At 41.2% G+C, this 72089-nt stretch overlaps 1 long non-coding RNA gene across 1 annotated transcript; it reads right to left on the bottom strand.

The window, feature by feature from the left end:
- Positions 1-39753: 39753 nt before the first annotated feature.
- LOC310755168 lies at positions 39754-66353 on the bottom strand. The gene is made up of 4 exons (XR_014544203.1): positions 66121-66353; positions 60974-61057; positions 58098-58453; positions 39754-40136 (listed from the first exon to the last, which is right to left on the bottom strand). It is a non-coding gene; the product is annotated as an uncharacterized lncRNA (long non-coding RNA).
- Positions 66354-72089: the final 5736 nt, after the last annotated feature.

Below are 72089 nucleotides of genomic sequence, written 5' to 3'. Positions count from 1 at the left end.
ATACATAAGTATCTTGGTTAAGCATGATGGAGGATGGAATGGAAAGGGTAAAGCACAGCAGAGAGATGGAGAAGGATGGGGCCAAGAGGAACGGGTTTTTCTTCTAAGTGTTAAGGTGAAATAACCATTGCTGCTTTATTCTCTTCGGTTGTGGTGAATATTCAGAGACAGTGCTCTTAAAGAAAACCTTTTCTTTCTGATTGATGAGGTGAGAGAGGAAATAATGAGGTACTCCTAACAGTGACAATACAAAAGGGAGAGAGTGGCGAAAACCTCTGATGTTTACAAAGAATAAGAAGAAAGGGCCACTTTTTTATTTACTGTCAAAGCCACTTTGGAAAAATGTGTTAGTCTTGAAGCTCATATTGTGAAGGATCAAAAAAGCATAGAAACACTTGTCGTTGCAGGAGGTCTCTTCACTCATGCATTTGCTTAACCTCAAACTTTGTCAAGTCTTCTTTGCTTCTGTAGTAATAAATCATAAAAATAAATCAAAAGGAAAAGATCAATTGCATTTATTGTTTTACTGTACGCTTCTGTATGAGGGGCAGGGTCTGGACTTGACAAGACCACCACCAGGAAAAAAACCTTGACTGAAATAAGATGAAAAGTCAGATTTCTTGTTCTTTAATGTATCGAGGGGTAAGATCCTAGTGAACTGAGCAGTAACTGCTTGTTTCCTACTGTGCATTCAGATCAAGCAATCATATTTCCCCTGTGTTTATTAACAACTTCAATATTCTATCTCCCTGTCTTAGAACTAGAGATGCATTCATCTTCACCAACATGCATCAGTTTGTTTTCTATGTGACTTTTGCAGAAGATATCTGCTAGAAAGAAATTACTGGTTGGTTTGAATAAAACTGTGAACTTTTACAGGGCTAGCTTAAGGTATTCGTTCTGATACAGTCATATATACATCAAGACTTTTTTAGGTTTTTGGTTACCTGTTTTACCTTAGATGGTCTTCACTAGTTCCCCATAGTTAAACATACCTGCATTGGGTCTCTTTACCACCACACCTGCCGATGACAGTACTTTGATCATTGAGTGAAAGAGGTTAAAAAACCCCTTAATTTCCACAAAGTAAATGAGATAGATAAGAAGGAGGGCATTTAGGAATGTAGGTGAGACTAGTGGGTAATAAAGACATGCAATAGGAGTAGTTGGAAGAACAAGCCGAAGACAAAAAGGAAATGTGAGGGGTGGGGTTCCTAGCTTGGGAAGGGATACTAAGGGTTTGGTCATATACAAATCTGAGAAATTGTATCAGTATATAGTCTTAAGAAAGGCATGAGCTGTGGGACATAGTCAATGTGGGATGCAAACTTCAGGCCCTGGAAGATTTGCCAGAGAATGAAAAGAAACAGAAGCATGAATGGCAAAGGGAGCTGGAAGAAATGAGGATATGAAGGACACTGTGATGAGTACTCTGCTATAGTTTTTGGGTGGCTATAATTTTTGAATGGTGACTTTATAAATGAATGCACCCCAAATAAGATGGGTTGTATTCAGCTAAGTTGTGCTCAAGAGTGGACCCACTGAAATTAATGAACTGAACAATGGAACTGAATTGAAAACCACCTGAAGTATTTTTTATCATGATATAAATAAGTTTAGTTTTGACCATTCTTCAGGATATTGTTGAATTAAAATCTGATTTCATGGAGCACATTTATGAGAAATCTTCACAATGAAAAATAACAGGAAAGTCAACTTATGGTGGCTTTTCCCTTTCATAAATGATCATATAAACTTTCGCTCTATGTATGGATGACTGACATTTTAAAAGCAATGTGAATATGGTTTTGTCATGGATAGCAAAGCCAGTTCCAAATTTGGAGTGTTGGCAGCTGGATAGTTTTCTATTCTGTTTCTACAATTTAAAGGGAAATCATGCAGTGTCAGTGGAAAACTAACAATGCCAACTTATGCTTCTATCTTAGTGACATCATAGAAATATGAACGTTAGGTATTCCTGGTTCACCATATCCAGCAAAGTCAGACAGCTTCAACTTTTGATTAAGACTATGAAAGGATATTTTGTGACATCCCTATAGTCACTGAGAAATAGCAGTAAGAGTTGGCAGCCCATACAATGATTATGAAAAGTGAAGAAAACAGATAATTACTCAAAACCCTTCCAGCTTCTGGAATGAATCACTATATCCTTCAGCACCAGAACATGTACTTATTTTCCCTGTACTGTCAGGAATGAGAAGACTCAGAAACACACTAGAATGCTGTGGGATGGTGCTGGATATTATGAAGCTGTTATCAAGCAGTCTACAGGCAAATGATGCATATTTTTAAGGGGCAAAGTTAATGTGGCTCTCTAGAGCCCTGAGGTTGACTTACACTCTAGTATTAAGCAACAGCAATAAAAACAGTATTAAACCAACAATAGAAGTTTCAAATTACTTATGTCAGCAACAAATCATCTGCAAAGAGTAATCAGTAAGACACTGTTTCTGGCAAATTTCTTTATTATCTGTTGCCTGTCACTACCTTGAGTCTTAAACAGACATTCATTGTGCTCAAAATAGGGACAGGGAGATTTTTCACTCAAATGTAAAGATGTTGTTGTCAGTTTCCTGCTCTGGTCACGCCTATTAAGCCTAGAAGAATCAACCCTGTTTGACCCCTTGATCCATCACTTCTAATTGGAACCATTGTATGTCTGGGTGTGGCTCAGAATATTCTTCTTAAAACCCATGAGCTTGCTGCAATACCTTTCCCTACTGCATACAAGCTGTTTTTATGCAATCAAAAGGAAGTTTACTGTTATCACTGGCAATAATGCCTACTGTTCTACTGAGCTGAACTCATCTGATCAGGGGTACCAGTGTTAATCAGTATTCTTCATAAACTAATTCCATCCTGAGTGCTTGTAATTTCTATTTACAGGATAACATTATTCCCTACAAGTTAAATTCAGCTTGTTGATATTCATAGTCTTTTTTTAAAAATGTCACTGAAATTATCTCTTAGGAGCAGCTCTGACAGGTCAATCACTGCAGATGGTAAGTGCTTTGCTAATTATACACAAAAATTTAGAAACAATTGTAGAATGTCTCGCCTCCGGAGAAATTTCTTTCTCCCTCTCTGTTTGAGAATAGATTCTCTCTGCTGAATTAATTTTGTGTTTGTGAGCAGATAACAATCTCTCTCGGCTGCATTGTAGGAAGAACTCCTTGCTCCTTGCTCAAATATGCAACTGTAAATAAGCAAAGGATATTGCAAATAAACAATGCCATTCTTTTTAAATAATGCATTGTGTGTAATTAGGATGGTGCAATTACAAGAGTATAAGAGCTCTCAGTGTAACAATTAGTTTTTGAGAAAAATGTAATTTGTTCCAATGTAAATGTTTCCCCTTAATTCATATGACTCCCTTGAGTTGTTACAATAATAAACTAATTTCTGCAAATCCATGCAGTTGTTACAGCATGCTCCACATCCCAATACGCTAATCAAAGAGGACAGCTAACTACAATATAAGATCAGCATTTCATTAGGAAGAGGAGAAGAGGTGCCCTCAGCGCTGCATCAAGAGACAGCAGAATTTGTTTAGTGCAGGTGGGCTTAAGGTCTTTCACAGTACAATATTGTACATGCCTGTTCAGAAGAAAGTCTCACTGTTAATCAATGGAGGTTAATTCCAGGTAAAAGTGTATAGGATTACACCTTTAGTTCTATTCCTATTATCCAGTCCATTCCTTTCCAAGTCACACTCACACCATACATTTAAAGCACACTGCCTTTCCCAAATAATCCTGGGAACCATGGCTAATTTTCTAGAAAAAGAGGTGCCAGAACTCACCATGAACACCTCCCTCATTCTCTTAGAATGGCAATGGCGCCCACCTGAGAGCTGCCGGAACTAAGTTCCAGCAAGTTCCAGCTGAAAAAATCCCTCCTGGGAGCTGTAGCTTACCCACCATAAAGCTACAGCTCCCAGCACCCTTAACAGAGTACAGTTCCGAGCCATGTGCATTAAATGTACAGTGTGGATGCAATATAGCTCTCTCTAAGAAATACACACACAGAGAAGGTAGAAGTATGAAACAGCATCAAAACTAGTCTCTTTCTTGCTTATGATATTTGTCCTGTTTGTGTCCTTCAGGTGCTCCTTACAAGCTTCCCATGGGGCACGGTGAGAACAAATTGCTGGACTCAATGGGCCTTGGCCTGATTCAGCAAGGCTTTTCTTAATGTTTGCAGTCTCAGGAGTAAAAGCAGCTTAGAGCTTCATAGCTATAGGATCCAGCTGAATTCCTTAGAGAAAGATTCACACTGATGTTGAGAAGTGTTAGCCTCTATACTTGTGTAAAACATTATTACATCTGTTTGTTACCAGCATGCTTTGAGGGTCAGAGAAGATGGCACTATACCACTTAGGTTTTTAAGATATTACAGTGTTACATCATAGCATAAACATAATTTCCTATATAGGATACCAGGACTCAACATTTCCTTTGAGGAGTAGCTTGCAGTGAATTTCGTTTCAAAAATCTTATCCTGAATTGGAGAGCATCTGCATTTGTGTTATATGTACTGTTCGTTTAATGTTTTGCAGAAAACCTGAATAAGCTGGTGCAGCTCTGCCCCTGTAGTAATTGGTTTCTTTTCCCCATATTTGCAGTGTAGTCAGTGAACAAAAATCATTGGTAACAACATGTAATCGTTTCAGGGCTGGGTACTGTATAAAACATTGTCTTGTCTGGTTAAGTCAGTGATAATGAAACATTGCAGCTCATTATGGTGATAGGAAGAACAATTACCCACCAGCAGAAATATTCTCCTTCCCTTTTTGTCTCTCTCATTTCATCCGTTGCTTTTCTTCAGAACCAATGCATATACTTGCAAAAGCATTGCTTTTAATAAATCATATTGTCCATCACACTTGGTAGTTTGTGACACCTTGTGGCCCGATTCTCAGTCTTTCTTTCTCTTCTGTTTGTTGCAGTGTGCCATTTCTGCAACATTCAAATGGGATTAAGAGCAAGAGAAAGGAAATAAACAAAACCCTCTGTTTCAAAAGAAAGAAAGAAAAAGCGCTGGGATGTTGGATTTAGATTCCTACTACAACTGTACTCAGCTTTGCCTTTCAATAACAGTAATGGTGCTCAAGGCAGCAATGTCTGATCTTTTGGCTTCGTGCTTTTAAATGACGGGCCAATCACTATGATTCTAGAGAATTATAGGGGCAAAACTGTACCAACAAACACTACAATCAATGTGACCTCAGTAGAAGTGCCTCCCACCCAATAAAGCCAAGGCAAGCCAATGACTCTTGTATTGTACATTGTATGAGAGATAAACATAGGTCTGGTGTCCCTTTAGAGAAACTATACCCAGCCAATTCCATAGCTAGCAAAAAGAATTCTGGGTCTGCTTTGTTAATAGGGGGAAAAGACACATCCAAGTCACTCTCTGTCCTGGAGATATGGAATTCTTTTTAATCACCATGAGTTGAGTAAGCCTACAAGGTTCCTCAGTGCTGGCTACATAACCAATTTTCATATTAACCTGTGCACTGCCAAGTTTAAATTTGTACGGGGTTAAGTAGAACAAGAAATTTGCCATATGTGGTTTTAAAATCAGGATGGCTAGTTCTTATTTACCCCATCCCCCTTAAACTGAGAAATGCAGCTGTCTGAAGACAAAATCTGAACAGTAGCCAGCTGTTTTATAACTGTGTTAGCCTCAAACCCTCCTGAGAAATTTCCTTCTCCTGAAAAATAAATTATAACATGGCTAAGTGGCGCCTGATAAAACTAAACAGAAGCCATGCTTCTCTTGTGCAGATTCACCGTATTCTCCCGATAGGAAGACAAATAAAAGCACTTCATCAAAATCAGACAGAGAAACTTAGGAATGTTCATTGGAGACCACTAAACCTGAAATACCAATCAATTTTGCCAACTTTTTGTCACACTCGTGAGTCTCCTTAAGCACTGTCTTCTGGAGCTGCCAGAAAGCAGCTGCTTGTTATGAGGATTGTGGGTAGGTTAAAGGCCCTTGCAATCAAACCTGTGAAAGCTGGTGTGTCCATGTGTATTCTCAATGCTCTTCTTCTGGAGGAGATTCGAGTGCAGTTTGCACAAGGCTCAGTACACTGAATCACATGCATTTACTTTCTTTTCTTGTTACCGTATTCTGCTTTTCCATGTCTGCCATTCAAGGTGTTACCTTGAGCAGCACTAAAAGCACAGTACAACCCTAAAATACAAATGATATGGAACAGCAGTTAAAATTACAAGCTAGTCCATCTCATTTGCCCTCTAGAGCTTGGCAAAACAGAATGCACATTATTTTCAGAATTTAGGGCACGAGTGGTTAACCTGTAGCCTTCCAGATGTTGCTAGACTGCAGGCTACCATCATTTCTGACTATCAGCCATGCTGGCTGAGGCAACAGCTTAGTTACCCCTGATTTTTTGTCTGTTCCTTCTTTTCCCTATATCCTCCTGTAACAGACCCACCACTTAATACCACCAATTAATAATGCAGCAGATCCACTCCCCCTAACTACCCCCAATTAAATATAGTGCGCCCACCTCACGGTACACCAATAACATGAATTTCTACAATTTACCATGGATTATCTAGTGGGGGACTTGTGTGAGGGAAAACTTATTAATTTAGAGTCTCAGGCAGGAGTTGACCAGACCAACAAAAAAAGTTTTATTAAACAAAAAGAAGTTTATGAAACAAAGTGGGTCAGGAAATGTGTTCTTTCAGGTAGAAGTTAACTTATTTACTTTGACTAACTATAAGATGCCTCAGACTTAAAAACAATGCTATAGGCACAACTCTTCTTAAATTCCAGTTACTAAAAATCAGGTGTTACACTTCAGGTGGTAAATATTCAGGTTTCTAGAGTAGAAGGTAAAATGCTCAACTCAGTTTCTGTCACTTAGTTCAGTGCTCAACTTAGTTTCTGCGACTCAGTTCGGGGGCAGTTCAGGGACTGGTCAAACGACCTCCGCGGGCTGCTTCCAGCCCATGGGCCTTAGGTTGCTGACCCCTGACCTAGAAGAACTCTCCCCTCCTGGCTATACTAAGACCCAGGTAGTCTGTATTCCCACATGATCTACCTCTCCTGGTTCAGTCACAGCCCTCCCAGAACACTCCTATCTGTATACTTTTCCCAAACCCTCAACCTATCCAAGCTGTGAGGCTCTGTCCTCTCTCTATGAATAGTTTGTAAGTTTAACTTAACTCAGAACCAGTTCTCCCTATCTCACTCCCTATTTCCCAATGTGAAACCTGACTAACACCTCAAATTAAATCCTATCCAAATCCAGCCCTATCTCAAAAACCAACCCCTATCTAACCCTCTTCCTCAGAAACTGCTCCTTTTATTCCTCCCCACTCTGTGGCTAGCTGACTCTGTAGCCAATCAGCGAGAGGTTCCAGCACTCTGGTGAAGTTTCAGAGGAATTGTATCACCAGACTCAGGTCTGGCTCTGCTGTCCTTCACAGCTCTTCTCCAAAATTAGGTAGAATCACTGATGCTTATGCACTTACTGTTGGACCAGGAGTGCTGATTTTAGTTGAGTAATATACATGAGGTTGGTGGTTCTTAAAGGAAAAAAAAATCAAGCTTCAACTGTCATGCTTGACAAACTGTGTCCTGTTTTGAATGTTGCTATGGGAAAGATGGGGGTGGGAGTTGCGCACTTGTATGCACAATTTCTTTTTTCACTGCCATGGTAAGCTGATAGCCATGATGTCATCATACTACTTCTCCATCTGCACACATCTTGTCCATAGATTTCCCAGAGGTATTTGGTCTACCACTTTAGGAAACGGGATTCTGGACTATATAAGCTTCAGACTGAACTACCAGGGCTCATCTTAAAATGTCAACAACAATCTGTTAAATGAATTATGTTGCTTTTATTCCTTCAGCGCTATTCTCAGCAGGGCAAAATTTGTGGGAGGGGAATAAGCTTTTCCAGTGATGGCAGTGTGTTCTGGAAAGGGGAATTTCAAAAATTACCGTCCTCATTTGGGAGACCCCAAATTTTTGTAATTTGTGTTCAACTCTCTCTTTGAAATTTCAGCATAGGCTGTAATAGGTCAGTTTGAGCCCCCTCAGTTTTCAGTTTCCATCCTTTCCTAGAATTCTCCAGACCTGCCACACGTCAGGTGGGTGGGAAGAGAGAAAATGGCTGCGAAGAGGCAAGCAAAAAGCAGTGCTCTTTCTAAATTTCCATTGGTTCTTGATTCTCTGTAATGAAGGTTTCTGGAAAATGTCACAGCCTCCAGTGACAAGTCTGGAAACTCTCTGTTTCATTTACTGAGAGGATTAAAAAAAAAATCCATAAAGTTCCAGTCAGTAATGGAAGCTCCAAGTCTACTCAAAAGTGTTTCTTGCAAAGAGTCACTTAAACAGAGCCCTTGACTTTCACAAGCCTCCTTAGCTACCATGCCGTGTACACTCACCATGGAAAGTTTGGAAATGTGTTCAAAAAGAGAATGAAAATTGGTAGATAAGAGTTCTGGCTCTTGAATGAGCCAGTTCAGAAGTGGAAACCTTTCAATAACATAGCCAAATGCTCAGATACACTTGGGTTTTAGAGCGCTGAAGAACTGTTAGGTAAAGCCCAAACTTTTCCTCCCACAAAGGCTTGGAAAGACCTCTCCAAGTCTGAGGTGAGATGAATAGGCTTCACCAATCCTTAGCAATAATCAAGACCCCAATGTGATCATGTGAGTTGGTCGTGATGGTCCATTCATATGACTAGAGGACCATAGAGGGAAGCAGTGCTTTTTTCTAGAAAAATAGGTGCTGGTACTCACCATGAAGCTGTTACAGTGCCACACTTTTGAGTACCCCCTGGGAAAAAAGCACTGGAGAGAAGAGTTTATTTAAAAAAACCTAAGCATATATATAATTTAATATATGCTCTTACATTTTGCCAGTCTATGCTCTTTATGATAAATGTATTAAATGTTTTATTTATCTTTCTGCACATTTTTTTTAAAAAACCTATTCAAGGATTTTTGTGTGCAGGCAGTGGGTACTGTATGTATATGCTCTGATTGTGCATTGATGGTACTCCGGGGCCAGAGGCAGTAATGCTTCTGAATACCAGTTGCTGGAAAACATAGGAGGGGATAGTACTGTTAAGCATAGATCCTAAATGTGGGTTTCCAACAGGCATCGGATTGGCCACTGGGAAAACAGGATGCTGGACTAGATAGGCCATTGACTTGATCCAGCAGGCTGTTCTTATGTTCTTGTGTGTGTGTTGTTTTTGTGGTGTGTACATGCATGGGAGTCTGTGAGGGTGACAATGCCCTTTTCCCACCATTCCTACCACAGCCTGCTGTGACTCCCGGATAGTTTACTGGATGGTGATGTGGCCCTTGGGCAAAAATAAAAAATAAAATTAAAAAAGGTAGTCACTGCTGGTTCAGACTCCCACAGACATTTTCCTTTGCTGTTGGATGAATTCTAGAGGACTTTCAAAAAAAGGAGGGGGCGCAAACCTTGCATTTTATCTCACCTCTAAGTAAGTGGAAAACCCTCCAGGCTGCAATAAAAATGAATTGTTGTCTTCCAACTGTTAAAAGTTGGTTGGAGAGAGAGAGCAAATTGAAACAAGGGTGTTTCTTTTTTATTATAAAGAGTTGTAATGCTGTTTGCCATGATTTGTATATATAAGAATAACGAGGATAGTATGCAATAAAATTGTTAATACTAAAACTTTATGGGCTTTTTTTTTTAAAAAAAAAAGGGAAGAAATAGAAAGATAAATAAGTAACTGATATTAATGGTCACTGATCTGCAAATGAATCAAGGTGTAATGCAAATTTTGCAGGGAAGTTAGCCTACAGGATCCCCCCCCCCTTTGGGGTGTGTGTGAGTGTTTGTGTGTGTGTGATATAATAGCATTACTTTTAAAAAAGAACACCTGAAAGGGGCACAGAAACCTGATCATGTTCCCTAGAATGTATGAGATCATTGTATGTCGAAATGTTTTATTAAGGTGAAAACAAGGTGAAAAGGTAGCGAAGAAATTTTGAACCTTTCTCAGGTGAGGAACAGGGGGCATGGAATCCTGTTGATTCTTCATGACCTTCCACATCTTTTGACATCGCTGGTCATGGTATCCTCCTAAGCTGTCTTAGTGAGTTGGAGGCATGGCCATAGCTGTCCACCTTCCCTTTTTTTGCGGGAAATTCCCTTATTCCAGCGCCATTTCCCGCTGCTTCCCGCTGCTATCCCAGATTGTTAGATATCCCGTAGACTGTCCCCGGGACAGGTGAGGCTGCTGATCCCTTATTTTCGAGGCTGCTGATCCCTTGTTTTCAAATCTGAAAGTTGACAGCTATGGGCATAGCTTTGAAGATGGTTTCAGAGAACATGTGTTTGTGGACTTTTGCTCAGCCCCATGGGAGTTTTCTTGCAGGATCCTGCTCAATCTTTTCACATATGTTATTTGACATCTATATGAAGCCACTGAGATCAGTCATCAGTAGGATTTGGAGGTGTCACCAGGATGTTGATGTGACACAGCTCTGTCTCTTTGTTCTGTTGGTTCCAAGAGAGGGGCATTCTGAGCCAGTGTCTGGAGGCAGAAATGGGTTGGATGTGGGCAAACAAATTTAATCTGAATCAAGACAAGATGGAAATGCTATGTGTGGATGGTTCCAGGAGCTGACAAAATGAATGGTTCTTAATTGAGATGCACTTATCGTGAAGGAGCAGGTGCATAGTTAAGGCTGCTCTGTGGATCATCTTTGTCACTAAAGGCCTTGTGACCTTTGTGGCTATGAGCAGCTATGTCTGACTTCCACTGGCACACCAATGAGAATCATTTCTGGATAGGGTTAGGCTGGTCGTGGGTATTCATGCTCTGGTAACTTTCAAGACAGACTTCTGTAATGCACTGGGGGGGGGGAGCTTTCCTTGAAGATGGTTCTGCAATTTCAATTAGTGTGAAATGCTGCAGCAGGGATGCAGGTAGGGACAGCAAGGCATAAGCATTTCAACCTTATTTCAAAACAGCTGTACTAGTTGCCAGCTGGTTTCTGAACCCAATTACTTTGACACTGAAATCCCTAAATGGCTTAGAACCCAAATGTATTCAAGAATTCCATACCAATAAGATCAGCAGATAAGGCTGTCCTGGTGGCCTCTCCACAGTATGAGTTACACAGCATTGGGACCCTTTCCTGGGTCCTTTTCAGTGGTGACTCCTCAGATAAACTCCCTCGCTATGAAAGTACATCTGGTCCCATCTTTCTATACTTTCAAGCAGTTAGTTAAGATGCAGCTTCTTTGGTGAGTGTTTGGAGGTGGAGGGACCAGATTGTTACTACTATTAATAATTGTTTTTCACTGATTTGTCACTCTGTTTTTAAAGAATTGTATTATTTTTATGATTTTATGAATTTTCATCTATTTGCTTTGTTGTAAACTGCCCTATGGCCTGTAAAAAGGGGCTATATAAACCATATGAATAAATATCTTTTTTTGCACCAAATCATTGAGATTAACAAGGTTAACCTAATTATTTTTTCAGTTGAAATTTACCATTACAATCAAGAATTCTTAGAAAATTACAATCAAGCTTTCTTAGTTCATTGTTATCCCATGAAGGGGGGGGGGGGTAGGGCAAGATTTCAACTGCTTAGGGGCCTCCACAGCACTGTACACCTATCCCAGATGGGCTAAAGAGAGCATCATTACAGCTGCAATTTGCAGCCCAGTCCTATCCTGTGAATTCAGTTGTGGTTAGTCCGAAGGATGTACCATATGCACTGAGATCAAGTCTGTACTGTACCACACAGTCCAATTAAGCCTGCTAACATCAATTGGAATAAATCAACTTAAATCTCTGTATTTAGGGATAAGTGGGTTTCAGATGTTGCTATAATTTCTCTAGCTTTCATGTAAAAATATAATTTCAGATCACTGCAAGATCTACTGATGTGGACTATGCAGCGGGGGGCAGGGGGACTAGAGGCATAAGCACTCTGAAACATTCTCCATAAGCTACGTTTTGTATATATTGTTGCTGAATTTCTTTATAGATAAGCTGAGCATTTGGATTTCAGCTGTGCATGTTTCTTAAAGAAAAGAAGTCTCTGTTTCATGATAATTAGGTGGTGGTGATTTGCTTACAGAACAGGCATCTATTTTTATTTTTCATCTCCTGCTAAATTTGCATTAAAAAAGAAAAAGATCAGATATGACAATAGCAGCTAAGGACATACACCCTGGTAGTTCAGCTATTTTGAGTAGTCAAAGCAGCAAAAGAAGAAGAAAAGAATGTTCTTTAAAGCCTTTAGAATATGCTTGTCTCGAAACCAATACATTTTACATACCATTTTGAAAAATTATATACTGTATATAGAAAACTCCTCTCTTTATGTTTCTAGAAGGGATTTTATTCTCTTTCGTGGCAACAGGGGGATAGTTCCTCTTAGCTTTGAGATGTGACTAAGGACTTTCCAAGAATGCAAAATCAAGGCATAACTGCAGTTGTTAGATAGAACTGTCCTCTCCATCCACTGAGGCTGAGAGCAGTACTCTGTCTCCCATGGAATTTTGCACATAGTTATGGAACTTGATAGAAGGTTGCTTTTGATATTACTGTTATATCAGAGGGCTTTTGGGGGGAGGGGGCAGATGAGGTGGTATGCAGAGACCCTTCTAATCCCTGGATCCAGCAAGTGTCAAAATTTAAGCAAGGATTCAAATTCCTGGTAAGGTAATTTACTATTAAGGGAACAAAAGAAGTGGCTGAGCACCAGATGGCAAATGTGTGCATCTCCTCCATCACTTGGCTGGTAGTTGGAAAGATAAAGGGCAGAGTTGAGTGAAAAGTTGAGTGTGTGAGCTAGAGGCTAGAAGCAGACTGAAACCAGAAAGAGAGAGAAAGATGCTTCGTTTCTGTTTGAATCAAAGGATGTGGCTATGGGAGAAGGAAGGCCCTCTTGGGGTGTCAATGCTGTGAGACCCTCCATTGTAGGCTCAGGTTGTATAATAAGCCATATATCAATACAGAGACACCACAGTCCATGTTGTACCTCATTCCAAAGGAAACACAAACCCTGGGTAATCTTGCACTGCTTGGGGTAACATGCAACATTATGTTATTCAGATACAGAATTAATTAGTCGGATGAGCTACCCAAGCTCCATGCACGAATGTTTTCTTTGAGGAAGTGTTGTGCATAGCAGGGGTGGACAGTATGTAGACCAAAATCCACTGGTCAATCTCTTCAGGGATTTGCATTAGATTGGCGTGTGTTTCCCTTACAAGAACGTGGCTTCCTCCCCCTAAATTAGGCTAAAATGAAATGTGGACTTGTGTTGAAGAGACTGATTAAGTGAATCGGAGCCATAACTTTTAACTTCCAAGTCATTGTGAACACTCAAGGAAGAGCTTCTATCACTTCATACTGCATCATAACTAGTGATTTGGGGTACTTCAGTCTCTCCATATCTCTCTTGTTTTCTCTTATCTTTTCATTCTACTTTCGCATGCTCCAATTCTGTATCATTTGCATTTTGAGTTCCCCCCAATTGCATGTAGGCATCCAATACAGCCTGCTGGATTCTCAGTGCCTTCCCATCTCTTTATATGGCAACAGTAATTATCCTGACTTATGTTCCTCTCAATCTCTCTCTTTCCCTCCCTCTCTCTCTTTCTCCATAGATCTAGTCAAGCTGTGGATCCAGGGAGAGCAGTATCTGCATAGTCGTTGCATGAATATTTGTACCTATTAACCACTTTCAAATATGGGGTTTGTGTTCTCTTCCTATTTTACCTTCCTATTAGTATGCAAGGAAGCATCCCCATGGTACACAGTGACTCTAGACCCGATATTGGGAAACGTGCCTCCATTGATGCTTTATTCATGCATGCATGAGTGTGTGTAATATGTGATTGGAGACATGTGCTAATAGGAGTGGGAGAATGGAAGCATTTTTACAGAGGCCATTCAGATGCTTGCCAGTATCAGAAGCCTATTTGCTTGATTGAACTTTAGGGAAAGATTTTTTAAAAACAATGTTTCATGTTTTTTCATATTGTTGTATACATTGTTTTATTTTGTTATTTTACTGTTTCACTCATAAACTGAGAGCTTTGTGTATATATTCTAGTAATAAAGAAATTAATAATAATAATAATAATAATAATAATAATAATAATAATAATAATACTTTTGTCTCTACCGAACTTGCATCCAAACACTTCAGCTTAATTGAGTTGTGGATTAGGGGGTGGGGGACTCTGCATGACCAATGATGGGTTGTTACACAAAGGAGAAGGAAAAAGATCCCCAAAGAAGAGCTTCCTCAAGCAAGAACTTCAAAGATCTTTTAATAAGACACTAACATACGACATGCCATCCCTTGTGGCTGAAGGAACCAGATTGAAAGTCCCTCTTTCCCTCAGCTGATAAGCAATGGAACTGACTTTCTAACGAACAGTGACATTTCATACAAGAGAAGGAAACATGAATTTAGCTAAGTGATTAGACAGATTTAAATGACAAAAAGCAGAAGAATGACTGTTAGATGGTTTGGATGAATGAAACTGCACATCGTATATGATGGAAATAACTGAGCTTTTTAATTATTACTTAGAATAAAGCAACATGCTACTCATATTTTGTTCTATGCTTGTTGAAATAGCTTGGATTATGGTCTTGATTATGGAGGTAAAAACACAGTGACAGAACTAAAACAAGGGAGACTCTACATTAGAAGTTCCCACTTTTCTTACCGATTAGCAAACATTACTAGTTTGAAGATTCAGGAAGCTGTGCTGGGAGAAAGGGTGTTTATCCTTTCCTTCTGTGCTGTTTTCCCAATCTATATGCCCAACCAACCCCTCTGAAGTACTATGTATCCTGCAGGAATAACAAACAGATAGCCCGCAGATACATTTATATTTTTCCCTATGGGCCAAATAGCAGCTTTTGAAGTAGGTGATTTAATTGGGAATATGGCACTGGGGAAAGGATTAAACCGGCATGGGACTAATCCATCTGTACTAACACCATCCCTGCAACATTTGGTGGCATATAAAGTGCCTTATTATCATTTGCAAGTGGTGATTTTTTTATTTTTTAAAACCACATTAATACGTGATGCAGTAGGTTGGTGATAATTATTCCCAAGCAATATATGCCATAGATATACCTTATATTATTTGTTTCATTTTTTGTGCACTATTTAAAGCTGAAGACTTTCTGCACAACCACCCTCTAAGGTAGGTCATTATGCTGAGGGTTATTGACATGCCCAAGGCAGCCCAATTACCCAGTACAGTGGTACCTCAGGTTAAGTACTTAATTCGTTCCGGAGGTCTGTACTTAACCTGAAACTGTTCTTAACCTGAAGCACCACTTTAGTTAATGGGGCCTCCCGCTGCTGCCGCACCGCCAGAGCACGATTTCTGTTCTCATCCTGAAGCAAAGTTCTTAACCTGAAGCACTATTTCTGGGTTAGCGGAGTCTGTAACCTGAAGCGTATGTAACCTGAAGCATATGTAACCTGAGGTACCACTGTATTAATGGAAGATTAGCATGTGGTTAAATTAGATATCTAATTAGCTTTCAAAGTTTATTATTAGGACTGTCACATTGGGGGGGGGGGAGACTATTCCATATCTGAATCCAGAATTCAGATAACTCAGGGCAAAGGGCCACCAAATCAGAAAACTGGACTGGTTATTGCCTTCAAGTTACATTTTAAAAGAGAGGGGAGCAGCAAACTGAAACATGTTGTTAAGCAATGAAAGCAGTTTTTTCTTCTTCTAATTTCCCCTCTAAAATAATGATCAAACATTGCCCAGAAATATGAATGGTTGTTTTGCCAACACTGCACAGAGAAATGATTACCTTCTGTCTGTGTGAAAGATTTGACATGAGAACAAAAGAGGGTTTTATTCTGTTATGAAGCCAGGGAAATGGGATTGTTTCCCTTCCAACAGTTACTGGCTTCTTTTGTTAATGCCATTTCTAGAACTGTTCTTGTTTTCTTTAAAATAAACTGCATATAGTGAAAGCTGAGTAAATAATGGCAGACAAACATTATGTTCCTGTAATTCTACCTTTGCAGCTTTCCACCAACTATATTTTGTAATTCTCAAATGTATTTATCCTTTGGAAGTCTTGGCACAACTCTTTGCCTACTGTCTGCAAGCAAACCTGTTCCACTTCACCCAAAGTAGCTAAACAGAGTTATCATATGGAAGTGGTGCAAAAGCTACAGCCCATTTAAGCCAATGTAGCAAAATGTAGCAAAATCTAAATCAGTGTTAGATTCAATCCAAATGTACTACAGTTTAATCGCACTGCAAACTATGATTGATCTAATCATAACAGTATGACCCATGAATACACACAAATATATTTTTTATTTAAATTAATATTATACATTTTGACTCATTAGTATTTAGAGTGACACAATGGGATTTGCCTTTCCTCATCTTCCCACTTCAATCCCTCTTCTTCCCCAATCTGCTCTGGAAGGTCCTTCAACCTTCCGGAGCAGATTCGGGATGTGTGTTGGGAAATGGAGAGGAGGGGAAAGGAAAGTCCCCTTTGCATTAGCGAAAGCCCATTTTGCAAGCAGGACACTTACTATTGGCTATCAACCTTTTCCCCCTGCAAGGCATAAAAGCTGTGAACAACACCAAGTTTGAATGTCCTTTTTGCCCTTCATCATGTTTTCTGATCTGTTCTCTTTTCAGCCATGCTGGTTTGGGAGCCACAGACCAAACATATGTACACACTGGAATTATATCAAAATGAATGGCAAATGTTTTGACTGCTTTTCTTTAAATGCAATAATACTGTGTTCCTAAGTCAGCGGACAGAATGGGAAGGGGCGAACAAATGCTGATTTGAATTAAAGATTGTGCCTTGGTGTAGTGGTTAAGAGTGGTAGACTCATAATCTGGTGAACCGGGTTTGTGTCTCTGCTCCTCCACAAGCAGCTGCTGAGTGACCTTGGGCTAGTCACACTTCTCTGAAGTCTCTCAGCCCCACCCACTTCACAGGGTGTCTGTTGTGGGGGAGGAAAGGAAAGGAGATTGTGAGCCGCTTTGAGACTCCTTAGGGTAGTGATAAAGCGGGATATCTTCTTCTTCTTCTTCACCTTCTTTCTTCTCCTTCTTCTCCTTCTTCTCCTTCTTCTTCTTCTTCTTCTTCTTCTTCTTCTCTGAAATCAAAACATGGGTCGTCTACGCACACACACACACCCTGCCCCAATAACTTTATATTTCTCATCAATGAAACACAGGTTTTTAAGAAATGTCATGGGCTAATAAAATAGGTGTGAGACCTACCATGTCCACTTCTACATGCTTGTCGGCTATGCAATCCCAGTCTTCATTTATGTCCATTTGCTGTCAAATAAGAGTGTTAAAACAACAGAAGGCAAGCAGCAACTTAGATAAGGTGGGCTGGGCCAATGTCTCTTTTTCATAATATCTTCCCTACCTTCAGACTTAGCTTTGATACAGGGAAGGGAAAGTGTGTGCACTTCACTCCCCAGCCTAGAAGCCAACTTTCAGAGGCGGAAACAGGTTTTGATGGTGGATGCAATGCATTTCCACCACTGCAACTCACCTCTCACAATGCTTCCTAACCATGAAGTCAGGTTTTCCTCCACTGGAACAGAAACCCTTGGTTGTGTAGATGAAAAGCACAACCCTGGTTCATTGCTGCTTTACGCAAGGCCACATGTCAACACTATAGGCAAAAAGGCTATCTCAGAGCCATGTTTTTCCCCCAAAAGCCAAGTGAGTCAACATTTCTACATTCTCATTCAAGAATGACTCTTGAGGTTGGTTAACAAATCTAAAAAAGAGTTTTGAAAATATGGGGGGAAGCTACTCGAATTGGTTCCCTACATTAAAACAGTCTCTAGGAAGCAACACTTTCAACCCTTTACCAGATAATGATCCATTTGTTACAAGGGTAATGTAGAAATGCTATTCACTATCACTGATAACCAGCTCAGAACAACAAAACCTTGTCCTCAACTGTAGCAGACAAAGAGGCATATTAGGCATGAATATGCAAGTTCTCCAAAACACTAAACAGTCACACATTTTTGTTGAGGAACCTCATCTGTAATATATAAGCCAAAGTAGTTCACACCCAGTACATGCTAAAAAAGCAGCTAGTAGTTAGACTGAGGTATTGTTATCATACCTCTTAAAAGGTTGCACATTTTTTTCTGTCAATGGCTACATTCCTTGAGGGTAATCCATTGAAGGGGTGGCAGCAGATGACTATAGTAGGTGTAGCTCAGGCATAGTCAAACTCGGCCCTCCAGTTGTTTTGGGACTACAACTCCCATCATCCCTCACTAACAGGACCAGTGGTCAGCCAGAGGAAAAAGTCTCCTGGCTTCCTCAGTCCTATTGCACTACTGGGTTTAGAGTTACTCTCAAATAAATACACCAGTAACTTACTTATCTTTTCGTCCAGCTGACTAACACAGCTACTGTTGTGGAAAGCAAGTGAAACCTTGCTGACTTTAGTGCTCTCTCACACCAAAAGCAGAAGTCTTCAAATTTGTTTTCAGACTTATTTTCCCCAAGCTCTACAACCGGAGGGCAGGGGGGGGGGAGGCACAACTCCCAATAATTCAGAAACTATATGGAAGGGGGGAGGGAGGAAAGATTCTTAAAAGCTAGGCAAGAAACAGGAGGGAAAGAACTCTGGTAAGATTAAAAGGGGGCATCAGCTTTAGGAGGCCAAGAGGGGGGATCATAAAATGAAGTTGCCCAGCTGCATTTTATATTTTACTACAGTTGCCAAAAAGTATATAATTTGCAAAGAGAAATCTCCTTCCCAAAGCAAATGGCAAATAGTAGGAATTCACTGCACATTCCTTTAACCCCTGGTCACATTAGAGATAACAATTACTTAGTGCTAACAGTTACTTAGCACTTCTGCTCCTGGCCCAGATAAGTAATAATAACTGTCACTTGACTCATTAAGAGCAAGTGAAAGCATTTAGCATTATTACCACAGGACTTGTTAAGCACATTATGCCAGTATGAGATGTTCTGCATCAGCAGAAACAATTGATCAATCTGTAATAATTCTGCATATGTATGAATTGGATAATGATGCCATGTAACTCCACAACATGACAGACATGCAGACTAGTGCTTTCACTGGATTAGTCCTCATTTTTCAAGAGTATTATCAAGACAAAGAATGTGTTTATCCAATCGGTTTGGGGCGATGTAAATGAATGTGCTGAACATTTCCTTAATAAATGAGCCACCATTCTGATTATTTTCAGTAACATTTGCTGTAGTTAATGGCATCATCCATCTCAGAATCCCCTCTATTTATCCTGTTTATAGGATGGTTGAAACCTTTGTGGAAGAATCATTAATATCTTTGCAAATGTCACCAACTCCAAATGCTTTGATCATGCTAAGATTTGCCCACCCCCTGTCATCACTAGTCTCTGATGAGTTCTGGCTGATTTGCTTTGTACATCAAAGGCATTAAAGGACCTCTCAGACTCTCCGTCTTTTGGGTTGCACTTTTGAAGTCTCTTGAATACACATGAGCCATATTGTTACTGCAAAATGAAAAGTAGAGGCCCAGTGTGCATATGGCGGACAATGTGACTCTGAATTTACACAGCCTTTCATCAAAGGCAAGTGCTGCATCTGCAAGGTCCCCGAAGGCCATGTGATGGGGTCCTAACCATAACAAGCCTTGCTGACTTTAAAATAAGCAACAAGTCCCTTCAAATGTGCACCAGGAGGCAAATAATGAGCTTTTGTAGTCTGGACAGCAAAACTAAGTGTACAAACAGTAGGAGTTTGCAGTACATTCCTTTAACCCCCCAATCACATCAGAGATAACATTTACTTAGATTTTGCAAGAATTAGGCAGTCTACGTGGATAGTTTGCCAGAGCAATGGATTAAATTGTGGTTTGATCTCCCAATTTACAAACAACACTTAAACTACCATTTCCAAGTTTGGACATAATGGGAAAATGTGGTTTATACAAGCCAGGACATCAGCAGCACCCGGGCTGGATGTTTTCTACAGCTAGAGTATAGCTGAACTGTTTGTGTATGTAATATCAAGCAAACTGGCTTTTTCTTTCTGAATCATATAATTTCATTTATAATGAAGAAAGAAGTGTGGGAGAGGAGGTAGAATAAACCTATCTTCAGTCCCCACCCCTTGGGGATGTTCTTTGTTTCCTGGGAAAAATATAATAAAGTTATAAACTAATGTATCTTCTGTGTTACATAAACTGCCTGAAGTCAACCATTCACACAGGTTTTCAACGTCAGTAAAACGCTGTTACCTCAGATTTACTTTCACAGACATTATTGCTTGAATGCTACACATTTTGGTGTAGCAATGCGATTAAATATATTCCCAAGCTTTCATCATCTGGCACTGCCCCTAGAGAACAGGGAGACTTCTAGGGTCTGCACCTCTTCTTCTTCCCTCAGACCTCATCTGAAAACATACAACCTTTGTGAACCTTTTTGCTGAAGCAGAAGAATGTAAGGAAAGCCTGCAGGATCAGGCCAATGACCCATCTATCCCAGCATCCTGTTCTCACATTGGCCTGTGGGAAGTCAGCAAGCAGGACCTGAGTGCAACAGCTTGTGATTTCCAGTAACTAATGTAGACAGTCCTATTGCCTAGAAAGTAAAGACAGGACAAAGCAATTAGGGCTGGCAGCCATTGATAGCCTCATCCTCCATGATTTTGTCTAATCCTCTTTTAAAGCCATTCAAGTTGGTGGTCATTGCTACCTCTTGTGGGAGTGATTTCCATAGTTTAACTAAGCGCTGTGTGAAGATCTTCCGCTAATACCCTGAGTTCTGGTATTATGAGAAGGGGGGGAGGGGGGAGAGAAGCCTCCTCTGAGTCCACTTTCTCCACACCACGCATAATTTTATACCTCAGCACTTAATCTCAAATTAAGCCAAAGTAAACATAACTGCTTTTTCCTCGTGTTTTGTCCTTTTTATACACACCTCTCTGGGCCCTGTCTTTGTTGTCTTCCCTGCCCACTTTAGTACAGGAGATGTACGGTGCTATGTACAAAAACAATCCTATATGAGACATTATCCAACTTTCATTGCTCTTGGATTGAATTTGAAATGCTCTTTGGCTGTACAGTTTTGATGGAAGCTAGTGCATCAAAAAGGCGGGGGAGCAGCCTCCACCTTTTTAGTACATGATGTCTGAGAGTAAGAAAGTGAAGGCTATAGTAGATTTCAGTTTGTTACAGAAAATAGCTTGAAGCTATCTGTGTGCATAGGCACTGGCAGACACCACATCACTGGGAGATGGGTGCTCTTTTCTCAGCAATTCTGAAGTAATGCATTTAGTTCTGGAGACTTTTGGACTGGCAAGACATAGATAAATTAAAGGGAGCCCAGGGAGACCAATACTACTGATTAGGTGGCTGGAGGGATTGATTTAACTGCCTTAAAATAATTGAAGTAAACACCCAGACTGGAGGATTATTTAACATGGTACAAAGAGTGTTAATTAGGGGTAATGGGATAAAACCAAGAATAATAAATGTGAGCTATTAGGTAAAGCATCCTAGCTGCATTACATTGTAGGCTAAGCTCCCAAAGAAAGGAAAGGTCTTGTCACTAAGGCTTTTTCCTTTGAACTATGCTAAATATCAGGGTTTGTTCATTCTGCAGGGATGCTCCAGTCCTCCTGTATGCCCCGGCCAGTGCTCTATACAAACTCATAAGAGACTATAAGAAATTAAATGTGCATGAGCTTCATAAAAAGACTAGGACTACAGTCCTGCTCATGTTTTCATGGAAATAAGGTTAAATCATTTACACATTTTAAATATACATCAAGTGTATGTTTTTAGGAGAATTCCAAAAATGATTTTAAAGAAACGGGATATTTCTCCCCAAAAAATGTTTCCATATCACCGTCATCCATACAATGGCAGTTGCAAGACTTGAATGTGTCATATTGCTCAATTCTTCATCGTTACTAAAAAGTAAAACTGTGCAAAGAAGTCTGGGCCAAAGGCCTGTGTGAAAAAATATTTTTCTTCTCTTCCATTCCTTCAACTAGCTTGTATCCTGCATAAGATATTAAATCCAAAGCAGACAAAGATACATTCATATTCCCAAGTCTATGCAATTTATGATTTATGCATCAGATTTATTTTTTATTTATTAGAGATCTTGTTCGCAGATGCGGAACTCTTGCTGCCACACACTTTAACTTTGAAGTCCAAAAGAACTACAGGTTTCACAGGTTGCTGAAGAAGGAGGGTTAACCCCTTCATAAAGGAGTAAATCCATCTAATGATTGATACCAGGATATCACAGTATTCTAACCACGAAGCCATACTGGATCAAGGCATGGCTAATCTAATCCATCATCGTGTTTCTGGGAAACCCATAAGCAGAGCTTGAAGTTTAGCAGCCCTCCTGCAAGTTTCACTAAAGTTTACAGAAAAGATTAGCAGAAACTGATTTTGAAAAGCACACTGCCTCTTAACCAGGAGGCGTCATCTAGCTATGGTGACTAAAAGCCAATGATGAATTTGCCTAATACTTTTTAAAAGGGCAATTATATCCCTCAAGGACCTCTTGAGTGTTTCTTCCTACTGGACCAACCCTCCTTCCTGGCACCAAAAAGAGGGAGAGATCAGGTTTTAGCTCTTGTATCCAAAGGATCATTGCAGTTGCCCCAGTGTTTTGAAAGAGGAAGGAGGGATTTTATTCAAGGGATGGGAGCAGCTGAATGGTCAGGATTGGGTTTAGGGGGTAAACTGGAAGTTCTCATTTCTTTGGAGTGATACCAAAGCTCATATCCAGACCCAAGTCTGGTGAGTTTCCTGGAAACTCATCTCCTAGAACTCATTAAAAGTTCAAGAGTTTGTATTTTGCACACTATATTAGAAGCTATATGCTTCATTTGGTGCTTATTTTAACATCCAGAGTCTGCATGTCATTCTGAGAAAATGACCCTATCTACTTATCTAGGGACCTAGCAGAGGAGAGGCAAGAGCCCCTGATTATCCAGTGGCTTTTTTTTTAACACTTTGAAAATGGATTATCTCTGATTAACTCTCTGGATCAAATAAATAGATCAGAGACTGGAGTTAAGGGGTAACAAGTGATTGTGTAAACAGACTCCTAAATGAGTTTTTTTTTAAATGCCTACAAAGCTCTGCTCTAATTTTACAAAGATGTTCCCTGTGGTGTTCTTTCATGAGACAGTAAGTTGGATCATGTTCTCTGTGGTTTCCATCTTCCCTTCTTTTGTTGGGGCTTAATTTAATTTAAATATTTGGCTGTGTGTAAATGGAAAATTGCCATTCTGAAGTACCATCTATTACTTTTTCTGCAAATTCTGCAGGATGAATACAATCATTGTACATTGTGGAAATTTAGTCTGGCACAGATGAGTTTGGATTAGGGATGTTGCTTTTGGTTCTTTCAAGTTTTAAAAATTGTTTTCATGATTACTGCATGCATCATTAACCCCTTTATTGTTGATATCCTATGGAGACTTGATGTGTAGTCTTAATTATTTTAAAAGACACTTCTTTGTTATTTAGCTGGTGATTAAAAATACATTAAAATGGAAACAGAAGACTGTTTTTGTTCATTAGTTGATCTTAAAAAACACTAATCATCTGGTAAGGGATTAATTTTCATATAATTCTTAAAACAATAAGTACACAACTGTAAAAATTATTTGTGCTGCCTCTCTATCAGTTAATTAACTAAATCACAAGAGCCAGAGAGAGTGATTATTTTCTATTACTCAAATGGAAAAGTCAAGAGTAGAAGCCTCAGTCAGGGCTTTTAATAATAATTCAGCAATTTACCAATTACAAGGGCTTGGACTAGAAATGCTGGATTCAGCAGAAGACTGTCAGTGAGAAGAACAAAATGATGATCTTGGAAGGGCAGAGGCAGCTATAAATTCATGGTCTTTCTTTCTTTATTTCTGACACAAATTGTCAGGGGCACAAACAGAAACAAGGCAAGAGCCTTTGAGAACCTGGGCACTTTATCTCGTGTAGTTCTAGTTCATTCCTGTGTATGCTTGCTCAGGAATAAGTCTTCTTGAGTTCAAGGAGACTTACTCCCCGGAAAGTTGGTATAGGATTGCACCTTCTTTCTTCAGCCAGTAAAAAAGGGCCAATGCTGAAGTGTACAAGAGTGGAAAAAAGGCAACTTTCCCCATAGAGATCCCTAGATGCAACACTTCTCCAGAATTAGCTGCTGGAATGGAAAATAATATTGAATCAATTATGTTCCATCAAGGGAGTTTTGCAGTTGCAGTTTCCCTATCATCATCATGACCACCGTGGCATGGATGGGGCAGGCTTCCCTAAATAGCTTGTGTGTGGCCCAGAAGGAGGCTCAGTCCTCCTTCTGGTCCACTCATGGGCCCCACCTCCCTGAGAGCCAGCAAGCTCCTTGATTTGCTGTCAAGCAGAGCCAACTGCAAGCCATGTGACCCTGCAGCTGCATGACATGGCACATTCTGCCTGTCTCTTGAGTTGCAGAAGGAGAACCCCTAGCAAATTGGGGGACTCTGGTATATACAGTAGTAGTCAATAATATCTTTTCCTCCTGTATACATAAAAAATTGTAAAAGACTGCAGCTACGTTGGGGAGGGGCAAGCTGTCAGGTAAGGGGGATGGTTTGGGCAAGCTATAATGGTGGGTCTGGCTAAGGAAAGGATTGGGAGGGTATAAAGCAGCCTTCCTCAAACTCGGCCTTCCAGATGTTTTGAGACTACAATTCCCATCATCCCTGACCACTGGTCCTGCTAGCTAGGGATCATGTGAGTTGTAGGCCAAAAACATCTGGAGGGCCAAGGTCGAGGAAGCCTGGTATAAAGAGAGGGAGGAGCATTTGGTGAGGTGTAAAAACATTGGGGAGGGAGACTGGTGAGGTGCAGAGGGAGACGGGGTTGATCAGGTGTAAAACTGCCCTGTGATCTATGGGTATAGGGTAGAATAAAATAAAATAAAATAAAATAAATAAAAAAGGAAGGTGGCAAAGGGCTAGGGTTGGTGGGGTCAGATGGGCCTGGTGAGTGAAGTTAACATGGCAGGCAGCCCCTGGTTATATTATAAAATCCTCAAGTTCAAATGTAGGATATTTGGCAAGTCAACATAATAGTGAGGAGGGATTGGTGATTGGAGTGATTGTTCTGTGATATTATGGCAGTGGACAAAGTTGAAGTATAACTTTTGAATTAATATGTTCTTAATAAAAAAATAAAAAAATGCATCTAAACACTTTGATTTTAGCTAATAAGTGTGTTTCACCATCCTTTAGGTAGACTAATGTCTTATCTAGATCTGTGCATATAATTTGCTGCAAGATTAAAAGATTCAGGATTAGGGGTCCCAAACCACTAAATGAAACCACAAAACTTTTGTTCAAATTAAAGTTCAAAATTCCAGGTAAAGAGAAATGTATTTCCCTAAAACTAGATAAAGATGACATAAGCTGCGCCTTCCTGTGGATAGCATTTTGCGAATGGGCAACCACCACTGAAAAGGCCCATTCTCAGGTTGCCAAACTCTGAATCTCCCATAGAGGGGACACATGAAGAAGATCCTCAGATAATTATCATAGGGTCCATATTGGTTCATGTGGGGAGAGGTAGTCCTTGAGGCACATAAGGCTTTATAAAATAAAACTTTAAAGTGAGTCTGGAAACACATTGGTAGCCAGAGCAGTCATGCCAGTATTGGTGTTATATATTCAAACCATCCTGCCATAGTCAACAATCTGGCTGCTGAATTCTGCGCCAGCTGCAGTTTCTGAACCATAGTCAGTTTCTATTCTATTCAGAGTAATTTCACATAAAAATAAGAGGCTGATCCCTTTAAAAAAAATATTAAAAAATAATTAGTGAGTAGGCAAATAAATAAATAAGACACTTACCAGATGGTAAAGCTAAGCTCCTGATGGAGATAAATGTAGGTTTGAAATGAAGATGGTCCCATCTAACGTGGGTCATTTGAGAGGTAGGCAGGATATACAATTTGTTCTGATAAATACGACTTTTCTGGAAGTACCATAGTAATCATGATGAATAACTTAGCTCTATAAATCACCCAGGGATCCATGTGACACAGGAGACAAGGCCTTTAGACTTCTTAATGATTTTATAATGGGTTGCTGGAAAGGAAAAATCTTGCTCTTCTTTGATCTTTAAAAGTTGCTTATTATTGTTTAGGGTGAATAAGCCACCAGCCCCAACACTTCCATTCACTTGCTGCATCATTTCTTCAGTCATTTCCGTCTATGTGAATGCCTCTGAATTGATGAACAAAGGTTTTTGAGACCTGGAATCTTCAGCACCAGAAATTATGTGCATAGTTGTGGAACAGCATCGAGTGTACATCTGTCTATCATCACAAAAATGTTACAGTAACCCACCTTTCATCAAGGAAGACAGGTGGTTCAGGTAAAAATTTTCAAAACTTGTAAGTCAATCAGCCAAAAGAGGACTTTTGCTGATGTCTGTGAGCCCATACTGACTATTCTACCACACATGCTCTTTCTGCACCTGAAGTGTGATAAAAAACCACACTTCTCTATTGGCAAGGTCATACAGAAGAAGACCAAGCTACCTCAAGTGTGATGAGGGAAGAGCAATACGGAAATTTCATCCTAACCACTTAGGGCTTATCCACACTTCCTCTTGCCCCTCTGCTTTCCCTGGGATAAACTGCTCTTTAGGGCTCAATCGGAGCAAACAGCAATTTGAACTCATGCCCAGAAAGTGTGGGTCAAGTGGAAAACTGCTTTCTAGGCACAGCACAAGCAGGTGGATGAGCCCTCACCTGCAAATTCAGTGCTGTACATTCTGTAGCAAAAAGTAGCTGTCTCCTCCTCCTTCAGACTTCTTCCCCACCTCATGTCTTGCATAACAGTGGCTGTAGCTCAGTGGCAGAGAATTTGCTTTGCATGCAGAAAGTCTCAGGTTCAACACCTGACATTTCCAAGTAGAACTGGGAATGTCTCCAGTCTGAAAAACCCCGGAGTGCTGATTCCAGTCAGCGCAGACAATCGTGAGCTAAATGGACCAATGGACTTACTTGGTATAAGGCAGCTTCCTATATTACAACAACATCAAAGATCCTCACAGAAAAAAGAAATAACAAGGGTGTGTGTCTCACATACAGATTAATCTTGAACCAAAGCCAGGTGCCTTGAGGGGATTTTGGGTCTGGCAAAAGTGAAATAGGATCTGTACGAAGCGGCACAAAATGAAGTGGGGACTCCTGAAGTGTCTTGTGCTACCTCAGCAATTTTGATGTCAGGAAAATGTTGCAAACAAGCATCTACCAGAAGGGAAACTAAATGTCTTTCAGCTTCCCATATAAGGAATAGTGCTATAATGGGCCGATTGGGAAAGCAAATGAAAACAACAACAGCAGAGTGGACAGAGGGAGAGCTCTACTGTGACTGACAGATCAAACTTGTAATCAGTGGAATGATTACCCAAAAACCGAAGCTCCTTTAGTTCTCTCCCCTGAAAAAATCAATATCAAAGATGCCTAGCACAAAAAAAACCTGGACATACTTGTCTGCAATGGGGAATTTTTACCCAGGGGCACCTCTCATGTCTGCAGTTTTCAGACCAATTGTTCTCAAAACACTAGAGAAGTTTAAGTGATTCCTTTTTTTACTCACCCCAAAACTTATATATGGCTGCCCTTGAAGCTATTCTGAAATTTTGCATTGCATTGCAGTATGTCAGGATTAATACCTCAGAAGGGCTGAACTTGTCTGTGTACATCAGTTTCCAGAAGAAAATAGCCACTTATGTTACTAAAATAATAGTATTAATAGCAACCATATTTTACAGGAGTGCACAGAACAGAAGATTCTGTTTGGATCCTACTTTGGCGCTTCTGAGAGTGGCCCCTTCCCTTCAGATTGCTTCAGGCAGTGTTTCTCAAACATGAATCCCCACCTGTTTTGGGACTACAACTCCCATAGTCCCTGACCACTTGTCCTGCTAGCTAGAGATGATGAGAGTTGTAGTTCAACAACAGCTGGGGACCCAAGTTTGAGAAATGCAGGCTTCAGGCATAACCTACTTTGATTCAGGCCTGAAGTGGAATGAGACTTCAAGTCTCACCACTGACTACCATGAAGAAAAATGAACAAAAGGCTACTGTTGCAGTTTACTTTCTCTTTATAAGAAGCCCCACAACTTTCAGGAGCCTAAATTCCTTCAGAACGCCAAGTGTACTTTAGGGTCTAAGAGGAAACTTGTTGAGGCTGTTATATCTACGGGAAGCCTCAGCCTCTTCTCATCATCAGGAACTTGAGTTCCAAATACTGTTGGGCCACCTTGTTTAATTTTTTCTTATACAGATCCCAAGCGCACTTTCTATATATTCTCCCCTCTTTACAGAGCAGTGGTGCTCTGTCACAGTGTCCACCTGACTTCTTTCCCCCAGCGTCTGGAATACTAATCACTTTCATTAGGTTTCCTTTCCCAAGATGTTAAATGCTTCAAGTTGCTAGCCTTTGTAGGCTGTGGAGCTTCCCAGTCACCGTATTTTTTGCTCTATAAGACGCACCAGACCACAAGACGCACCTAGTTTTTGGAGGAGGAAAACAAGGAAAAAAAATATTCTGAATGTCAGAAGCCAGAACAGCAAGAGGGATCGCTGCGCAGTGAAAGCAGCAATCCCTCTTGCTGTTCTGGCTTCTGTGATAGCTGTGCAGCCTGCATTCGCTCCATAAGACGCACACACATTTCCCCTTACTTTTTAGGAGGGAAAAAGTGAGTCTTGTAGAGCAAAAAATACGGTATATAGCTGCTGCTCCCCATCTCGTTCTTCTTTGAAGTCTTTATCTATGGATAAGGGTTGGACCGCTGACCAATCCCCCTTCTGTCACCAAACCAGTCAATCTCTGCCCCAACTGTCAGAAGTGGTCCTCAGGTGAATAAAGTATTAAAGATATGAATAAAGGATCTACTAGTATATTATTGTATATAGCTTCCATCAGTGCTTTTTTCTGGGGGGATGCAGGGGTATGCATATCCCTAAACCTTTTGTGAATATTTGTACTTTTGTATGTTTACAGAATTTATTTTCCCCGATTTGAACTATAAAATGGTGATTTTCTTGAGTCAAAATGAGAGTACCCCTAAACATTTTTTTAAAGAAAAAAAGCACTGGCTTCTGTCAAAAAATAGCCAGGGGAAACTTATTTCCAACAAATCTCTCCCATTTCAGAGTTGTGTTTCCACTAGAATTTGTATGGAATTTTTATCATATTTGCTTTGTATGCAGTATCAGTCCCTTGACTAATGTACCATCCTCTGCTTTTATGAAGTGTAAGTGAAAAACACTAGAGTCATCTCAGCATTGTATGTATAGCTTGCTGTCAAATTAGCTTTATCTGTGCAACCTGTGATAGGGCATCTTTCCAAAGGTAGTCTAGAGTCTCTTTCACTTGCATTGTTTAACTGCATTCATTCTTCAAGTGAGTTTCTACAGGCAGCTTGTCAGCAGGTGCCGGCTTCTACTTATCATTCTGTGGGATATAAAATATATTAAGCCTATTTTAAGGAATTTGAATTCGCTCCTTCTCAGCATATGCAGCAAAAGACAGTTGTGGTTTAGAATCGGAGAAAGAACTGATTCTAAAATAGATGTATTGGTTCTGATCCTCCAGGCGCATCATGTGGAAAGTCCAGTTTCCCCCCATCCCTCCTGAGGACAAACAGGGCTTAGGCACAAGTAGTGCAGAACATTCCAGAGAACAGGAAAACAGTGTACACAACTCCCAAATCCCCATTCAGTCTTGTGGTCCACTTTTCAAGTGATTCAAGCTCCAGAAGTAGTGTGAGAGGATGAGAGATTGTATAGGGAAGCTGGAGGTGCACACAGATTTCCTTTGTTGTGTTGCCTACTGTCATGGACCAAAAAGGAAAGGAATGAATGAATATCATTTATTACGGCCATAGGCCCATACAGGTAAAAACAACACATAAATAACAGCTTGTGCCGTAAGGAGAAAAAAAAGCAATCGCTAAAACACCACTATAACAATAAAATACTATAAAATGGAAAGGCATACTACGCCTTAATTAGCTTGTAGAGCTCCTTGGCGTCGCTTTTGGGAAAGGACAGCAACTAGGAACCTAGCCACCTTCAGGGTCGTGTGGGTATCCTTGTCCTGCAAGATTTGGGCAAGGTGGAATTTTGGTGGGGTACCCTCTAGTTTCTGTATGATTGATCCCAACAAATTTGCCCGTAGCACATTAAACAAGGGGCAAGTGAACATAATGTGCTGGAGCGACTCCGGCGTCACCTTATCACATTCGCACACGGCGGGGGCTTGGCCCTTTGAGAACCTATGTCTCAGGACATTGGAGGGAAAAACGTTAAACCTCGCTTTGGTGAAGGCCAGTCTATGTGCAACAGTCGAAAGGGAGGAGAGGTATGATGGAACGCAGTAAGTTAAAGTGATACCAATGTTCTGGGGCGAACAAACACCTCCCCCCAGCGTATAATTTCGCTGTAAATCGATGTCATCCAGTCTTTGGCGGATCAGTCTCTGAGCAGTGATTTGGTCTAGTTTTAGGGAATCTGAGGGAGAGATTCCATAACTCAGGAGTTTGGCATGGATTCTACTAGTCCAAAGGCTAGAGAATTCATCTCGCCATAAGCATTGGGCAAGGTAATGGTTTGGTAATCTATGCCACAATGATAACCAGTAATTGAAGACTTGCTTCCACAGGCAAGTTTCTAGGGATGCGACCTTCAATTCTAGTCGCATGGCTGCGTTGCTTACGCACAGGGGGAGCATTAGGAGCCGACGTAGGAATTGGCTTTGCAGAGTCTCAAGGGGAGCAAGATCTGTCATCACGGCCCAGAGCGGGGCAGCATAAGCAAGCACGGCAACCACTTTTGCCTTGAACACCTTTAGGGCCGAGGGAACATGCAAAGCTCCGTCCGAAAAGAAGAATCGGAGGAGCGCATATGACAAGGTTTTGGCCTTATTAAGTAGGTGTTGAATGTGAGCTTTCCACCCCAAATTGTATTGAAAAATAACTCCTAGGTATTGAAATTTTAGGACTTGCTCTATTTTTGCCCCACCAAGCTTCCATTTGTATAATCTCCGGCTTCTGGAGAAGATCAGGATCTTGGACTTGGCATGGTTGATAGTTAATTGATTGAGTTGACAATACGTGGCAAAGATCTTCAGAGCTCTGTTTAGTCCAACACGTGTATAAGATAGAATTACCGCGTCGTCCGCATATAAAAGGAGTGGGCAGCGGTAATCCGCTAGCCTAGGCGTGTGTGTACTTGGAGATGAGTTGACTAGGGGTGCTCGCATGTCGCTGATGAATAGGTTGAATAGGCAGGGAGCCAATATACATCCTTGGCGCACTCCCTTGTTTATTGGTATCGAATTTGTAAGTTCGCCCGCTGGAGTGAATCTCACTCTGGCAAGGGTACCTTCGTGGAGCTGGCTTATGAGCCATAAGAGTCTTCTATCAATGCCCTGTTTCGCAAGTTTCTCCCAAAGAATATTTCTAGGAACGCTGTCAAAGGCTGCCTTTAGATCTAAGAAGGCAGCACAGAGGTAGCCCCGGGGGGGGGGGGAGGAGTACTTCCATGCCAGATGATAAAGAACTATCGCATGATCGGTTGTAGAGCGTTTAGTTCTGAACCCTGCTTGTTCATGGCCAATCTGGTTAGTCTCATCTACCCATCGCAATAATTTAGTCATCAAAAAGCTGGCGTAAATTTTCCCTATGATCGAAAGGAGGCTGATGTTACGGTAGTTTTCCAGCTCCGTTGGAGAACCTTTTTTATGAATTGGTACAATAATGGCCTCCTTCCATGTTTTGGGGATGAGACCGGAAGCGTTGATTGCATCGAAGGTTTTGGCCAAGATGCCGGCCCACCATTGTGGGTGTAGTTTGATGGCTTCAGCAGGGATCAGGTCGGGCCCAGGGGCTTTGCCCGGTTTCAGCTGAGCTATTAACTTGGCTATTTCGTCAGGATCGGTGGGAGGCCAAATAGGTAGGTGGGTAAACAGGTGCATCAGATGGTCGGAGGGAGCATCTGCCTGTGAGAAGCATTTCTTCAGGAACCGTTCCCATGTCGGTGCAGAGATGGCTGCCCTTGGGGAATTCCTCCCCAAAAAGGAAAGGAAATCAGTGGTCTCTGCTGAGCCCATAGAGCACCCTTCAGGCGCAGGTGCTACACCTGTGAGAGCAAAGAGATACTATGCATAATTTAGGGATATACAAGTTATATGCATAATTTAGGGATATACAAGTTAAAGTAGATATAACAAACTCTGGGTGTATAAACAGAAACAGAGATAGCAATAGATGGTATATAGCACATAAACACCCATATTCCATTAAAAAAGGCACCTGTTACCAGTCTTAAATTATTAGAGAATTTCTTTCATTGTAATCCAGGAAACGTGTATATAAGTGGATATACAACAACAACAATAATTGTCATACAGCAATTCTCACCACCACAATAATCCCCTGAACAAAGCAAAGCATTTTCAATTTTACAGTGTGAACAGCAAGACCCAAAGGCTTGCTCCTAGATACACTCAATGTTTCAATTGGTGAAATATAGTCCTCTAAAGGTGGAAGGGGAATGGGGGAGAGGAGGCATATTTCACAAAAAGAAAAATGTTCCTAATGTTTTCACTATGTCTGTGTTAGTGGTTGTCAAGATGCAGTCAGTCCAATGGTTCCAGCTTCTGTAATAAAATCAGCCGCTTGAATTATGTCCTGCATCTGCACTTGGCAGTCACTGTTTTAAGTTCTTGTAAGCCCTTTTTGTGCATTGTGAGACAGCTTGGAATCCTCTGTATTTATTACGTTCTTTTCTTTTGACATTCCCACCCATGACTAATCTCCTAGCCATTTTGATACATCACTCTGTTGGAATACTCTGGAGTTTTCAAGCTGTGGGCCATCCTGAACAACACTTAACATGATGTATTTCCAGACCACATGACATCCCAGCACAGCCCACTGGGTACTCCAGTGAAGGGGACTATGATCGCTTTGCTAGAAGCAACTCATTCATCTTTTCAGCTATCAGCAGCAAGCTGAGAAAAAAACCCCCCACTAAAGTCAACAAAGATGTTTTGATGTGTGATACTACAAAAGATTGACTTAAAAGGATACCTGGCTTCCCCCATGGTCTTGTGGGCATAATTTAATAGGTGGAATGCTTATGGGATGGAATTCATCGCTAAGAATTTCAATGAGTGACTTAGAGATGTTGGTCAATCCCAATGAAGTCTACAGCAAGAGCTATTGGTTATTGTTCTAAGAGCCTACTCTAACAAATATCCACCTGAGATATATCTATTCACGGCAGGCAGAACAGAAGCAAACATCTTGTGAAAGCTATTACCTACCTCCTAGATCTGTAATGAGAGTTCAGGTGAAGATTCCTAGAAATTTCAGAGTAACCAAAGGGCTGTCTCACACACTCCTTCTTTTCTTCAAAGGTTTATCTGTGTCAGAAAAACCTGTGTGTCTGCATGGCATCCCGAATGTCTTTGGGCTATGGCTGTATGAACCTTGAAGCTTCCTTAGCTTCTATTTTTGTGTTCACCTGGTTTGGAAACCACATTAAGATTCTGAGTCAACATAAAGTTGTGCCAACTTTACCCTTGATTGGGTGGAAAATAGCTAAATTCTTTTCGCACCATTCACACATTTTGAGACATTTTAACATGAAGTCGCAAGGCTAATATTTCTTAATAAGTACCCCCATCTTGCTGATGTGAACAGACTAGTCACACCATTAATTTTACAGAGTGGGAATAATTGGAACCCGGTAATTATGCATAGAAATATACTATGGCGTAATGATACACTAATTGTCTGTGTGCATTGTATATGAAAACCAATATTAGATTAGCAGGTCTAGCATGAATATCACCACACGTGGTTTTCTGTCTATGCCTGAAAATCTAGCTGTTGCGACTCAGAAGGAAGTGTACTTTTTTATTCCAGTGTCACCAACTGTTATGAGCTTTTTAAAAGGCCTTTTTAAAGAGCCATTGGCTGGGAACGTATTGTAGGTAAAACAAAAATTCTGAATTTCATTGTGTTCAAGGATTGGTTTGGCAGGGTAGAATGTGGGGAAAATTGGGAGCATGAGTTTTTCTAAAAAAAAGAAAATACATAAAGGAACAGACTCTCTAAGAGAGTTGGAACATAAACATCTAAATGCCACAGGTTTTAAACATATGATTCAGAATGCAGAGCACCTAATTATGAGCACCATCCTGCTAAAATCAATTAGTAAAGGCTGCAGTGCTAAACACACTTACTGAAGAGTAACAGCACACGCCTAGCCATGCCTACTTAGAAGTACTGAATTCAGTGGATCTTGCTGTTAAGTAAATGGAGTTAGGATTGCATCTGAAGTCTCCTTGAACTCAGTGGGACTTCCTTCTGAGTTAACATGCTTACCATCCTGCTGCAAATCCCATTGATTTGAATGAGTTAGATAAGTATATGCTTAAATCTCTCCAGTTCAAATAGAATGGAACTTCAAAGGGACTTTTCCACTAAGTACAATTATTTGGTAAGATAGCATGAACTGAATGTGAAATATGTTCCAAAACTGCATTTCTCAGAGATGGGAATAAACTACCAAGTGTAGATGAATGTCCACTTCAAGCATTGCAACTTAGCCTGAATAAAGCACTTCACTATGCACATTTCTAATTTGAGATAGTACTCAGAGGACGGTTTCTAGATCTTCCTTTTATAACTCCACGTATTGCCATAGCAATACAATCACCAAATCGATCTCTGAGTTTTCACAATTAACAATGAATGATGAATAATCTATTCTAAGGTCACCACACACTTTGCAAAAAAAAAAAAAAGCAACAGGAGGAAAAAAGATAATAACAAGCTCTGAATATTTCAGATATGGCTATCAATAACTCCCAATTTGCACCTGTAGCTTACTTTGTTTCTTAGGACTCAGCTAGACTGGTAAAGAAAAAGCAATTTGTGTGTTGTATATGTGTGATATAACATTGTGCCACCAGATGGCAATGTAGAGTCAGTTTTTTCCTCTACCTGTTTTCCCTGTTTAAATTTACAACGCTTTAAACTGAAACACTTCTTTGATGCATCTAGATCCAGCCTAGATCTGATTATTTGTTTCCTTCACAGCCACTGTACTGCTTGTCAGCTCTATAGACTGCCTCCCCTTCCAAATGTTATGATATCACTAGAACTAAGCCACTAGGAGAATCAAGGCAGAGATAGGTGACAGCCTGCCTTTATACCAACGTGTATGATAATAATCTGATATTAATAACAGCAGGAGAGTGATATATGTTAAGGGGAATGCAAATAACTGCATAATAACTGACCATTGTGCACATTCACTAGGCATCATGGAGAACGTTGACATAAGGCTTACATGAAGAAGGAAGAAGGAATTATGCACATTTACCATTCAATATACACAGTCCTCAACAGACCTTGGGTAAATGTTCATATCTAGGCTGAATTTTGTATAGTCTCCAGTCACTATGCAAAATTCCTAACAGGGTTTAAGGAATATGCATATAGTGGCTGAAATTTGTACATTCTCTGTCCATTATGTGTGTGTTTTGAACCTGGTTCTGGTTGGCGGGCCTCAGGGTTCAGGAAAAACAAGAAACAAAATAGACTGTGAAAGTTGGAAGTCTCCCCTGCCCCCCTTGCTATGGAAAAGGCAGGAATATATCATTGCTTCTGCAACATGTAATTTTCCTTGGGCTTTTAGCATGTTCCTACTAAGTAGCTTCCTGGCCCTGGAAGCTGCTCCTTATCTTTGGCTCTTTATTTTGTTTATACACCCCCATGTTACTGATTTCTTCATTGGGATTCCTGATTTCTTCCTTTGATGTGATGCTTTGCTTTAGCTTTGTCCTATATGGTCACACGTACTAAGCTTGCTTCCCATTTCTCTCACTCCTGATCCTGCACAGATTGCTCATGCACTTTTCCATGACACAGAATTAATTGGCGCAGCTTCCTTTCACCAGACAATACCTCCAACTGATGACAATCAGCTTTATCTCGTGTCTGTTGCCGCTTGGAATTGAACTGACAAAGATCAGCAGAATCCAAGCTTCATAAAGTTTGATGTGGGAAGCAACGAGAAAGGGCTGCGGGGAAATTGGTCTTAAAAACTCACAGCTGCTTCTGTGGAAAGAGTTGGAGATTTGTCCATGAAGAGACTCACCAGGGTACGTCCCAGTGGGACAAAATGGGAGAGCAGCATAAAGGCAGGAGTGACTAAATTTCTTAAAATGTTGTGGAGCAATTAATGTTAGCTTTGTGGCAAATGGATTTTGAATTTCAGAGTTTTGAATGTCTGACTGGGGAATTAATTGACCTGCTGGGCTTGCAGTAGGAGGCCATCTATCCTGCAGCCCCTTACAGCACTGCTTATTTCATGGTACATATTCTAATTACGATGAATCTGCAGGTTTATGTGCTATTATATTATCCGTGAAAGTAACTATATGCAACAAAGTTTTGATTTTTCGTAATAGTCTATAACTGAGACTATCTATTCCATTTTCTTTTCCTTCCTTCCTTCCTTCCTTCCTCTTTCTTTCTTTCTTTCTTTCTTTCTTTCTTTCTTTCTATATTTTGGTCAAGATATACACTTAAGGCTTGAGCTGAAAATGCTTGTCTCCAAAGCTGATGTTATTCAAGCCTTGGCCACATCTTTTCTTTTATTGTCTTTCCAAATCTCATGCATGCAAATGTGTTACTCCCTTCAGAAGTAATTTCATTCATAGCCCCGTATACACTGCTAGCAATTTATTTGCATCCCTGGGGTCTTAGAACTAAAGAGATGTCCCGTCACTAAAGCATGGAGCTTAGCAGGTTACAAAAAATAAAATAAAAAATGTCAGCCTCTAGGACTACTATGAATTTTGCAAGTTCGGGTTTCAAACAGAATGTGTGGTTTCACAGAAACCTATTTGCCTGTGTATTTTTTTTTCTACTTTGCTGATTCCACGCTTGATTCATCAAACCTTTATTTCTTGGTCTATTGCTTAAAAAAAAAAAGTCCTGAAGCCTCTTTTGCTTCTGAAATGAAAAGAGATGCACCTGCGCCTCTGTTTTCCACTGCAGATTACTTTCTGTTTGAAGATTTCCCTGCAAAAATCCCAGCCACTCCTAACTTGGCATTGTTCTAATTAGAAGACCAAGTGTGAGATTTTTTTGATCTCTAATAAACAGTGCATCAGAATGCAAACCACCACCAGTTTGTCTCCCATAGGCCAACTCCCATTATTAGGTGGTAGAAGGTCTTCTTTCTCCAGTTCCATGATTCTTCTCCTCAATAGCTAATCAAAGATGATATTCTTTGAAACAGACAAAAATGCAGGGAGCCATGTTGGCCCATGAGAAAAAGGAAATCTGAACATTTTGCCACTTAAGGGTGGGAGTTAGCCTGTGTGAGAACTCTAGAGCCAATAAGTAATACTGTGGTACCTTGGGTTACAGATGCTTCAGGTTACAGACTCCAATAACCCAGAAATAGTACCTTGAGTTACTTTGCTTCAGAATGAGAACAGAAATCGTGCTCCGGGAGCGCGGTGGCAGCGGGAGGTCCCATTAGCTAAAATGGTGCTTCAGGTTAAGAACAGTTTCAGGTTAAGAACGGACCTCCAGAACAAATTAAGTTCTTAAACTGAGGTACCACTGTACTCCTCAATAGTATCTGAAGTATCTGAAGAAGTGTGCATGCACACGAAAGCTCATACCAATAACTAACTTAGTTGGTCTCTAAGGTGCTATTAGAAGGAATTTTTTTACTTTGTTTCGACTCTTCAATAAGGCATTCATCGTTTCTTTACTGAGTTCACCATCTAAAATTTATCTGGTGCTGTGTTGATATGACTTGCACATTTTTGTTTACTTCTGGTCTCTGCCTTACAGGGAACCCAGAGGTGGGGAACCTGTAGCCCTGCTGATATTGCTGGATTATAATTCCCATCCTCACTGCCTGGGGCTAATGGGAAATGGAGACCAACAGCATTGGCAGAGGTTCTTGATAGAGAGGCATAGTGTTGGGGTTCCAGGGTTGCTGTGGCCACAGGTGCAATTTTGAGAGGGGGTGAAAGCGTTCCACACCAGAAAGCATTGTGCCAGAAGGATCTGACCCAGGGTAGCAGAGCAGGCGAGTGGGTGGCAGCTCTGCCGCCCACCTTCCTCAGCCATGGCACACCTCACACCCAGTGGCAGCAGCTTTTCTGACCCAGCAGCAGAGAGCATCCCACCTTGGCCACAGCAAGGCACATCTCCACCAGCTCCAGCTCCACTGCAGAGAGCAGAGAGCAGAGAGCAGAGGGGAGTGAATAGCTAAGCAGCTGCCCGCTCTCCTAGGCCTGGCCGTAGCAGCTCCCCTGCTGGGTCAGGCCTGACCGGCGGTGGAGACCAGGAGGAGAGTGGGCATAAGCTTCCCCATCCCTCTACTACCTTGAACTGTGGTGCACGGGAGGGCACCCCTGAACCCTGCCTGTCTTGGGCGGCGTGGGCATATGTTCCACCAGTGCCTGATAAAAACTTCTCAAAAGGAGGTAGCCCTTTCTTCCTCATCACAGCCCACCTTGGTGCAAACTGACTTATTTATATTTTTGTTCCAAGTCTAAGTGGACTAAATCTGCCTAACGTTGCCTTCACTATTGCAAGCTGCAGACTTGAACTTTTCATCATATCCAACAACATACTCACCTACTCCCCCCCCTTCAATTCAGGGATGCAGAAAAGTTAAGGTAAATTCCAAACCTTGCCTGCTTGTTTGTGTCCTTAAGATGCATATTTTTATTTTTAGTTTGGAGTTTGTCAGCAACCTGTGTCTCCCCAGCAAACTTGCCAGGGAGAGAGGATAGTTAGGAATCTGTCTAGGCTGACATGACGTTTCTCCCCTGACCTAGATGGAAAAGTACTGGAATGTCTGTTGCCTGCTCCCTGCCACAGAGTAAGCTTACTGTAGGGGTGCTACCAGGATTGGTGCTTCCAGGAGATCCCATTCCAGAAAGTTACATAGTAGATACTTAAGGGGCACAGAGGGCTATCGGGGGAAGAGAGAAAACAATCACACCACCTCTTGTTTTGCTGGTGGGAGTATCCTGTGATTCTCCAAGGCAATGTTTGGCCTCAATATGGAATCATCATGGTTCACAGATAAAGAAACTACTGGGGGGTTGGGAATGTTGCAGCCCTGCATACACAAGCTTGGCTGGTACCTGCAATGTTTTTGTGTCTTTAATGAGCCATCATTCAAATGGATCTTTGATTATTCCTGTAGCTCTGTGTGTGTGATGATTTGTGATATCAGGGAGGACCAGAAATCATTTTAAATATTTTTGTTACAGTGCCATTCAAATCAACCATGGGGGGGGGGGGACAAGTAGCATGCTCTGCTGGCTACTCACTATCCCAATCAGAAGAGAGCACTTTAGGAGGTCCCCTTATATTTGCACCAGCTGTGTGTGCCTTAATTTAAAAGTAATTTCAAATGCTTAATTCGGTCGTTTCATTTTGAAAAAAAGGACTTTTAATAATGAAATACACGCTCACCTGCTACAATGTCAATACATCCCCTTGGTCTGAAGATTTTTTAAAATATATATTTAAATAGTCCGTTTTATTAAATCTGAAATGTCCAAATCACCAAATCATAGTCAGTTGCACGGAAAAGTAGTTTTGCAGGATTGCTTTCCTGCAATCTTATCTCACAGCTGCAGAATGTCCGTTGATAATGCTGCCTTCATGTTAGACAAGCAATCAAATAATTTGATTGTTCTGTGCTTCAGAGCTATGCTTTAAAAATTAAGACTGCTTTGTGTCTTGTGGTGTGACAAAGTCCTTCATTTTATTTGTTGGCAAGTTTTGAAAGCTCTGGCTTTTGCAATATTCCCTTCCTCCTCCCGCCCCATCTTCACACAACCAATTGATTCAATGTGTTTCCTATATTGAATTATTCACACCTTTATCCTACTGTGAACTCCTTTCAATGTTCTTCAAGCAGGCCAGCTGATAGTATCATTTCTGTCTGGAAAGAAAGGGGAAAATATGGGTGAATTCGACCCATCTAGTAGAACAAACATGCAGAATCCTGTTATTCAGAATATGCCTTGAGTGGCTGTGTTTCCACTATGCCACATGCAAGCACATTTAGAAGAACCAGAAACCACAGAATAATTAAAGGGATTTCACACCTCATGCTGAGATCTTTTAGAAGAGATCTTTAAGAGCTAAAGATTGAAACAGTGTAATGTTGGCTACTTCAACAGTTCTACTGTTCCTTTTAAATGGCTGCTGAGGACATTTAACTGCTCAGTGACCCTTAATAGTGTAATGGTTGTTTATACTGGTTCCCCTTAAATCAGGTTGCAGAATTGTAGGATGTGGTTCTCTAACCTCTGTTGGTCCTTTGGGTTCCTTCCCTCCTCATTCCTGACCCACATCCTCTCCAAATGTTTTTCTAATTAGAATGTGCTCTTGAATAGTGATAGTGTTTCTTGTTTGTCTGGATAGAGTTGTGTGGGGTAAAGGTAAGAATCACATCATTACTCCAACCTCTGGCACCTGCCCACCATGGACCTGTAGTCTCCAGAAGATTCACCATCTGGAATGCAGCCCTCAACCTGATCCCTACCCTTGCTTTAAAGGCTCACTGGTAGGTAAATCATAGACTCATAGGTTTGTAGAGTTTGAAAGGACCCCAAGTGTCATCTACTCCAGCTCCTTGCAATGCAGGAATCTCAAATAAAGCACCCATGACAGATGGCCATCCAACCTCTGCTTAAAAACTCCAAATGAAGGAGAGCGCACCACCTCCTGAGGTATTATGGACCTAGTAATATACAGGGATGTGGGTGGTGCTGTGGGTTAAACCATAGAGCCTAGGACTTCAGAAGGTCACGGTTCGAATCCCCACAACGGGGTGAGCTCCCGTTGCTCGGTCCCTGCTCCTGCCAACCTAGCAGTTCAAAAGCATGTCAAAGTGCAAATAGGTACCGCTCCGGCGGGAAGGTAAACGGCGTTTCCGTGCGCTGCTCTGATTCGCCAGAAGCGGCTTAGTCATGCTGGCCACATGACCCGAAAGCTGTATGCCGGCTCCCTCAGCCAATAAAGCGAGATTAGCGCCGCAACCCCAGAGTCGGCCACGACGGGACCTAATGGTCAGGGGTCCCTTTACCTTTACCTTTAATATACAGTGACGTCCCTTACAATCATACCATTTTACAATATTGAGAACCCTAGAGCAAAGCACCTGCTCATTTGTAACTAAAGGAAGTTGCTTTGGGTTGGCAACATTCACTACGCTGGGCCAGTAACCAGAATAAAAGCCACATTAGTTCCATGGATGGGGCAATAATTATATTAATGTGCAGGTGAGCTCACCAAAGAAAGAAGGGGGGTTAAATTATTTAGGTAATTCAGGTAGGCAGAAGTTTTGTGAAGAGACTCAGCATGTGCATTTTTAAAAAGGAACACAGTATGATCCCAGGGATGAGTGAAAAACATGTTTGTTCCATGCTGTGTGTTCTGGCATGAAGGAAGCCTTATGGAAAAGAATACAGAAAGCAACAAGGTAGACTGTGAAACTTGCAAGTTACTTTTATGTGTGTCTTCTGATGGCAAGGTAAGAGGAGCCAGGAAACTACTGTACACACAATCTTGGCTTGATAAGGGTTCACAATGTTATTTTCCAAATCTTTTAAAGGACACCAGAATTTATCTAAAAAACTAAGGCAGGGGCAAAAAGTCATACACACCAACTCAATTTCCATGCCTTGTACCAAAGACGTAGGATGGGGAAGCTGAGGCCTTGCAGACCTTGTTGGACTACAATTCCCATCATACCTCACCATTCCCCATCCTGGCCGGGGCTGATGGGAGTGAAAGCCACAGGTTCCCTGCCAGTCACATAGATTGAGCATAGGTGGAAGATGGTAGTAGAAAAGTGGTTCTCAGTCAGTGCAGTAAGTTCTCCTCAGTCTCACACTTCAGTAGTCCTTGAGTTAGGGAACAGGATATCAAATTATTTCTGGTGGCAACCAAGAACAAAGGTATGTTCGAAGAAGGAAATAGTATACTACAGTGGTACCTCGGGTTACACACGCTTCAGGTTACATACGCTTCAGGTTACACACTCCACTAACCCAGAAATAGTGCTTCAGGTTAATAACTTTGCTTCAGGATAAGAACAGAAATCGGGCTCCAGCGGTGTAGAACAGTTTCAGGTTAAGAACGGATCTCCGGAACGAATTAAGTACTTAACCCAAGGTACCACTGTATTATGTCTCATTTTTTAAAACAATCTGCACACATTTCCAAAGAAATGCTAGGAATACTTCTTTTCTTTTATTTTTGTTTTCTGTCAATATTTGTTTCTGATCTCCCAGCATTGTGTGTTGACAAATTAACTGATTGCAGCCATTGTTGTTGGTGTCAAATTAGCTGATTTGCTGATGTTATATAGTAATGCTAGTTTGCAAGCAAACAGGAGTGAGTGATTTTCACCTCACTTTCCAATTTGCACTTTCTGTGGTCGCCTTTACAAACTGCTTTCCCAGCTGTATTCATGTTTGTTTGTTTGTTTGTTTTAGAAAACAGAAACGGTATTAATTTAAAAATCATGAAGGAAAGTTACCAACGACAACTATTAATTAGCTGGCACATCTGCCGTGAAGGTGTTTCCGCAAGCCTTGTCTTAAGTATTCTCCAGCCTCTTCCATTTTGGGGATCAATGCTAATTTCCAGCGCTTACTAGCAATCATAGATGACTAGCAGTTAAAAAACCATCAGCCCTGTCACGTTTCTCAGTGAACAGAATCCCTTTCCAGATGGCCCATCATTTGGATAATGGACAGCCTGAGGGGATAAAAATGTCACCTGTTGAAGTGAGTCGCTAGTATTAATATAAACCACTATTCATGAAGTGGACAGGAACTAGAAAACAGCACTATGGATTTATAGTGCAGTCATTAGCCTTTATTTTATTTGTTTATTTATTTATTGGCAGCACTTTGTGCTTCCCAGTTTATATAGAAGGAAACACTATGTTGTATTATTCCCATATCTTTTTGGCAACATATGCTGCTTCTCCATCGATCAGGCTAATGATAGGATATACAATGTGCATATTATGTAAAATGTGACAGCTAAAATGTTTAGAGATGCCACTATACAAATCAGCAAATGTGTGTGTTACATATAATATGAAATTCAGACTAGTTCATGAGCAGAGCTACAAAAAAACACAATCTGCGAACACACACTGATGTAAAAATGCTTTATGGCCTAATCAAGGCACATAGATGTGGCAGGAACTGGATGAAACCCTTTCCAGACCTCTGGTACTACTACTGAAAATAACTCATGAAAAACACTTCTGTTATTGTATGAAACCAAACATAGGGTGATTCTACACCAGCACTTTTTCTCTGGAATTTCCACTTACTCTTTCTCATTTCACAGAAATTCCAGATGGCATTGTTTCCCCATTGTTGACTTCCAGGTATACTGAGCCAGGCCATTGGTCCAACTAAATACATGTTGTCCATGCCATCTGGAAGCATCTCTCCAGGTTTTCAGACAGGAATCTTTTGGCAAATTTCCTTAAAAATAGCTCCAAACAACTGTCCGGATTTTCACTTTTTGAAATATGGCAACCCTACTCTGAAGTGACAAAGCACTATTATGAAATTTCTAGATATTTCCTTTTTGAAGGCTCAGTTGAGCAGGTATTTATTACCATTGATACCTGCGAGACTACTATTCCAACTATGATCGGAGGCTCAATGGCAATTCATCTGCTTTGAAGGCCCCATGTCAGTCCCTGGCATATCCAGATAGGACTAGAAAAGTCTCACTACCTTAGAGAGTCATTACTAGTCAATAGAGGCAGTACTGAGCTAGGTAGGGCAATGGCCTGACTGATGATGATGATGATGATGATAATGATGATATTCCACCCATCTGACTGGGTTGCCCCAGTTGCTCTGGGCGGCTCCTAAGTTTGTATGATAATTATTGACTTGCTTTAGGATTTACACCCTACTTTTCCTAAAGAATAGTTCAGGGCATCACACAACCATGCTATCAAAGCAAGAAACATTAAAAATTCCAGATACCAAGTAGAAGCAGCATAAAACAGAAGGATAAAATGTAATCTATCACAGTAGAGATCTGTGAAAGTAGCATCAGAAAACAAAGCAATAATTGTGACCTGTACTTCAGCACAGAAGCATAAAACCATCTCAGCTAGCTATTGAAAATGTTGTTACAGGCCAAAAGGTCTTCTACAAAGAGTGATATTTGCCCTCAGCCAAAATGTCATATTGGAGGGAGTTCTAGGGAACTGGGATGACTATAGAGAAGGACCTTTTCCTGGTCACCTCTACTGCAACTAGAACACTAAAACAATGGTTCTAAGCAGTTTCCTGGAAGTAAATGCCACTGAGCCCACCTCCAACTGAATGTTGCCATGATTGAGATGTTGGGTGGATCAGGCCAAGCCAAGAAATATTGCTGCCTGAAGTGAAGGGCAAGATGTCATTTCTCCAATTTCTTGTACAGGAGCCAGTTGGGCAGCTAATTGAATCGTAGAGCATCCAGCACTGTATCTGAGGGTGCCAGATTAGTTTAGGGGGCAAAGGGGCAGATTAGGTGTGGCACACACAGCTCTGTCATTCAACACGTCTCCACCACTTTCAGCCCCCACCATCTGCTACCTGAGGCAGCTGAATCATTGTGTCTAATAGCAGGGCTGGCCCTGACAAGATGCTTTAAAAATATAGTATTGTAATATTTGAGTCTTTATGTATGCTATCTGAAGATAAAGATTTCTTTGAAAGGCACTAGATCATATACATCAAGCACATAATACTGTTGAATTTTATGGACAGCCATATCTACAACAAAGGTGCTGAGTGCCCCAAATGATATTCAAGAGATTTACCAGAAAAGACTTTGAACTATTTATAATAGATCCATTTTAATACTATAAATAGTTCAGTGCTTCTCCCAGTTTTGAGCAGATATCCATAAAACAGCACATTTTCTCTTGTCTTTGGAGCTATATTTATTCATCTCTGTGCTCTGGGAAGACCACCCTTTTCTTCTTCACTATTTTCAGCTCAGCTTAATGCTTCTGTAGTCTTTCCCATCTCATTTCTCTCCTCCTCTTGGGCTGACCCTCTTGAGAAATGCAGAACCCTTTTTATCCCCACATAATGAGTTACTTAGGTTTCTTTCCATTTCTTTCTATCCTCATGGCCACCTCCGTCATCTCTTTTGTGTTTCTCGTTATCCATTTGTTTTTGTGGTGAATTTTTTTAATCATTCAGTGATGATGTTGTTTTCATTACCTTGTGTGACACTCACTTTTTCTCCTCGTTTGTCAATGAATTCCCAAGCTTCTGCCCTTGCGTGTAGAAGATATATGTGCTGTATACTCTTCCTTTCAGGTAATGTGTAGAGTGGTCCTCAAAATATTTTCAGGACTGTGAGCATGCTGGCCAAGCCCATTTAGTTTTCTAAGCAATCTTTGCACCCAAATTCAGAGACAAAGGAAGTTTCACTTCATCCTTCAATTGCTTGTGATAACGGTGCAAGAGGGGACACTTTGGGCTTAGCCTAATGGGGTGGGGAATACTTTAAGGACAACAAGCCAGGGAAAGTTTGTATCAGCCATGCTCTCCAAGGCCTGCTCCACATGCTACAAGTTAAATTTTAGAGCCCTGCCTTTTGTATACCCTAAAACAGTATGGGAATAGAGACATAGATATCACCTCTTAGCCCATGTCCCTATGCACATAAAACAGGGATAAGGATTTGTCAGCAAATCACCTGGAGGTCTGGGCTCTTGACATGTTGGAAATACCTTAATTATTTTTATAGAGGTTGCTCCTGTTATAAATGTGATATTGTACTGGATAATCTGGAATATAGTTAATATGTTTGAAATTTAGTAAATTGTAAGAATTTTATGAAATCAGTAGATTTCGTAAAGCTACACATCTATGACTCCTCAGTAAATAGAAATCTTTCTATGCAGTGACAAATGAAATTATTCAGCATACAAGAAGATGTGTAAGAAAAGCTTCCACGGCATTCTTTTGAGTTAGCTTCAGAACAACATTCCAGGTTTACACACACCTTGTCTAAGGACCCTCATGATCTGAGTCTACATTCCTTTCCTGCAGACACTGATTTTGTACAAAGTTTTGTGCAACTGGAAACTTCAAGGGCCGGCTAACTTGTAACCATGTGTGCATGTTGTTAAGAGAGAGAGAAAGACATATGCGTATACTGTATATATATTGTGATAATTAATAGCTTTATTGTGAGATACAGGCAGAACTATGTGTATTTCCTCATTCAATGCAAGGTAGAAAAACAAAACATGTTTCCTAGAACTTTCTCTTTTCGTATGGAATTTTTGCTAACCCTTATTATTCCGTGGAGAGGTTTAAAAGAGTGTGTGGACAAGCTCAGATTAAATGAATAAATAAGGCTTCAAATGTTCAAGGGACAAGATTCAGTGTCCTGTGAAGAGCTTTGCTATCCCCATGACTATTAGAAGCAGAATACATTAGGCAAAATAAAAATATGCAAATGTGATTTATTTGCATAATTTATACAAGTCCCAGAATTCTACTTTCCTTAATGCAGAAATTTGTCTCTTGTGGCATTTGTTTTGTTTGGGCATGGAGTACACTGGATACTGGTGTATAAAAATGGTAAAGTTAACAGACGATAGTTGTTTGCGCTATATGGAAGTCTGTTTTACTGCCCAAAGCTTAAACTAGTGGTGTGCCTTTTTGCTTATAGCAAAGTTCTACAAATACTTTGTCAGGGGTGGGGAATTTCCAGTCTAAGGACTAATACTGGCACTCCCAAGAGGTCAAATTTGGCCCACAGAGTTATATAAACAATGACGGCACACACCTGCCAATCAGCTGATATCACTCTGATGCCAGCTGATGGGGCGGCGTTTTATTTTGCATTGATTTAGTGTGCCAGTTCCCTGCCAGGGACAGGTGCAGGCAGACAAAGCACAGTGTTGGCCTGTTTGAAAGTGCTTTTGCAGACAGCCCTGCCCTACTGTTTAAATCTGCAGTCTTTGGAGGTTCAAAGAGTACCACAAGGCTGTTTGAAAAAGGGCTTTCACGCAGCTCTGCTCTTTGAACCTCTGGAAACTGTTTCAATGTAATTTGCTGAAATCTGATCCAATGTAATTTCCCAGTAGCGGATTGCTCAGTCCATAGAGCACCAGACTCTTAATCTCAGGGTCATGGATCCGAGCTCTACACTGGGCAAAAAGATTCCTGTGCTGCAGGGAGTTGGACTCGATAACCATCAGGATCCTTTCCAATGCTACAATTCTATGAGAAGATTCTGGAATGCAGGGTTGTTAAGAACTCTAGAAGCACAAGCATTTAGTCTCAAGGCAACTTTGATACATCTTGCTTTCTGTTATGAAACTGCACAAACCCATTTTCATTACCAAACAACGTAGCTCATACATCATGAAAGATTGTGAGAGATGAAACCAGTTCATGTGACATAAATTAGGAAGAAATGTGTTGCAAATGCCAGATGCTGTAAATAGTAAAATATTCATGTGTTGCACAGGCTTGTAATCAAAGCTATCTAAATTATAGGAAATGGTGTGTGGGTAGCAATCGTCTGTTGCTATTTTTAAGCAAGCAAAATTAGGTGAAACATCTTGAAAGCAGGAGTATAAAGAGAGATTAGTCTGCAGTATTCCTACCTCCTTACAAAGACATACCTATGTTAACTGGATCCGTCAAGACTTGTCAAGAGATAGAGGCATGCATCCCTTAACTGTATGCCAACAGCTATGCTTACAAGCTTTAAATTAAAGCAGAAAAAAATCTGGAGGATGGAAATGTATTGACTTGGTATCACTGAGAAGGCAGATGCCACTGGATCAATGCTAAACTCCGACTCTGACAGAGCTGTAATGGAGGGCTTTTCACAGAGCCATCACTTTGTTGCGTCCTAAGCAATGGTGTGGAACAGTTACTGGAAATGGGATGTGTATGTATGAACTCTACGATCTGTGACCTGATAAAATGAGAAAAATAGATGGACATGCCCTTGAGTAAAATAACAAATCTAACTGGACAGAGATTCATGGTGGAAACACCTCTGGAAATAATAGTTGCTATTTCTAAGTGTGTTTTAAAGAGTTGACTCAATTGTAATTCATGACAAAATTAATAGCCATTCAAGGCAATATTTTGGTTTAAGGAAAATACATGTTTGTGAGTGGTACGGTAAACTCCAATGCTGACAAACCTTACTCACCAAACAGTTTACATCCAGTAGGGACAGCGTGTTCTCCTTCATGGAGAGCATGTGTTGCGGTGGGGGCTGGCAAGACACTCACTGTTGCTAGGCGGAGAGAGTTTGGCCACCATTAACATTAAGCTTCCTGTTGCTGGGGAGATTTAAATGTTGCTATTTTGTGATTGACAGCCATAGCTCTTAAATACCCTGAGCGTAGCGTTGAGCTTCCTCTTTTCACTGCACACATCAGAACACCCGCCCTCCCTCCCTGTTTTCAGGTTGTTCGCTTGACCTTGCTATGCCTGTCATGGGGTCGTCTGCTTTTGGGGCTGGGGCCCGGTAGGAATTTTGTCCATTTGGCTGATTAGTGGGTGCCACTTGATTTTTGCCTACTGTGTAGCAAATCGTCACAACTTGTAAGGTTGTGGTTAGACATTGGTTTTGGAATTGGTTGCTGGAGGGGTATGGATTGGCTGTGCCTGCCCCTCCAAAGTGCTGCTGCTGCAGGGGTTTTCCGTTAAAAGAACCCGGGGGCTCGCCATGCTTTTGTCTGAACCGTGTCAAGGGGTTAGGGCCACGCAAGAGCCCCTGGGAGCATTTGGGGAGAGGTGAGGCATGATTCCCAGTCCCATCTCTCTCCCCAAAATGTTTTCCCCTTTCTGACTTCGTGGGCGTGCAATGTCAGACTGTCCCCATGCGGGGTCAGATAGTCGCAACCAATGCCTAAGCAATCACTCACATCTCTTGTAATTTTAATAAAGTTGTGGCCAAAATTATGACAAAAATCTTAAACAAAAATTATGTGTCAATTGTGTTTTATTTGGGGTGTCTTGGGGACCTTGACACACAACTTTTAGGCAGCATGAGACAGGTGGCTCAGGTTTGCGGTGCCATGCAGGGGTAATAAATTGTTATCATTAATGTGTTTTTTACCGCCAGGGATAGGGAGAGGTGCTTGTGGGGTTTTCTGCTTTAGATGCCAAAATATCTTCAATAGTTCAATCCCCAATGGCATGTTCAGGCAGGGCTGGGAGAGCCCCCTGTTTGAAACCCCACGGAGCACTGCCAGTCAGCTAGATGAACCACTAGGTGTGACTCAGTATAACAGAGCCCATGTGGTGTGGTAGTCAGAGTGTCAACTAGACCTGAGAGAGCAGGATTCAAATCCCTACTCAGTCATGAAGCTCTCAGTGGGTGACCTTGGGCCAGTCCCTGCCTCTTGGCTTCACCTACCTCACAGGGTTGTTGGGGAATAAATGACAACCATGGATTCCACCTTGGAGAAAAAGGTGGGATATAAATGTGGTAGGTAGGTAGGTAGGTAGGTAGGCAGGCAGGTAGATCTCATTCGCCAGTACTGAATGGTCTGTGGTATCATTGATGCAATTGCCTCTGCATAATTGTCCCTCTGCCCCCAGACATTATGTTTCTGCAGAAAAAAACACTTGGTATTATACCAATAAAATGGAAGTGCATCTTTGAATAATACTTCTAATTTATTAATGTAATTGTCCTTAGAAATATCCCCCTCCAAGCAAAGCAAGAGTTCAGAATGCCATTTATTTTTTAACATACTCTGAATGCAACACAGCAAACTGCTAGCAGAATGAATGCTATAGTTGCCAATTTGAAAAAGAAAAGCCACCGAGCATGTTGCTATGATGCTTTTTATGTGCACAATATCAAATAAAGCCACAATTTTATTTAGGCACTTACAATTATGCACAATGACTATTTTTATCCAAAGTTGTTTTCATAATGAATCCCTATTCCCTTATTTTCAAATTGGCTTTAGCAGAACAGAGTGATTATAAAGCATATTAATCTTCATTTTTCACACTGAGATTCATTTCCTAAGGCTGGAAACAACAACAACTAAAACCATCAGCATCTAGGATACATGAATGTAATGTATTGTATTGTATTGAACTTTATTACGGCCATTGGCCCATCACACAACAGTTTCCCATACCAACATAATGTACTTAAAACTCCAATTTTAAAACCGCCAAAACTTACATGAATGTAATGTAGATTGAAAACCAAGCACAAGGAATTAGTTAGCGGCTCTAGTGCCTTGTTGATTTCTCAGTAAATAGACTTAGATTGATGAATGGGATGGGGCGAGGGAACCAAGCAGGTAAGCTAGATAGCCAGAGTGAAGATACTTTGCAAAACAATAAATGAATTCCACTCCCACCCACCCACATTTATTAGGGGAGGAAATCAACATAAACTGTCTACTGTCATTGTCATCCTAGGGTGAAAGTTCATATGGGAAACTTATGCTGGTCATAGGGAATCATTTATATTGCTATTTAGAGACAGACCAGTAGTTGAGACTAATTCCCTCTGTTGCCTACCATCCTGTCTACAAGGGGGAATTCACCTTGCAGGCACTGGAAGCAGACCCCAGCCCAGAGAGACTTACTAAGCCTTTCTTCATTTACCCAGTTATTTCAAAACTGAAGCCAACCTGATCAATAATAGGAAAAAGGCATTCCATGTGTGTAGGCAGAGCTTCATAATGGTTCAAACATGAAACAACACTGCTGAATTTCCCCACCACATCACCCTTCTCCCCTCCAAGTTCTTTCCTTGGAAGACTCAAAGCAGAATCTCTAAGACTACCCTGTGAGGTAGAGCCATTTTTCCTGTAATAACAGTAAAGGTATGTCAGTAATTTTGATCCAGGAAGTATTGAAATGGTTCATGTGCCTAGATAACCCTAAGTCACTATGGTATGTTATCGGCTTTTAAGACTATTAAGTTTCCTATCAGGGAATTAGATGTGGAGGGATGGGACTCTCGCTCGGAAGCATCTTGTTCTCCAATTTCGGAAAGATCCCAAAGGATGTTTTTGGGTAATTGCTTATTCACTCTCAGAGCTTTTTGCTTGTTATCAAATAAATAAATGAGCAAAAGTCAGAGAAGAAATTACTGAGACATGGGGAGATGCTAGTTTCTAAGTGGTTAGCACTTAGAAAATGGGTAGTGTGGCTGGCAAGGATTTTGTTTCTTGTACAGTATATAGGAAAATGGGCATAAGTCTTTATATAAACTGAAGGCCAAGGCAGCTGTAAAGTTGGACAGTTCCTCTTTTCAAATATAGCTTAGAAAATATACTGGGTGTTTTCCCCAGTCATTAACACACTCTACACTGCACTTAATAAACAAAACCTGGAAACACAAACCGTGGGGTTGAGCAGAAGGTATGTGTAGCAATTTTGCCGCTTGGGAGGAATGTGTGTGAGAGAGTCTGTTTTCTCATTTTCCAAAAAAAATTCACAGGGGTGTTATATTGCCATGGAGTTTTGACTTCATTCATAGAGCGGGGATTTCCCCACAATACTGAACTAAAGAGGTCTTGGAGAGCATTTTTCTGAGGTAATATCAGAATGTTAGCTACTATATTGAGTAGCCACTCTTTCTGAGAAAGTCATCCGCTAAGGTTGTCCTGCCAACTTTGCAAGTGTACTACATTTGTACAGTCTCCACTGCTTTCTACAGGATGTCATGAGTGCCATGGAATTGTTATGGAGGAGCAGGACTACCATGAAGAGCATCCTAGCAGGATAGGGGAGGGGATATCAGGACGCCAAATATCTGGTCCCAGCGAGAAGGCCAGTAGTCTAAGGATTGGAGAGCTAGATCCAGGGGGTGGACCAAATTGACTGGCAGAGGAGGTAACTCCTGGTGTGAAGCTATCTTCTGTCAATGAGGAGCCTCCTCCTTCTGGGAAAGTGACTGAGAGTAAATTCGACTGAGAGTAAAATGGATACTGAGCTAGCATTGACACTGCCTGTGTCTCAGAGGACATGGAGACATCAGCACAGGTGCAGACAAAGCTTGCAGACCAAAGCCACTTGAAGGAATGCCTATTTTTGCTTGTCCAGGTTGACTGGCACTAAATTATATAATACACTATAGTTTTGTGTGAGAGAGTGGGGGTTGACATCTTAGATTCACCCCTAGGTATGCACTTAAAAACAATCTCTACCCAGCCTAGTACTTCGCCATTATGCAAACATAACCCTGTGTGGAGCTGAGGTTTTTTATGTAGCCACATAACAAGCTCCTTGAAATGAGGACTGCAGCAGTATATCCTATCTTGAAATTCCAAACTGTTATTGCCCACATTAAATCCAATCATGTAACAATCCTAAAACATTATTAGTGCCCAATGATGTGGAGTCAAGTGCTTATAGAAATGGCCTCTTAAGTAGAGTACAAAGAAAACAACACCCTGAGAGAGATTTCTGACAGAGGACAGAGTATTAAAATGCTATGAGATGATATCCCAGCTTAGGTTTAAAGAATTAATGAAGAACAAATGTTCCAACTGACATGTAAGCATGAAATTCTCTCTGTGGGTTGACCTTCATTCTTCTGCAGTTAGCTAATGAGGGTTTTCTTTGTTATCTATCTTGCTGGAGGACCTCTGGGCCTTGTATCATTATTGAATGAGCACAATGTCACCTCAGCTGGCAGAAATGTTTTGTCTTTTGTCAGGGAGCGAAGTTTCCTTATGCCAGCCAGTGAAAAGCATAATACAGCAACAGGCAATTGAGATCAGACATTTCAATTCAGCTAAGTTAGCCCCGTGGAGATGTTTAACCTGCTGCTGTTGTTTAGATCAGAATATTTACGCTTGCTTGTTATATGACTCTTGTAGCTACTTCTGGAGTTTGAAAAGGGCTGTTATAAATTAATGATCAGCCAAAGCAATTTATCTTGAGATCTGCTCACCACATTCCCTTTTAGCAGTTAATTATCATCAGTGGACTGAACTGTATATATTTGGAAAATGAATACTTGCAGAGCAGCTGCTTTTTATCTTATTCATAATGGCAAGTATATTGTATCTATCAGCGATACTTAGAGTTGGGAAAAACACATCTGCTCAGGGAGAAATCTAGAGACCTTGTAAAGTGTATTGTTAAACAGTTTGACATGCGAGGGCACACCCCAACATACTTTGATAGCAGCCATGTAAGCTTTGCAGACATGTAAGAGATTTCTATGATTTTGTATTTCGTTTGTTTTCAAAATGGTACAGTGCTTGCCTTTAGCTGTTGTAAAATCTGTTCTGGAAAGATAAATAAAATATTGGGGAAACATATTGGTCCAAAAAACTCTGTTGAATGCTTGCATGTATTAGTACTCATATTGCTGGCTTCTCGGTTCTTGATGATCCCTACAATCTCAAGCCCTTTCTCAGGAGGCAGATACAGTCATCCATACCCTCTTGTAGGGAGCAATGTGACACCAGCATGAAGATCCCTCACACATAAGGGTTTCCTCCTTCCCTGAATTGCAAGGGGCAATGTGTCACCTCTTCTTTACCATTTCCAAAGACTTCTAAATCTGAATCAGACATGACAGAGGTTAGGCCTCCTACGTGGCTGTAAAGCCTTTATGCTGGAATGCAAAAGACTCCCAATAAAGCAAGAGTTCTGCAGATTTTCCCAAAGCTGTAAAGGTTTCCCCCAGTTGGGATGTCTCTTTGCAGAGAGCACACCTGAAGAAATTTAACAACCAAGTTGATTCTTCCTTACTTTTCACAGTTTAGTTATAAAAAATATATTCTGTCATATGTTAATAAAACAGGATAAGACCAGAGTGGCCAAAAGTAAGTAAAGATGGCTGAAATATAATTAATTCATTCATTCCCCAATCATAGCAATAAAACAAGCAGGCAGAGCGCTTTTTTTGTTGTTTAGTCGTTTAGTCGTGTCCAACTTCGTGACCCCATGGACCAGAGCACGCCAGGCACTCCTGTCTTCCACTGCCTCCTGCAGTTTGGTCAGACTCATGTTTGTAGCTTCGAGAACATTGTCCAACCATCTCGTCCTCTGTCGTCCCCTTCTCCTTGTGCCCTCAATCTTTCCCAACATCAGGGTCTTTTCCAGAGCACTTAGATTCCTGCATGGCAGGGGGTTGATCTAGAGCTTCATGGTCCCTTCTAATTCTACAATTCTATGTTCCTATCATTGTATTATTAGTCACATATTTTAAAACCCTGCTGTCCCATCCTGTGAAAAGACCTTGGGGTTACTAGGTTTCTGCATCTCACCAGGAACACAAGAATGATAGCAAGGCCTGGCATTGTGTTCCAATATGGACTTCAAGATACGTCTCTCAAAACTTATCCTTGGCAATAGAGCACAGTTCACTGTTCACAAAAATTGCTTCACTTCCGCATTTCGTCTGGATCATTTTGAGAGGCTTAAGTTCTCTGTTAATGACTAAATATGAAGTGCCAAGTGGGCCATCTGTCACCGATCACCTGAGCTCTGCCATACCCCATCCCTTCACTTTATTTCTCTGTATTTGATTCCCATGTGTATAGTGACTGGAAACTGATTATCTGAGCTTGGCTGCATTGGAGGTGATATGAGCATTTTATCTGTGGTGTCATCTGTGGGGGCATAGCTTGGGGGGCTGCCAGGGTGATAGCTCTGAATGCTGCTCACACTGCCCTCCCTGAGCTAGCCCTGCATCGCTTTGTGAGGGATCTGGTCAGATTACATGTACAGTGGTACCTTGGGTTACATACGCTTCAGGTTACATACGCTTCAGGTTACAGACTCCGCTAACCCAGAAATAGTGCTTCAGGTTAAGAACTTTACTTCAGGATGAGAACAGAAATCACGCGGTGGTGGCAGCGGGAGGCCCCATTAGCTAAAGTGGTACTGCAGGTTAAGAACAGTTTCAGGTTAAGTACGGACCTCCAGAACGAATTAAGTACTTAACCCGAGGTACCACTGTAAATGTAAATGAAGACAAGGAGTGTCTGCCCTTTGTGAGCAGGGCAATGTGGTATGACTTTTGTAGCAGACTCTTGTTAATGATGTTATCTGATGAGTAAGATTCTTTACTTCTGGTTATGATGATACATGTGCTCAGTGTGCATTTACTTCATAGTCCTTTAGCTTTTTTAAAAAATATAACAGAACAGCGGATGAAGCATGTGGTTTATAATGCTTCCATTAATTATATGCAGATGCAGTTCAGAAGGGTCAATGGCCTATAATTGGATTCTGTTACTTATCACTACTTAATGGCAAGAAGGCCAGTAGAGATGATGCCAGTATCTGATAAAGTAAACAATACCTATCTTTATATATTATTATATTTAGGGTAGGGATGGACAGTTTTCCATTTTTCCATTAATGTTTTGCTGTTTTCAATTTAAATTCTCTTCAGTTTCAATAATGCAGATTGTTTTGAACTCTCCAGGTATAAAGTCACTAAATTATATATGGCAATTCACAGTTATATGTATCTGTGCAAATCTTGTACTGTAATTAGCATAGCTCTATATGTGCATGTATTTTCACCTTTATGTATTCTGGCCTCTTGCTAAGTTGGCTTCCACTTGGTTTATCTAATTGACTTCTCCCCTCCTACTTCCCCTTTTTTTGGCATCAACTCCCTTAAATAATTTTCTCCATTTACCACTTGTTCTTCCTGCCTGCCTGGCCAGCCAGTGTCTCTGTTTTATCTATGGTGTTAACCTGATCATTGCCAATCTAACTTATGCACTGAAAATATACTTTCTTTGCACATTCACATGCACACATTTTTTGGGTAATATACAATTGTGGGGTCCCACTTATGCAAGCAGAACTTACGATTCCACACAACTTCTATTCCTCCATCTTTTGATTTCTCTAGATCACTACAATAGTAGCTACCCATTTGGAGCATTAGGAAGACCGTTCGCCCCTTCTCAAGTGGGTGGCCTCCTCTGTGAACTGGCCTATTGCAGGCCAGATTGTCTTCCTGCTGCCAAATTGGCCAACGGTGGCAGGAATTAGAGGGCATTCACCTGGGTGCAGGACCAACTGAACAATTGTGGTGCATTGTCCTGTACCCAGTGGAAGGCTAAATCTCAGGCTGGGGGGGGGGCTTGTCGCACCAGTTCTCCCACCCACCCTCCCTCAGATTAGGATTTAGCTTATGGTACAACCTTGCCATGGACAATGTTGGTTGCCTATTTTTGAGTCTGGGCAGGAATTTTTCCCATCTGGCAAATTGGTGCCGCCATTTGGGTTTCTGCCTACTTCAAAGCAATCGTCACAACTTTGTAAGGCGCATAAGCATTGGGTAAGCCTAGTCTTGGTTGGAGGGGAGGTTGTAGCCTCTGCCTGCCCCTCCACAGTTAAGAGTATCCTGTTAAAAAGATCCGGGAGGAGTGGCTCCTGTTCGATGCCCAGATGGGGGCTAGGGCCATACCACTCCTCCAACAGGACCGCTTGGGGGATGCCCCGATTTGGCATAGGTCATAGGGCATCCCCACCACCACCACTGGCTTCCTCCTTAGAAACAGCGGACGGGCAGGAGTGACGTACGGCATTGCTTACCACAATGCCTATGGCCAAACCTTCACTTCTGGAACCAATAAACTTGTGGCCTTATTTGATCCCAAACCAATATGCTGTGTGTTGTCTAGTTATTTACTCCCTAGGCAACAGGGTGGTCATGGGGCCTTGCTACGCTTTTGGATCAGCATGAGTCAGCTGTGCTTTCTCCCACCAATACAGAAATTCTGGCCTGGTGACAACAGGTGTAGGTATGACTACATTGATATATTCTAGTCATTTGATTCCTTTCTTTGCAACATCTTAATGCTCTGTCATTTGTCTCCTGACTTAGGTGCAGAGTTCCTTTTTTTCATGGGGGTGGGGTGTTCTTCAATGAATCATCTCCAACTTCATCTGCTTTTACCATGGGCATGCCACTGAGAGTACAAATTGATTAGTGCAGTCACACCCCATTGAGATTTTGGGAGATGTCACCTCTATTTGATACTGTTCATCTTGAAGTGCTGGTGTTCTTTATTTAAATAAACTAAAATAGAAGGTTCAAAGATTGCATGAAAGTTTCTCAAAGAGGACTCCAGATACATCCACAATATCCTGGGTATTATTAAATATGTCTGTTTATGAGGCTAACTTTAAAATAAATAAACCTGATAGACTAAATCAGTTAATGTGAGCACAAAGTTCTGTATATCAAAATTAGGCAGAACACAGAAAAAATTACATGATTTTGGAAAATTCTAGGCAACACTAAAACAGATTTTGGACAAAAACCTCTTTCAGCTCTACTTGAAAATGAAACAAGGGAAGTTTTATTCATAACTCTTAAGGTACTAAACACTTTTTCTACCACTATTTTGATGTGCAAAGTTCATGTGCATGTTGTTCCTTCCCTACGTAAAGAAGTCTCAAAGTCCTTGACTTACAGTTGCTAATATTGGTACCATTGGTTGTAAGCATGACTCAGTACAGAAAAAACTGACATGTGGTATAAAAGCAATAATTTGATCACTGTCTACCTACAAATAGTAATGTCCGGAAATATCATGTACATTGCAGACATCTTAGTGCGTATTAATTTGCAAGCCCTACAGGGGACAGTCTCTTTATTCATACATAAGAGCAGATGCAGTAGCATATGGCTTATCTGCTCATATCTATGGTAATTCAATGTAGATCAGATTTTAATAAGGTAACATTAGTTTGTGCTTTTAAAAAATATCACAGCCTCTTTTAAAAGCGACAGAGCCTAACTTTCATTCTGGCAAAATAATGAAAGAAAAGGCCACTTCTGCATCTGTTAGCCATTGTTTCCACACAAAATTTATGATCATCTACTGTAGTGACAAGATCCTTACCTGTGTTAAATGTTTTCCACTTCTTGTCTTTATGACAGATGTCATTTTGGTACTCAGTAAATTGCCATATCTATTTTAAACTGCCAGGTTTTATCCAGCTTCTAACGAGTTGCGGGATTATTGTCTTGCTCACATGAACCACTTGGCTTCTCTGTTGGATAAAGTCAGATTTGTCATCTTTTCCCACCACTCTTATCTGTTGTATTTGTCCAGAATTATCACAGTTGACAACTCCATACTGCACTACACAATACAGTTGATGTTGAAGCAGTATCAGCTTCATATCCTCTTCTAATTAATATCAGCATCTGCTCCTCCCATCTTGGTTCCAAATGGCTCAGATAAAATAAATCATTCTACATGAGAAAAGTAAGTATTATTTCCACATTCATTCTGAAGTTTGGGTCTCATCATGCTCCTGAATAGATCACCAGCAGCACAATTGGACCCTAGCATCCCTTCCCTCCTTGTGAGTTCCTTCCTTCCTTCCTTCCTTCCCCCAAAATGTACCTGCAGTGGAAGTGGCAGCAGGAGGGGCAAAACTCATTATGAGGATTGCTGGCACCAGGACCTTCATTATGCTTGGGAATGCTGTCAAAACAGTGTTCCAGGCACCTGGTGCCCTGGGAAATGTGCTGCTTCTGGGGAAGAATGGAAAGTTGCTGACTGCAACTCCTGTTCTAGGGAGAGGTGGCTGATGAGCCCATCATGAGCTGGAACTGAGCTTCAGAGTGGGTTGGACTCGGCTCATAACAGACTCAGAAATTTTGAATTGGAGGAATTGATTCCCGAACCATTTATTTACTACTAACAATTGCTGGATGTTAAGGGTATGCACCTTGGAAGCTCAGTCAAGTGGCTAAGCGCATCACAGAAAACAGCTGTTTAGCAGGGTTGTCTTTACTAGGCCAACACCAATTTACACCACTATACAGATGTTACAAGTAGTCTTTGCTCTCTGAGACAAGTCCGCCATCAAGTCCTAAGTTCAGTTTCTTGCAAAGTCCTGCAACTCTTCACAAAGTCTTCAGCCTTGACCACAGTTCTAGTTCTTCTTCAAACTGATCCACACTGTTTCAGACAATTTCTCCTACTATTGGACCACCCTGAATGCTGTAACCTGAGCCCCTTATCTACCCAGATTTTCATGCCAGTTCTGCCCGGCAACTGTGATCTGACAGTCACAAGATGCCTGCAGTTGCACTGTGGCAAATGAGTCATCTCTGCGGACTCATGGAGAACTATTCTTTGCCAACCATTGGGAGCAGAAGGATGGGTAACTTACAACTGGAGGAGGTACGATTTCTCCACAATATCTTGCTCCCTGGACAGTGCAATCCCTTATATTCCTATACAGGACTAATTCCCATTAAGATCAATGTGATTTACTCCTAAGTAAGTGTGGATTGCTTTAAAGCCTTCAACATTTATACTGACAAATTTAAGGGAAGGAATTGTACTCCATATATCTTGTTGACTTTACACCTGAGCGTATCAGAATGCAAATACTGGTGTGTTGTAGCATACCATACTTCTGTACACATTCAGTGTCCTGGTTATGGTTAAGCAAAGTTAAAAAAAAGGTTAATAATAAAACAACTGGAGGCTTATTGGCTGGAGTTTCATGCAGCAGGATCCCAGCATTCCATTACTCCACTAGTTGTATCCAATGATAGCACTGATGGCATATAACCTTTGTTGCCCGTTTTAGGATATGGTTGCATAATTTAAAATGCACGGGGTGTTTATAAAATAACTGCTGGCATTAGGGGGTCAAGCATCCAGGTTATGGTTTCCAGATCAAGTTTCTCTATGTGAAAGATCCACAAAGAATAAGCTCTCCTCATTGAGTGGGCAGTGGGCACCAGACTCAAACCGATTCAATATTCTGGGGTGCAGAGGAGATGCTACTGAAAGCACAGATGTAATAGATTGGCTTTGTAGCATTCTGCTGTTATTGCTTAATAGAAGTGTTTAACTCATTGCTATGTAAAGCACTTTCCAATGTCTTGCCTGTAAAAGAGCATTATACAAAACAAATTTCTATTCTATTGGCTAATCTAGCCCATCATCTCCTGTGCTCTGTAATGATACACATGTTCTGAATAATATTTTCTTAGCAGCACAAGATTCTACCATTAGAATCTCATTGCAAGAGGAGGAAGAGCAATTTGATGGGGGAAAATGTTCAAAATACTAAATATGCATACAGGCAACCGATTACAAAGTGGTGCACCAGAAAGAGGCAGAGAACATTGATGACATTTTGCTATCTAATCCCCTAGGAAGCTAAACCAATATGCCCAAACTGTTTCATGGTTGCTAAATGCAACAGAATATGAAATAGGCAAGGGGAGGCAAGAGTATTAGAAATCTATAATGAACCAGGTACCTCGAGTGGTCAATAAATTACACTTCCTCCCTTACCCTGAGCTTTATATCTCTGCTTCCTTAAAGAGTGGGACAGGCTAGAAAATTCATAATCTGTCCAAATTGAAGCAACTGTTTGTGTCATCAGCAGCAGAGAGATATCAGGTTGTATATCTTCACTTGACAAGAGGTGGCAATTTAATCTGACAAGTTTCCTGCCAATGAGGACAGCTTTAGGAGTTCAACTGCCGTGGTAAAGATTTGACATGTCATTGAGCGATGTTGTGCAGAAGCTTGACAATAAACTGGAACTTGCTAATGCAGTTTAGGATTGCTGTAAAAATTTATTAGAAACCAGAGACTGTAAAATTACTATACTCCTCAAGAACTGTTTTCTTTGCCTTGCTGAATATTTAACGTACAGCACATGTTTAAAACCTTGTTTTCTCGTGGACTAAAAAGTCTATTATAATGCATGCAAAATTGCAAGAAATTCAATTAAATACCTGAGAGGATAATAGTGCCTTCCCATTCCTGATTTGCGGCCACAAGAATAGGATCAAACCCCCTTGTATTAGTAGGACACAATGCTATATTGACAGGATGGGAGGAAGAGAAAAGAAAAACCATGGCAATAATAATAATAATAATAATAATAATAATAATAATAATAATAATACCCCGCCTATCTGGCTAGGTAGCCCCAGCCACTCGGAGTGGCTTCCAACACATATAAAAACATAATAAAGCTTCAAACATTAAAAACAGGGCTGCCTTCAGATTTTCAATACTATTGTAATGGTGGGAAGTTATGACTTGTGCAACTGTTATGTCAAAGGCAACTTTCCTGCACCTTTTATCACCACAGTGGAGGGCGGGATGCTGCTCACTCAGAGACCAATCACAGAATGACACCAGATCCGTCAGAGAGCACAGTGGTTGTTGGTAGTGATTGAAGCAACAGTTCTTTCCATCACAGCCCTGAGAAAAGGGTGCTGCTGGTTTTATATGGGTTACCAGGGACTGATCTGAGAAAGCCCTGAAGATGTGGCTATGGGTGGTTTCTGACCTAAAAGCACAACAGACTTCCCCTAAAAGTTTTGGGTACATTGTATATAAGTGTAGATGTGGAAAGCGTAAAGTGTCATCATCGTGGCATTTTCTCAATGCTACATGTTGATTGATCCTTCTATATTAACTTTTATTTCTACAGCTATTGCTATGGTTTGGTTTTTGTCAGTGTGCAGGATTGTAATTCTGTAATGTTGTTGGTTCTGCTGTAGATAGGCCGAACATGATGGACCCACAGTAATTCCCTGTGTAAGGAGGGGGAAGATGCTGTCAATTATGAGGATGATATAATTAATTATTACAATTTATTACCGTCCCTTCACCCCAAGGTTCCAGGAGCTCTCAGCGGTACAGGCATTTGTGTGAATTACTGGACTTCCTCTGTCTCTGTATAAAAGTGTGATTGGTAGGTGGGACCAATGGTTGAATCAATTTCATGCTCCTGTTGAGTCTCAGATCTCGGTTCCTGATCTTGCAGTCATTACCTCTGGTCTTGTCCCTCAGCCTTGAAGTTCCTCTCCTAACCGGGTTTGGTTTTTTCTGCATCACTGGCACCTAAGGGCATCTGGACTAGTTCCTGCTTTTCTCCTGTTGCTGAGCTTGTACTGACTGTCTACGTACTAGAATAAAGCTGGACTTCTTTACTCCCAAGAAAGGGCCCCTATCATTGATATGGGGTGGGATCCAGTACACTGATTAAGATACTGCAAGTAGTCTATCACCAACATCCCACATTTCCCCAGCATTGTAGTGCAAATAACGTTCATCCACTTGTAAGTCAGTTTGGAAATGTTGCAATCTTTTCATTTTGAACAATTAAAGCTGCAATCCTATGCACATTTGCTTAAGGATAAGGATAAGCATATTAGGCAGTGTGGACTGTGCAAATTGGGAGTTGGGTAGGGATTGGGGGGGTCCTCAATTGGTCTTCTGGTTCACATTGTTATTATTAATTAATTTTCTATACCGTCCTTCATCCAAAGGTCACGGGGTAGTTTACAATACAAAAACACAAAAATGCATACCATAATAACACAGAGAGAGAGACACCGAGTAAGAGAGTTTAAAAGGCCATCGATTTTTAAATTATGCAAAGGCTAATAAACCTACTCCATACTGTCCCTTATGTGATTGGTTTAAAGTGGATTTGGGCCTCATTGTTTGGCTGTTTCATTTTATTCCAATTGGTTTTTGGCGTGAGCAAGTAAATGGATTAAAATGAATACCAATGGCCTGCACCCTGAGGCATTCCTGGATGAAGGGCAGTTCCCTAAGCACATTCCATTCACAGCCATTTGGGAGGCTTTTTGGTTTGCTTTTCTTGGGACCCCTATACATGGACCCCTGTGCAGGGCAGTAGAAAACATTGCATCTCATTACAGACATATGGTGATGGGTCTCCACTGAAGTGCTTTTCCCCAGAATGGTGGGCATGAGGTTTCCGCTTCTCCAGTTACACAGGTTTCACATGCCCACACTAAATGGTTTGGTACAGTTTGCCACAGATCCCCACATTATCTTTGAACACATGTAATATTTGAGGTCTCTTGAGTCCTCATTTTTGATGTGCAGGCAATATCACCATGCAGGCAATGTACACCAGTTCAGGACAATCAGAAGTTACATGTCATAGTACTTAGCTCTATGTATAGGCCGAAGCCCTATTCTACAGAGGTCTTCATTTCTTATAAGTTTAGTAAGGTTTGGGCCAATAGAATACTATGATTCTAGCAAGCTTCCAAATCTTGCATAGAAACATAACCCCCACTGAGTTCTTTATCAGTAATTTGCCATTCTTGAGATGGCACTCTGTGTCAGTTGTGGACAAAATGAACAGCGCTGCCCTGTTCCCAGGGGCTTCTAAAAAGCAAAGAGCACTGAACAGCAGAGCATGAAATCAACATTTAAATGTTTTCAATACATATTATTCATTTCTATCCGAGAAAGAAACACCTTTTGATTTCCCCCCTCTTCAATCATTAAAGAAAGATGTGCATAAGCTGAATGACTATATTAGAAGGCAAAGGAAAGGGACTGATTTACATAGCATTTGGGAAGCTTTTGATTTGTCTGAAATTATATGATAAACAATAGACCGTGTCTCCAATACAGCAGCGCTTAGTAATGTCAGACTTGAAAGAAACAGCCATGGCACTTTCAAGAAATACAGAACTGCACGGTCTTTTGTTTGCTGTATTTTCTATTGATCCTTTGCATAATTCTCAAAAGCCAACTCAACTTGTTTTCCCCCGCTCTAAAAATGAAAATAATTCTGAATATCAATAATGGATACACTTCACATCACTGTAGCTGATAGTTTATTGATTCCTAATGAAATTTTAATTCTTTGCAGATTGAGTAAATTATAGAGCTGTTACAAAGATTCCACTGTATTTCATCTAATTTTTCGTTAATGAGTTACAAATTATTGAGCTTGGTGCGCCATCCTCCAAACACCACACTGGAATGAACAAGTTGTATGGAAGCATAAGAGTCTGCTATTGGTACAGCCCTCTCAGAATGAGGGTGTTAGCTGCTTTGTCAGCAGAGGTTAGTTCAAATTAGAGATCCAGAAATGAACAAACATCAAAATGAATAATTTCTTTTAGACAAATTAATATCTGTGCTTTGCCTGTTATACCACAAAGCCATGAAATCTTAGTTAGCCATGTAAATTTGAGAACAAGTGTAAAATTAATTATTTATCTCTCTATTAATAGAAAAATATCTATCTAGAGATCTTCGAATGTATTATTGCCAAAATAAAACACACTAATGACTGCATAGTTTTGTTCAGTGAAATCCTAGAGAATTGTGAAGTACAATACAGTTATTGGTAGTCTTTCCTATGCCACAATGAAGTGCCAAAGCAAATTTACAATAGTGGCTCCAAAAGGCAGTATGGAGAAAAATTCTAACTTAATACTGTTAATGAACTGCTGCTGCCACCATGTACCTTAAAAAAAAAAAGGAAATCTTCCACCTCTCCTCATCCCAAGCCAGCACTCACAGAACAGCATTAGTTTCAGTTCTGAACTTAAGTCTTTTCTCAGGTCCAGTCCTCACTCCCCATCTCATTGGCCTAATGCAGACTTTCTCAACCTTGGGTTCCCAGATGTTGTTGGATCACAGCTCCAATCATCCCTGATCCAGTCCTGCAAGCTAGAGATGAGTCCAACAACATCTGGGGACCCAAGGTTGAATAAGGCTGGTCTAATGGACATTCAGTCAGAATGAGGGCTTTTGTTCTGAAGATAATTTTTCACATGAGCCAGGATCACTCGAGGTTTCCACACTGGCGGAGGAAGAGGAGTGCGGGGGGAACATACTGCCCCTGGCAGCGCGATCCCGGCGAGGTGCCATGGCGGTGCTCCCCCACCTGCACTGGGCGCCACGCCCCTATGGGTGGTGTGTCACGCCCCCAGGATGCGTGCCAGCCCCACCCCCGCCTGCTCTTCACTTCCACCACTGGGTTTCCACTTACTTCCTTGCTGAAGACTTGCTAAGTCTATAAGCTGTGGTAGCCTGCTGAACATCTCCTCAGCCTTGGGGCCTTTCTGCACTTACCACTTACAGTGGAATATTTGCTTCCCCCCCCCCATTTTCTTTTTGCTAGGGTTACCATACACCTGGAATTTCACGTAGATAGCTGGAATACTGCAGCTGGAAGCAGTGGCCAGGTGTAAATCTGTCCACAACTTTGCCAAAAGAAGTTCAACAACTTTTGTGTCTGGATTTTCACTTTTTGAAATATGGCAACCCTATTTTTGTATGATGTCACATGACATTGGCATCATTCAGCTAGTATTCTGGAAGAATGTTTCTTCTTTCACTGGGGGCGGGTGTTGAATTCAATTTTTGTGAATTCAACTATTGTGATGGATTCTCAATATTTGACTTGTGTGGCATGTATACAAGCATGATCCCAGTTTCTGTGGGGAGGGGCTTGGGGTTGGTAGGTGTGGTTTGGGAGGTGTTTGTTTCCTGCCACTTGCCTCTGAACAGTGTGAGCTGTCGGTTTGTGAGCTCAGTTAAACGAGGAACATGGAAGATAGAGATGGTGGTACCTAATTGAAGTATTGCCCATAACAGCACTCATTAACGGAAGATAAAATTGCACCACATTAACCAGTTCGCCATAAGCTCAGGCAGACACATAGTTCCTCTTCTAATCTCCATTGCCTCCACAAAATCAGTACCGAGGAATACTAGGCATTCAATAACACATTTTAAAAGCCATGAAAGCACTTTTATATTTGCTGTTAGCCGCCCTGAGCCCAGTTTTTAAACTGGGAAGGGTGGGGTATAAATAAAATTTATTATTATTACCCCGGTGTGCATGCTCATAACTGCAATATTTACTGGCTGGAGGAAAACAAGGGTTTGTTAAGTGTGTAGCTACAGCTATGGAACTATTCTCAATTCAGGTACAATCCACCATTAGTGTGGAAAGGAAAACCCCACACTCACTTTCTAATAACAGCAACGTGTGAGCAAAGGTGCAGACAATATGCTACAAAGTCGGATCAAACAGCAACTATTCCACTGCAAATGTAAGGTGTGGAAAGGCCCTTAATCTCACCAGTTTTATCTCATCTTTCTTAGCCTTCTGTCTGCCTATCTCTGGTTGATTCCAGCACCAACTGACCCCTGACAGGGCTTCACGTGGCCTTTTATTCTCTGATGGCCTCAGCCTCTGGCCAACGACATGTGGTCATCTCGCAGGGCCTCCTGCTACATAGGAGTTTTAAGAGTGACCCTCAGAACCCCAATCAGATCATTTTCTTCTAATACCCCTGATCAGTATACCCAGGACATTCCCCTTCAATAGTGTTAACCGCCAAAGATGCTGTGTTCCTTAGCAACAGTCACCAAGGCTCCTGTAAGCAGTCATGTTCATAGAGTTCAGAGGCCTAATCAGATACAGTTTTTCTTCGTGATTTATTTCAAGCTACGGTATTTAACCATAGTACAAAACATTCATAACACTAAACACCCTTGTACATAAAATAAATGAATACTCCACCCACCTCCTCACAGCCACCAGTGGTCCTACCTGGGCATCTCATGAAAATATTTGGTGGTTTAGAATCCAATACTGATGTTACATTTACACTATCAATTTGTTTCATTCTGTCCTTACTCTGGAGTACTCAGGGTGAGATACATACTTTGCTTCCTCACGCAGCACTTCTTGTTTCACCTCAACAGTGGCGTAGCGTGGGTTGTCAGCACCCGGGGCAAGGCAAGTAATTTGCGCCCCCTAACCCGTGGATTTGCGCCCCCTAACCCATGGATTTGCCCTAACCCCAGATGTTGCGCCCGGTGCGGCCCACCCCCGCTGCACCCCCCACGCTACGCCACTGCACCTCAAGCACTGAAACAGGACGTGCTGCCCCTGGCTTCAGCTGCACATCCTTCTGCTAGGGATCTGTGCTAACTATCGGTCTGTGGATTCATTACCTCAGTTAGTGCAAAATTCACCTGTATTCTCTGAATGCCTTCCTATGGTAAATACATTTTTCTGTTAATGAACATGAAGAGGATGTTTCACATTTACAACAAAGAACATTGGCATATTTCCTCACATAAAATATACAGAGAAAGAAAAAGTTGGTGCAATGTGTTCCTGGTGATTTATTTCATCTTTGTTTCTGTCTTGCTTTGGGTATAGGTAATAATCTTCCACAGGCAACAATTGTAAGCAGCCATCCTGTTGGCTAGAAATGAAAGCTAGCAAACATAGTTATAGATAACCCCAAGGCTAAAGCCTGAGGTCTAGGGTCTCTAATTAGCAGCCCTCTTGCTGTGTAGAAGGGAGGGTAGGAAAAAAGAAATTGCTGTCCTTTGATAAACAAATAGGAATTTCTTGCATATAGTTGGCCCAGGCAACCTGAGTAACTCCCCAGTAGTAGTATTTAGGGCTGGTATCAAAACACAGAAGGTGGATATGCAACCAGCATGTAATAAGTTGCTACCTAATTAACTTTACACATGAAATTCACCACATAGATGTGTTGCTAAGCTGTGCTAGTTGTAAATGCTAAAATTGGCCAAAGTGTTTTGCCAGGACTGATCTGATGAATTTGGGCACATGAGGCAGAAATCCAAACTGCGATTTCCACAAGTTAAAAATAATGATAAATGAAATAGCTGACTATATCCATCACTCTTTAATGAGACTTTGGATTTGCTGCCTGAGGATCATTCTGGTAGAGTGATCTGTGTTTTCAGGACTAGTGCAAAGAATGTTTAAATTTGAGGCTGGAAATACTTCATTCATTCATTCATTCAGGACAATATCCAACAACGTAGTTCATTTAGTACAGGCATAGGCAAACTCCAGCCCTCCAGATGTTTGGGACTACAATTCCCATCATCCCTGACCACTGGTCCTGTTAGCTAGGGATGATGGGAATTGTAGTCACAAACATCTGGAGGGCCGGAGTTTACCTATGCCTGATTTAGTACAAGAATTTCTGGCTGCCCCATAGAATTTCCCTTCTCTCTTCTCTTCATCCCCCCCCCAAAAAAAAACACATTTTTTTTTCTTGGTTTCCCCCAACCCTCTGGAGCAGTTTTGGGGAGGATATGCAGGGTGAAGGGAAATTCCATTGCCCAGCCAGAAGTCCTTGCACTAACAAATCTGCTTCATTAGATGCCAACCTGACTACCATCCTTCTTCCAAGGAGCACAGCATGGTGTGCAAGCCTAAAAGGTAGTTCAGGCTAAGAATAAGAATGACTGGTTCAAGGTCATCCAGCATCACAACTGAGTAGTGTTTTGAAAATGGATCTCTCTAGTCTTAGGTCTCAGCTACATAGCCGCAAATACAATGTTTTGAATGTGTTGTAAAGTGCAATATACATTTGTGACACTAGATGGTGACTCTAAGGCAGGCATAGGCAATCTTCAGCCCTCCAGATGTTTTGGACTACAATTCCCATCATCCCTGACCACTGGTCCTGTTAGCTAGGGATCATGGGAGTTGTAGGCCAAAACATCAGGCGGGCCAAAGGTTGCCTATGCCTGCTCTAAGCTATAGCAAATTCAATGCATTTTTCAAAATTGATTTTTTAAAAAAAGCATTTTCACAATGTTTTTAACGTGTGTAGATTGCACCTTAGTCTGCAACTTTAAGCATATGGATCAGCCCAATGGAGTTTCTATACCGTAGTTGGCAATTCCTGGATGTGGCCATTGTTCACATGGAAACTCTTCATGCAGTCCAGAGAATTCGTGTAGTCAGTCACTCAGCATATCAGTGACATAACCACAGTGTGGTGATAAGAGTTTCTGTATACAGGATCCTAGTTGCTAATGAAGTGCAAGGACCATTCACATGTCTTATTTGGTGTAGCTGAGAGAAGACATGTGGAGATCAGCACATGTGGAGATCAGCAAATGCTTCACATTGTGGTGAAGCATTTGCATGACTGAGTGAAAAGCTTTCAGTTTTATCAATCCAAATTTACTACTCTATAGGAAGCTCCCCAAATTTAGATTTCTATATAAAAAACCTAACTGAGTTCTGTGGTGGTGCAAGCAGCCACTGTGCCATTGCACATTATGGGGCTAAACACTGGTAGCAATTAATGTTGTTGATTCAGTTCTCTGTTAAAAATAACAGCTTCATTCAAAGTGACAGTTGATTGTGATATGACACAAAGTTGTTATCAGGCACTGTTATGACCCAGCCAGGAGCCCAACAGACAGGTCTTCATCGCTTGGGCAAGCCTTGGGCATGTCTGGTGGGAATTCTCATCATGACAAATAGTTTTTACTGAATTAGATTTCTAGTCCCATGCCTACATCTCTGCCCTATATGCTGATCCTACATATGTTCTACTAGGTTTGAACAGAGGTAACACCTGTTTGTGATTTACAGTGGTACCTCAGGTTAAGAACGTAATTCGTTCTGGATGTCCATTCTTAACCTGAAACTGTTCTTAACCTGAGGTCCCACTTTAGCTAATGGGGCCTCCCACTGCCGCCGTGCTGCCGCCGTGTGATTTCTGTTCTCATCCTGAAGCAAAGGTCTTAACCTGTGGTACTATTTCTGGGTTAGCGGAGTGTCTGTAACCCCAGGGACCACTGTACAAGGATTATACCATGAAGTGTCTCAAATGTGAGCACAATTGGAACTTTCAAATAATTACATGTAGGGAGGAATTCAATGTCACACGAAGGTGATTGTTCTGTGAGGGCAAGCATTTTGGCTTGCTAGACGGAACAATCCCCTCTACTCCCCCTTCATGTCAGGGACTTCTTCTCAGCTCCCCTATGATACTTTGTGCTGTTCTGGGGGTTTTCTTTACACACACACCCCAAGTCAATTTTGTGGTGCACAGAGCGAGGAGAGGGAAGAAAGCCCCTTTGTGTAAGTGGAGATTCTTTGGTTGAAGGGACTCAGTAGTTGAATCCTGGCCATAATGTTTTATGTTTTATATAATTTTAATACAACACGCAGGAAAATGGGGGATAGATGAAATAATAAAACGAGGAAATGTCTCATGTTCCTTTCATTATGAGACCTTCTCAACACTGGCGGAGGAAGAGGAGTGCGGGGGGAGCGCACCATTCCCGGCAGTGCAATCCCGGCAGGGTGCCATCGCGTTTGCCCCCCCGCCCCCAAGACGTGTGCCAGCCCCGCCCCGGCTGCTCTCTGCCCCCCGGTGCCGGAGCATGAAGCTTCTCAACATTCAAGTTGATTCCAGTATACAGAAAGATGCAAAGAGTGTTAAATGAATTCATAACCAATGCAGTTCAAGCACTGCTACTTTAATAATAAAAAATCCGAATAAGCATAAATAGTGTACAGGACTAGCTGCACTATTGCGCAGTGAGAGATGGCTGCCTCAGGCAGCTTATTTTGCATATCATGAAAGGACAACAGGTTGTTTATTGTGTCATTTATTATTATTGTTGTGCTTTTACTGTCAGAGAGAGGCACTTATGGTATTTTATTTATTTATTTAGCCAGCCTTAGGTTCCAGAATAACATGGCCACCCCTGAGTATTGTGCAGGTTGCCTTAAGAGGCGAAACACAATTTGTTGTTCTGCCTCAGGTAGCAAAATGTCTTGAAGGCAGCCTTGTATAGGGAAGTTTTTAATGTGTGATGTCTTACTGTAGTTTTATAACTACACTAGAGTGGCTGGGGCAACCCAGTCAGAACGCCAGCATATAAAATATTATTATAATAATAATCTGAAAAATACAAAATACCCATTCATTCAGCTTGAAACCACATGGTCATGAAGAAACAGACGCAAGCCACCCAATGAAGTTGGTGGACGGGGGATGAGAAAGGAGGAGGCATGGAGTTAGGATTCATTCTGAACTTTAAAAACCTGCCCAGGAGAAATTAAGGCTTACAAATTTATATTATTCTATTAGATAAAGTGGCTAAAATGGTGCTTGTGACAGAAACACTTCTGCATAAACCCTGTGCCAGGCAGCCAATATTCATTAGCATCATCTGTGGAGTGCCATGTTTGAAAGGCAAACAGAAGATGGCTCTGCCAGTGCTTGCTTCTAGCTTCCTGCCAATCAAATTGTTGCACCTTTATTGTTAATCAGGAGGCTGAAACAGCAGAGCAGCTTTTCTTTTCGTAATTTTTTGCTTTTAGTGGCAAAATGATTTGCTTTGGCTTTCAAACAAAATGCCCATCCATATTTTCCTGCTTAAGCTTTGGTTGCTATTCTAGATAACATTTCATTCTTCTCTTTTTGTGCAACTACATGGCAGACAAAATGTGATGGTGTCGAGACACTAGCTGGACTGTCATCTAAAGGGCTTTCTGCTCTTTTCAGATCATTACAGACAGTGGCGTAGCGTGGGTTGTCAGCACCCGGGGCAAGGCAAGTAATTTACGCCCCCTAACCCGTGGATTTGCGCCCCCTAACCCGTGGATTTGCGCCCCCTAACCCATTGATTTGCCCTAACCCCAGATGTTGCGCCCGGTGCGGTCCGCCCCCCCCTGCACCCCCCACGCTACGCCACTGATTACAGAGCACCTTGGCAAACATTTTTTTTTTTGTTGTTTGTAAATATCTAGGTAGCAGATGTAGTCTGGCATTCATGACACCTCTGCTTTTCATTTTGTGAATTCAGCATGTGTCTGCCCATTTGATGGGCGGAATGCACTCTTGTTTGAAATTGCTGCATTGACATTGATGCCCTTCTTTTTCCCCTCTGTGGGTCAATTAATAGATTACAATTTCTTATACAGAAGTCCATCTCCGTCAATGAAAAAGTGTGTGCATTGCAGCATCGCCGATTCAGAGGGATTTTTTCTCCTTCCTTTCCATGAATATACCTCCTCAGTGCCAATATGTGCAGCAGTTATCTTTGTAGACATGACACTTGCACTGTACTTCAAATATTGCAGTGTACATAGTTTCTCCTTTGTGGAAATTGATCTCTCTGTAGTAATTGTAATTTACAAAGCAGGCGTGTCTCATCCTGTTCCTACACCCATTTATTCCTTCCATGTTCTCCCTCAGCTTATGTACTTCAACCTTGTTATATCCTGCTACTCATTTTTGT

This window comes from Podarcis filfolensis (genome assembly GCF_964270895.1).
Source record: "Podarcis filfolensis genome assembly, chromosome: 2".
NCBI lineage: Eukaryota > Metazoa > Chordata > Lepidosauria > Squamata > Lacertidae > Podarcis > Podarcis filfolensis.
The sequence above is the reverse complement of the archived record's forward strand: the minus strand, read 5'-3'. Positions and strand labels throughout refer to the sequence as shown.